Raw genomic sequence first — 71793 nt, 5'->3', positions numbered from 1 at the left:
TTTAGAATCGACGTCACGTGTTTAGAATTTTTGAGCTGCCATGAATTTCCAAGTGAGAAGCCACAAAGTTGACGTCATTTGTGGAAAAGTCGCTTCTGAAAAAAGAGCTACATAACTTAGTGGGGCCTTACCTGGTAAAATAAAAATAAAATAGTTTAGTTTTAAATAGTTTTAGTTAAAAAAATCCGTAAACCATCGGGACATGGTTCTGTTGAGGAATACCTATTGACAAACAAAGCCTTAACAGTGCATTTGCTGGTTACCGAGCAGCAGTACCCACTGTGAAGTCGGGAACGACACACGGGGGGTGGGTGGGATGGTGTGGCCAACACCACTGCGCCTGGCCGCCATCATCTCCCAAAGTGGACGTGAGCCTTCCCTGGGAGGAAGCCAGGCCGTACGGCCCCCACCCCCCGCCCCTCGCACCTGTCGCCCACGCTCCCAAAGGGTGCGCAGGGAGGCGTCCGCGGCCTCCGAACGAGGGCAGATCCTGTGGAGGCCCAGGTGTCGTCGGAGCGCAGCGAGCACCAGGCGGTGGTGACGCTCGCCCAGGCCGTAGTGGTGCTTGAACTCGAGCAGCAGCACCTCGCGCGGGTGGGCCCTCGCGAAGGCGCCCACCTCCCGCAGGCCTCGCCACACGGGGCCCGCCAGGAGGCCGTGGGTGAAGTGCACGCCGACACCGCGGCCGCCGCCTCCCGCTGCTGCTGCGCCTCCGCCGCCGCCGTCGCCGCCATCACCACCACCACCTCGGCCTTCACTGTCTCTGGCCGTTCTGCCACTGCTGCCTCCAGCACCGGCTTCACTGTCGTCCCCATCTCCACCGCCGCCTCCACCTCCACTACCTCCACCGCCACCTCCACCGCCGCCTCCACCTCCACCACCTCCTGCGCCAGCGCCCCCTCCATCTCCAGGCTTATTGCTGCCTTCACCGTCGCCACCGCTGCCACCATCGTCGCCTCCGTTCCCACCTCCACCTCCGCCTCCTCCTACTCCACTCCCGCCGCGGCCGTCATCGTCGTTCCCATCATCGTCATCCTCCTCCTTCTCCTCGTCGCTATCATCACCGCAATCGTGGGCCGCCAGGCGCAGGTCGAGGTAGCGCACGCCGGCCTCCAGCTGCTCACGGAAAGTGAGGGCCTGCGTGACGGCCCAGCTCTGCACGGCGTAGCGAGGGACCGCTTCGCCCGCGGACCCCAGGAGGGACGCGGCGGTACCCAGGAGGTCGCGGATCTCCCCGGAGAGGTCGAGGCCCACCGGGGACTCGTGCGTGATGCCGAACGAGAAGGAATTGTGCGAGCCTTGCGGGGTTGGCGGGCGAGCGAGAGAGATCCAACAACGGTCATCTACATTGGGCCCCGTTCATGCATACAAATCCTTATTGGAAAATCTGCACTGTACAGTCTGTTCTCCTGTAACGCGGTGGTAGTTGCGTTCCTGAAGAACGCCGCATCATAGAAAAATTCGGGTCATAATAAATCATAAAGGGGTAATGCACAGTCCCCTGCGTAACTCAAGCCGAACAAAGACTGAGGCGCATGGGTAGCATCTAGAAGCAGCATTCAGCAGTGTCCCGCCTCGTGCGATGATGCTACGCCGAGGCGGCCGTACGACTGCTTATTCCTACTCGCGTGATGTAGTTCCGTTCACTCCATAGCGTTATATCCAATTGACATCAGCGTTGTAGCAAAAAATTGTTGACTAATACATTCATCGCGTTATATCCAATTCGCATTATGAAAACACGCGTTATAGGAGAACAGGCTGTATACTTACTTAGCAAATTCTTTATCCCCATTGTCAAACTCAAGAAACCTAAGGCGTCCATCTGATTTCCTTTTAACTATCCCAAGAACGATGATTGGAATGGGTGATAAAGCCTTTGCCGCTGCAGCACCAACACTTGGAACAACCCTTGCTTCCGCCCTTAACGTCATAAATCCTCCATCAAAAAAAGCATCCCGATGCAGAAGAATGGTGCTGGATACAGCCATATTTGCTAATTTTGTATCGACAGTTCGATTTGAAGTACTCTGTGTGTCGTCTTGGTATAGTTTGGGGCTGTTGTTGTTGTTTTGGTGTTTTGCCCCAAGCCTGCACAAATCGGCAGGCAAACATACACGTACGTGATTTGTATGTGTATACTTCAGGCCGCTGTGTGCCGCTGGCGTCACGGTCCCAAAATGAATTGGGGTAAAGCCACGAAGCAAACGTCGCCCCCTACTGCGAAACGGACCACAGACTGTGCCTGTGACACAGCAGCAGCAGCGCCTACCTTGACGATGATCGCCGTGCGCCATGAGGCCGATTGCACGGATACCAAATGGACTCTACGGTTATCTACGGTGTCAAAATTATAAAAAAAAACAGGAAAAGGATTCACAAATTGTGGCAATAATACAAAGGAGGCGTTACGCTGTTCAAACACCAACCAAATAGGCACCTATTGCAAAAGGGTCCCATCGATATAACTGCTCGACCCAAGCTCATGATGCTTTGATACTTGAATAACCATTGTGCTGTTCGCCTTCTGGTGTTGTTCTCCGGTCTAACACTGGTAGTGAGACAAAGCCATGCGTAGGCCGAACATCCGTACATTATTTATGAAAGGATGTTTGCATGTTTTACGACAAGCGCGTGTGGTTAATGCTTGATTTGATGCCTTGCAATAAGTGTGTCTATTCGCTGTTGTGACCATCTTAACACCTCCTGTACTATTGCCAGAAGGGGGTTAAAGCCTATTCTGTTTTCAGCAATATCATGTTCTTGCGCGTGGTGGTGACGATGATGACAACGGCAGCAGCAGCAATGATTTCGGAACCCAGATGCCGTCAATGTCTAGGCCTTATCTCAACGCAATTCATATAACGCCTTGACCAAGACGCTTTAAAGAGAATTAAGAATGCTACAGCGCGTGAATGTAATGGCGGAGATGGGGTGAATAAAATAGATCCGGGGAGGCAATGGGGGCAAATGTCTGCTGTTAGCCACGACGAGAGGGCTTCAGGAGACAGAGAGTTTGCGTAGCTATGCTGGTTGCTCCTCCTGCCTTGAAGGATTACAGACCACGGTGGTTTGCCGTCACGGTCGATAGTCCACCCAAACCAACCGCGTCGCGTGCCACAAAGCGCGGGCGTCGCCCTCACGACGAAAGCGAGTCGCGAGTTCGATCCGATCGGAATGGACACCTGGGATGGCCAGGTGCCGCAGCTTGACGTCGAGGAGGCGCTCCGGCAGGGAGCTCATCCAGTCTGCGTGCTTGACGGGGGCCGACTCTGCGAGGCGACGAAGGGTGGTGAGGTTAGGGGGGGGGGGGGCGGACGTTAGAGGAGTTCACTGCGTGACGGGGGTCTACATATGGCGCGGGACCTTCGGCTGCTCGGCCCGCGCCACTGCCGCCGCATGGGCCTCCACCAACGGGGAGTTGGTGTCCCACGTGGGGTTTCGTTCAGCAATCATCCGGCGCACGCGGCATGCGGGCACGGTTGTGCTACGTACGGTGCGAAAGAAGTTCGCCATAAGTGAATACACGGCGGCGGTAGCCGTGGTCGAAAATTATTATTAATCGAATTCAGCCGGATTTGCAGTGGGCTAACCGCTGCGCCACCGCTCCTCTTACACGCGCCTACAAAAGAAACATCGAATGCCCGGCCTTAACATGTGTAGGGGTGTTAGAGAGAGAGCCGTTATGCATGGCAGCTTATGGGAAACAAACACAGTGGGCGGGGCTACGTGAGTGCACGGGGGGGGGGTGCTCTCAACGACGTCCGCACCAGGCAGCCCGGGGCCCCACCCCTCAGCGGGGGTGGAGTATAAAGGGGGATGTGTCAGAGGGCTCGGGGCAGAATGTTAAAGCTAAACCAGTGAAGACCGAAGATCGTCTAGCTAGAGCCCTGGACTCCCCTGGGACGCCGCCCTTGTCAGGGCCGCGCAGGACCGAGCCAGCGGCGTGGTCCCGAGAACCAGAGCTAGTGCTCTGGGACTCCGGGTACCGTAGCCCGACTTACCAGTGTCGGGCCAGACAGCCTCCCCTAGCCCGTTAGTGGAGGACTAGGAGGTAGGTCAGAGATAGCTAGCAGTGTATTCCCAGCTAGCCGGGTGAGGGGGCCGATACCCCCTCTAGTATTGTATGTCCACAGTTGTGACTACTTGTACGGAATAAATACGTGTGCCTCACCAACGGTGTCCAAGAGTCATCAACGGTACTTCACATGTATAGCCAACAGTCAGGGATGTTAGCGAGCACCTATTCATGCCGGAGCGACCTCATACATACAACCATACAGAACACATACTAGTTCACACACTTTGGCAGACTCGCGTACACACAAAGACAAAGATCCCCCGTGTAGCCTTAACAGACTGTAGGGCAGTGGCGGCTCCTGCAAAATCTCTCAGGGGGGGCAAATGTCTGGATGATTGATAAGGATAAGGTCCACCCATGCAATGGATAAATTAACAGCTTAAACATGTAAAGGCAACTTCACTTCTTTAATATTAATGAAAAATAAAGTGACTCTTACAATACATCTTGTTTGTTTCTATACTCACTATTAAAACAAACCACTCAAGTTTATTTTATTAAAGATTCCACTAGGTGGCGACAAATTTTATTGTTGGATGAAACGTGCTTACGTATGATGACGTAAGCACGTATGCTGACGTAAGCACGCTAGGGCGAGCCCTCCCGGAAGCCATAGAGAATGCATTGCAGCGCCCCCGTTCGAAAAAAAACATCTTTGAATGTAAGTCTATGGGACCACTCGGGGCGATTCTCAGCTGGAGGGAAATCGCCCAAAAAGAGGCGGTACTCCACAGAACGTAGCATGACGCTGATTGGACTATATCCAGAGGCACAGTGACGGCTAGCGTGACTCTGTGGTTGAATGACATTGGTGGTGCGTCGCCCAATCGCCCTAATGAAGAAACCGCCCCTGCTGTAGGGGCAAGTGCTGTTAGCGAGCACCTATAAAGGCCGGCACGGCACACGAGGGGGTGGGTGGCCAGCACCACGCCCGACCGCCTTTGTCTGCCTAGTGGCGATGTTTACACATCGCACCAGGTACTCGTTTGAGGCTGAGTCGACCTAGGGGAGGCCCAGGACCGGTTCAGATAATCGTAACTGGGTGTTGGTGGCCGTGAGCCGGAATCGAACTCGGTTCGCCAGGTTCGTAGCGCAGCGCTAACCGCTACACCACCGCTCCCCACACGGGAACACACACACAGCCATATATACAGTAAACACACACCATACACACACACACCACACCACACACACACACCACACACACACCACACACACACACCACACACACACACCACACACACACACCACACACACCACACACACACCACACACACACACCACACACACCACACACACACAATACACCACACACACCACACAAACACACACACCACACACACACCACACACACAACACACACACACACCAAAACACACCACACTCACACACCACACACACACACAATACACCACACACACACCACACACACAACACACCACACACACACCACACACACACACCACACACACCACACAGATAGATACCACACACACAGCACACACACGAAACACACCACACCAAACACACACACCTCACACACACACCACACCAAACACACACACCTCACACACACACCACACCACCACACCACTCACACACACCACACACACCATACACACCACACAGACCACACCACACACAAACCGCACTGGGGACATGGCACCATCCGTAGGCAACCCCCAGCTCCGTCGCGATCACACAGTCTTGGTGGCCGTGTTAGCGAGCACCTCTTGAGGCCCGAAGAGTGCTCCCCATCGTGCGCCGCCCTGGGCCTCGCTCAGCCCCCCCCCCCGCACGTACTCACGATCTCTCTCGCTCTCTCTCTCACACACATCACACATCCACATCTCACACTCACACACATCCGCTTGCGTGTCCGGTGGGAGGAGCGGGGCGGAGGGGGAGCGGTGGCGCAGCGGTTAGCGCTGTTCGATACCCGCTCACGGCCAACACCGGTGACGATTGATCTGAACCGGTCCTGGGCCTCGCCTTAGGTCGACTCAGGCTGGTGCGGTGTGCGCTTCGCATCAGCACTGGGGAGACAAAGGTGGCCGGGCGTGGTGCTGGCCTTACCCCCATCCCCTCGCGTGCGGTCCCGGCCTTCGTTTAGGTGCCACTCGCTAATCGGCACTTGCCCCAACAGAACGTGAAGGCTAACCGGGGGATCTTTGTCCCGCGCCTCCGATTAGCACGGTTGGCTACGTACGGTGCGAAAGAAGTTCAACACACACACACTGAGATACAGAAAGAGAGGTAAATGCACAGCCCTGCAATGGCCTGCCCAAGCCCCTGCTGGTGGAAGGTGCTCGTTAGTCGATCGCCTTGCAGTTCGTGCGTATGTGGTGTGACCACGTGCATCCATTATTACATAATAGGTACCATCATCGTTACATAACAGTTACCATCGTTATTATTATCAGCAGCAGCAGCAGCAGCCGTGATCTGTTGTCGACTGCTGGATGAATGTTCAGAGAGAATGGAACAACTCCAAGCGGAAAAAAGCGTGCAAAGGAGCATGTAGAGCAGTGTGGTCTTCATAGCAAGGCCCCGAAGGGCCACTGGTTGAGACGTGGTGGCCTTTAGTGCGACTCGCAGCTCCCACCGACAACACACAACCAGCGGAGACCCCCCGATCATCATCGTGAGCTGCTGTCACAATGGTTTCAAATGGTGGAGCGTCCCCAGTGCCGGATGTTCCAAGTAGCAAACGTAGCTACAAATGCTACGGGCCCCGCACTTTCAAGGGCCCAGCGCTAAACGCTTTCAAGCTATCAATTCCGGTTCAGTGATGCTGCACTTGCTCTATTACTATAGTGCTATACTGCCTTCATACCGCCTTCAACTTTTATGAACGACTGGGTGTATAATGTTAGCGATCCGTCGCATGATCTGACTGTATAAAAAAAATGAAAAAAATACAATTACTTTACTATGCAGGTAAAAATTTGCGTGTTTAAAATTTTTTTTATTTAGCTTAATCCGGCACTGGGCGTCCCTGACGATGTCTTATGAGCGAAAGTGGCACCCCCCGCCGCTGAATATGAGTCAAGAACACTGCTGTAGAGATTCCACTGAGAGACGGGAAGAGGAGCTCGCGGGTTAGAGAACAGAAGCTAGACCAGGGGGGGGGCAGTGAGGGGGGGCAAACTAAATAATAAGATTAGTGGGAGCTGCTCATCCAGCAGTGGGTAGAGCGTGGCTTACACAGCTACCCGGCAACTCACCTTCCTGACCCATACTTCAATCCTTCCCGTACAGGTGACCGTGTGGCAGGCGATCTGTGTGGAACAGCGGGACTCGTGTTAATATCGCAGCGGTCCTCTGAAAAATTACGACATTTTCAGCCAACTGAATGAGCCGTCTTTAAAACCACGTGTGTTGAAACCGGTTGCACGTGGAGAAAACACACGCACGTGCAGTGGGGCAACGCTCTGTTCCCTACCGGTTTCCTCCCACATGCGGTGGCGATATGTTTACTACCTCGCCTGGTACACAGGAGGTCGTGGCTTCGATCCCGAGTCTGACGCCTGCTGCTGTATATTTAAACTTAAACTAAATAATTGTTTTTTTTATTTTACGAGGTTAGGCTCACTGAGCTAAATAGTTCGTTTTCAGCAGCGACCTGGCCACAAATGATCGGTCAGCGAAGTGGCTTATCACGTGCAAAATGTATAGCAGCCTTAACGAATGTTTTTAAATGTGGAATAATACACACGACCACGAGAGAGAGAGAGACATCCAAACTCCAAATATACAGCAGGCGTCAGGGTCTGGGTCGAACCCACGACATTCTGCATACCAGGCGAGGGAGTTAACATGCGTTTTTTTCTCCGGGTCCTCCGGGCTTTCCTTCCACATTTAGAATCAACAACGCGCGTTTAGAGTATTTGGCTGCTGCTATACATTTCCACGTGATAAGCCACTTCGTTGAGCTATCATTTGTGGCCAGGTCGCTTCTGAAAAAAAAAATCTAAATAACTCAACGGGCCTTAGCTGGTAAAATATAAATTGTTTTTAGTTTAGTGAAGAGGCAGTGTTGATGACGGTGATCGTGATGATGACGATAAATAGACATACTTATAAAGCGTTTAAACAAAACATGATTCGGAATATGTATTTATAATGGAGGAATCCGATGAGCTATAACGCTCCCCTTCACAGATGTTCAGTCGGGGCGGGTAAGAACGTAACAACAAACAATACAAAAACACGATAGGAGTGCAAAGGACAAGAAAGATCAATAAATCACCGAAAAAGATAAAAATAATAAAACAACCCCCTCCTACCAGGCTAAGCCCACTGAAGTACTAACATGGTGATGATGGTAGTGCTGCTGCTGCAGCTGGTGATTATGATGCACACGAGTGTGTGTTGTGTTCACGCTGCTGATGATGGTGTTGGTAATAATGGCGTTGCTGATGATAGCGTTGCCAATCATTACGTTGCTATTAATGATGATGGTGGTGATGGTGAGTGCTTGCTGCTGATGCTGCTGCTGATGATAAGACACAATCCGTTTGTGTTGGGGTTATGGTTGTTGTAGTGGTTAGCGCGACGAAACGAGTGACCCGACTTAGATTCCCAATTATCTGAACCTGTCCTGGGCCTCCCCTAAGTCGACTCAGCCACGAATGTGTAGCTGAAGCGGTGTGTAAAATCACCGCCACTGGGGAGACAAAGGCGATCGGGCGTGCTCATGGCCACCCATCCCCATGCGTACCATGCCCAGCCTTCATAGATGCTCTCTAAAAACACTTGCCCCAACAGTCTAGTAAGGCTATGCGGGGGATCTTTGTCTTTGGTTATTATTCTGCTGCTGATTATGCTTCTACGGTTGCCCTGATGCTGCTAATGATGCTGCTGCTGATGATGATGATGCTGATGATGATGCTGCTTCTGTTGCAGCTGATGATGATGATGATGGGTATTCAGCAGATTACCAGCGCTTGCTTGCATGCTCCACGCCTGGGCGATGTGCGACGCTGTGAGTTTAGCCCTGGTATATATACGCTGTGTATACACACACATGAGTGTGTGTCTGTATGTATGTGTGTGTGTATGTGTGTGCAATTATATATTTATATATGGGTCCGTCCCGTGACTTCCTGCCAGCTCCTGCCAGCGATCGTTCGTCGACACTTCACGTGACGGCCTCAAAGTTCAAAGTGCACCGAGCCTGGCACAAGCGATGTGGTCACGTCATCGCTACTTAGTGGCTTACGGCGGCTGTTGTTGGTGTGTGGTACGTATGTAGGGAAATAAAGGTGGCCGGGCTTGGTGCTGGCCACCTTGTGTGCCGTTCCGGCCTTCATAGGTGCTCGCTAACATGACTTGCCCCAAAAGTTTGTTAAGGCTATACGGGGGTTCTTTGTCTCTGCATGTATGTATGTGTGCAATGCACATTCACACAAAGACTAAGATCCCCCATGCAGCTTTCGGTTCCGCAAATTCTGGGTCTCGCTTCGCTTCGCGAGAGGATCTGGCGACTCGGACATTTCCTGCAAATGATTGAAATCGTGTGTAGCAAAATAACACTGCCTCTGTGTATGTGTGTAGGTGTGTATGTCGTGAGGAGTGGTAGTGTAGCGGTTAGCGCGCTGGTGTACCGAGTTCGATTCCCGCTCACGGCCAACACCGGTGACGATTATTTGAACCGGTCCTGGGCCTCCCCTAGGTTGACGCAGCCTCAGATGAGTATCTCGTGTGATGTGTGAGCATCGCCACTAGGGAGACAAAGGCGGCCGGGCGTGGTGTTGGCTACCCACCACCTCGTGTGCCGTTTCGGCCTTCATCGGTGCTCACTAACAGCACTTGTCCCAATAGTATGTTAATGTAGTAATGCAGAATATTTGTATATAACGTGGAGCGGTGGCACAGCGGTTAGCCCACGTCGCTAAGAACCCGGTGATCCGGGTTCGATTCCCGCTCACGGCCAACACCAGTGACGATTATCTAAACCGGCACTCAAATGAGTACCTGATGCGATGCGTAAACATAGCCATTGGGGAGACAAAGGCGGCCGGGCGTGGTGCTGGCCACCCACCCGTCGTGTGCCTTGCCGGCCTTCATATGTGTTCGCTAACATACACACACACACACACACGCGCAGTACGCGCGTGTGTGTGTGTGTATGTGATAGCACATGTGCCTTGCACAGCGCATTCACTTAACTTAGTTGGCGTTAACACCTTAGACGGCAGTAGCCCAGAGGCTGACGAGTTTTTTTTAAATGTTGCAGTCAATGTACACCTGTTGCTCTTCATCCACACACAGATGGGGGAAAGTCTTTGGGAAGACAAATATCAGACTGGCATTAAAATAGCTGTCCAGTACTCGGTGGAGCGCTCGGGCAGAGTCAACCAAGGGCACCGTGGAGAAATTCCACCCACATTAGAGAGGCCTTCGGTGGTCTGCGCAATGATGATAATGAGAAAAAAGATACGCGAATTGAGGCCGCTGGACTATGTGCTAAATTGGACACCTCAGAGATGGTGCCCTCAACTGGCTACTCATCGCCAGCAGGGTCATATACAAGATCGCCTGCCTCTGCCACAATGCCTTCACATCTGCCTGCCCGCCGTACCTTTCTTCATTACTGACGACTTGCAGCTCAGCACACGGCAGATGCCTGCGCAGCGCGACTCACGACCTCCTCTTGATACCAAGATCCAGGATGGTCACGTCTATGCGCCGCTTCTCGGTGGCAGCTCCAACAGTCTGGAACGCTATCCATCTGCACATTCGCAGCATCACCTCAATCGCCTCCTTCAAGAGACACTTAAAAACTCACCTCTATAACCACGCTTTCGAGTGACTCTGAGCTTGGCTCCGCGCCTCTGAGTTGTGGCCGTTACATCCGCAAATTTGCGCGTGTTATAAATTGCATTTCTGAGACATCATACTTGACCGGTTCCACGCTACAAGCATGCACCTACAGAAAAGTGACATTGACATCTCTGTAGCAACACAGCTTTTGTCTTCGCTGAGGAATTTTGTGTTGGGACAGCGAGACTAGTTTGAGGCTTTTTAAAGGACAGCCTTAAATGTGACAGGTGTCTCTCAGTCATATGAGCACGATCTTCAGCGAAAAAGGAAACGCCAAACATTTGCAGATGAGAGCTCAGAGCCAGGTGTGACACTTGAGGGGAGGGAGAAGTTAAAAATATAAACATTTTATGTGGTCATTGATACGCTAGTGGCATGCCTTGCACATCGTTTGGACGCTTACAAGCGTTTGACCAGTCTCTTTGGAGTTTTGTTTATGTCAGATCAGGTGTCTAACAGTGATGTTATCGTGGAAAATGTAAATGCACTCTCCGCTGCATATCCATCAGACCTGGACATGAACTTTTCCAACGAACTCATCCGATTCAAGTATTTCTTGTCTGACTCTGAGGGTGGGAAGTGCCCAACTAAATTGCTTGAGACGTTGCAGGCACTTAATCTGCAGTCAGTGTTCCCTAATGTTTTCGTGCCACTTCGGATTTTTTTTACTTTTCCAGTGACAAACTGCCAGGGTGAGCGGACATTTTCCCTTTTAGGCAGAATAAAAAAATGAGCTGCGGAGTAGCATGTTGCCAAACACGTCTCAGCTCATTGTCACTTATGTCAATAGTCAGACCTTGTCAGACAGCTAGATTTTGACGATCTAGTGGATGATTTTGCGAGGAGGAAGGCAAGAATGACACCAATATAGGAAAGTGGAGGGGGCCTGTCTCGCACAGACACGCGCACACAAAGACAAAAAACCTCTACATCATTGGACCTCCTTTGCCAGTACCAAAATATAATAATAGGGGGTTTCCCCTTTTATCTGGCAACAAAACTGGAACCTTTTAACGAGGATTCATGTCTGCATTAACCACAATACTTGTAGTCAATATATAATGTATGCATTGTTCTTGAAACTGATTGGTCCACACCAGAGACAGCTTTCTTTTGAGCCTCGTACAGCTGTACGCCATTTGGCGTCCTCTGGTCTAGCACCAATTGAGACGAGGCTCAAAAGAAAGCTGTTTCTGGTGTGGACCAATCAGTTTGAAGGACAATGCATATATTATCAGAGTGTGTGTTTTGTTTGCATTTTGACTGCAACTATTGTGGTTAATGCAGACATGAATCCTCGGAAAAATGGATTCAGTTTTGTTGCCAGAAAAAAAGGGGAAAACCCCTATCATTTCAAAAAACTCCTATAGCCTTAACAGACTTTTGGGGCAAGTGCTTTTAGCTAGCAACTATAAAGGCAGTGACAGCACACGAAGGGGTGGGTGGTCAGCACTACGTCCGGCCGATTTTGTTTTCCCGAGTGCTGATTTTTACACCGCATTAGGTACTAATTTGAGGATGAGTCGACCTATGAGAAACCCAGGACCCGATTCAGATGATTGTTGCTGATGTTGGTCGTGAGTGGGAATCGAACTCGGATAGCTGGGTTCGTACACACACACAAACACATACACACACGTAAACACACGCACACGCAGACACACGCACACACACACGCACAGACACGCAGGCACACACGCAGACACACACACACGTACACACACACACACGCAGACACACGCACACACACGCAGACACACACGCACACACGCAGACACACACACACGTAAACACACGCATACACGCCTACACACACGCAGACACACGCGCACACACACGCAGACACACACACGCACACGCAGACACACGCACACACACGCAGACACGCACGCAGACACACACACGCAGACACACGCATACACACGCAGACACACACGCACGCAGACACGCGCAGACACACGCAGACGCGCACACACATGCAGACATCCACGTACACACACGCAGACACGCGCACTCACACGCAGATACCCACATACACACACGCAGACACGCGCACACACACGCAGACACACACGTACACACACGCACACACACGCAGACAAAAGACAAAGATCCCACATATAGCCTTAACAGACTGTAGGGGCAAGTGCTGTTAGCGAGCACACGCAGACACACACGCACACACATGCAGACACACACGTACACACACGGACACATGCACACACACACGCAGCCACACACGCACACACACGCAGACATGCACGCACACCCACGCAGACGCACACACTCAGACACGCACACACTCAGACACGAACGCATACACACGCAGACACACACACACTCAGAGACACACACTCAGACACGCACGTACACCCGGACAGCTGAACACACATCATGGGACCTTTTTTGCCAGGATCAAAATATAAAAAATACGAATTTCGTTTTACCATTTCTGGCCATTAAACAGTTGAGATGTTTCAAATAAAGCCAATGCGCCCCTTAGCGGTCGCTCTGAAAATCTATCCGGCTCCTGCAGAATTTGACCGTTCAGCTAATACCGTACCGTATCGTTTTATGTCCGATTATTATTGTGAAAGGGTTTGTTTGTTATTTGTAAGAAGCAAATATATTTATGGAATGCGTATCACACCCTATGGTGTAAAGTGCAGCCTCCAACTCCTATCATCCTCTCTCTCTCCGACCTCTCTATGTTCTGTAAAGAATGGACATTGCCCGAAACGTCGCCTATTACATCTTATTGTGGGGCCACACACATTGTCATTGTTGATCGTGAGCTAGATTCCCCTGCCACGGCTAACATCAGTGGCGAATGCCATCTGACCACTCCCATCCTTAACCAAACAGTGCTGACCAGCGTGGTGAAGTATGGTCAAAGCAACGTCCATACCCGACGCGGCGTGGGGAGGCATTCATCCAGCAGTGACAAGAGAGACGCACCTACAGCACATACTAAGGTCTAGTTAGCGAACGCCTATTACAGCATCAGAATCTTTACTTTTGACTGGAGGAATCCGATGAGCTATGAAGCTCTTTTTCACAGATGTTCAGTAGGGGCGGGTCAGCTAGTTACGGGAACAAACAATTCAATAACATGGCAGGAGTGCAAAGTATATGAAAGAGTAAGCAAGTCACTAAATATAAATCCAATTAAATAAAGTTAAACTCAAAAAAACTATTTAAAAAATTGATTTTGCCAGGTAAGGCCCACAACTAGATATCTCTTTCTCAGAAGTGTGCTGGCCATACATGATAGCTTAACGAAGTGGCTTATCATGTGGACATTTATAGCAGCAGCCATGCAAATACTCTAAGGGGCCATCCATTTAGTAGGTACGCAAACATCTGTCAAAACTAGACTCCTCCTCCTCCCTGTACGCACGCGTACTTTTTACACCCCCCCCCCCCCACCTGCGTACTTACGCTTGACGCACCCCCCCCCCCCCCCCCTGAATCCTATAGAACGGCCGATATTTAATCCACGCAGAAACGATCAAGTATTAATAATATGAACGTGTTTGAGCAAACAGATAGTCCACCGCCGGCTACATTAAATAATTAAGTTGCCTAACTTTAAAACGTTTGTCTAAGTGTCCGCTAGGTTCAGACGCCGACTGAACCCAGTCGAACAGGTGACGCGTTATAGGGGTTTCGTCAACACGCGCAATGTCAGGCTGAAGCACAGCTGCGTGATAGCTGCAGTCAGGGGCACGGTGGCACACGAGTGACACCTTTCCCACAGTCCCACTTCTCCCGGCAGGACTTGTTGTCTGACAGCTGAAGAAACTGAACTGTGGCTCATTTGAAGGCCAATGGAGACAAATTATTATCGAGGCTTCACCCCCCCCCCCCGTTTCCTATGCGTACATTGTCAGTAGACCCCCATACGCAAGCGTACGCATTTGGGTTAACCCCTCCTCCCCCTCCATGCGTACGTACTAAATGGATGGCCCCTAAACGCACATTGATCCGGAGAAAAATCCACGCGACCACATGGAGAACACGCAGGCTCCAAATACACAGCAGCAGGCGTCAGGGTCGGAATCGAACCCACGACCTCCTGTATACCAGGCGAGGTAGTTAACATCTCCTAGCCACCGTGGCGCGGCCTTAAGTATCTACGTAAGTCAGATGTTTCAACACTCAAAGCTTGGGTAAGGCAGCAACAAAAACATTCCCAGACCACACCAAGGCAACAACACAGAGTCTGTGAATACAATTGCAGGTTAAAATCTAACTATCTATAACTGCACGGGTGGTAAGGATCTAAGATACAAAGGGGCCGTCCATAAATGACGTCACGCACCTAGGGGGGGGGTCAGACATTTGTGACGATGTGTGACGAGGGGGGGGGGGGGTTTGAGAAATGTGACGTCACATCAAAATGCGCAACTTTAAATAAATGTAGACAACACGTTCTACTTAATTAAATAGACGTTTTAATAAATGTTTTCTCCATATAACATCAGAGTGCAGCGGCAGATTAAATACTCACTACAATGACAATAGTTTAAAGCGATTTGAAGCATGTTTTATTTGGGGGGGGGCAGAGCTTTGTAACGTCATGTTTGAGAGGGGTCTGACTTTTTGTGACGCCGTGTGACGAGGGGGGGGGGGGGAATAATCGTCCAAAAACGCGTGACGTCATTTATGGACATTCCCAAATCACATTTGGCGAATGTGGCTGCTGCACCCAGCGACATTCTGCTTCAACACGAGCACACAGCGCCTCACGCTCTCACGGCATCGCTACAACCTCCACCCACCTCCCTCACTACCCCTCCCAATCCCCCCCTCCGCATTAGTTCCACCCCCCCCCCCTCACAGCTGCGTGCCCACTCACGCGCGCCGCTGGCGAATGTGGAGGAGATTCGCTCCAGCGAAGGGGCGATGCTGAGCGATGCTCAATGGGATGAGGAACTGCGTGGGTCAGGGCTCACGAGGTTCACAGTCACCGCGTCGTGAACACTGAACCAGCAACGTTGGTGAGCTGGGTTCGAGCCCTGGGTCTGGGTGCCTCTCTCTTTCAGAGGAGGGGTTCACAGTGGACGTGTCGTGAACACTGAACCAGCAACGGTGGTGAGCTGGGTTCGAGCCCTGGGTCTGGGTGTCTCTCTCTCAGAGGGAGGAGTTCACAGTCGCCGTCTCGAAACACTGAACCAGCAACGGTGGTGAGCTGGGTTCGAGCCCTGGGTCTGGGTGTCTCTCTCTCTCTCAGATGGAAGGGTTCACAGTGGCCGTGTCGTGAACACTGAACCAGCACAGCTGCTTAGAACCTGGGTTCGAGCCCTGGACCGTGCCGTGACCACTCTGCTTCGTGTTCAGGGTTCGAACCCGGGTTCTTCAGCGAAGCGAGTTGATGGACCCAGCCCAGTCACCAGTGACTCTTGGGGGAACACGTGACCACTACACGTGATGTTTAGCTGGTGTTGTACTGCACTTTAGTGGGCAAATGTTTGTAGCGATAGGCTATATTATCCACATGCGCTCATGCACTCGTTTAAAATAGAAACCTGGACATACAGATATGCACACACAAAGATCCATACACATATATATGCAGTGTAGAAAAGGAAAGCTGAAGATACCCCGTATAGCCTTTAATAGACTTTTGGGACAAGTGCTGTGAGCGAGTATCATTTATGAAGGCCGAGACGGCACACGAGGGGGTGATATGGCCAGGACCACGCCCGGCCGCCTTTGTCTCCATAGTGGCGATGCTTGCAAGCCGCACCAGGTACTCGTTTAAGCCCAGAACCAGTTCAGATAATCGTCACTGGTGTTGGCCGTGAGCGGGAATCACCGGGTTCGTGGCGCAGCGCGTTAGGGGGCCGTCTATAAATGACGTCACGCGATTTTGGACGATTTTTGACCCCCCCTCGTCACACGGCGTCACAAAAAGTCAGACCCCCCCTCAAATATGACGTCACAAAGCTCTGCCCCCCAACCCTACGAAAAATAAAACATGCTTCAAATCGCTTTAAACTATTGTCATTGTAGTGCATATTTAATGTGGCGCTGCACTCTGATGTTGGAGAAAACATTCATAAAAAAAAGTTCAATTAATTAAGTAGAACGTGTTGTCCATATTTATTTCAAGTTGCGCATTTTGATGTGACGTCACATTTCTCAACCCCCCCCCCCTCGTGACACATCGTCACAAATGTCTAACCCCCCCCCTCCTAGGTGCGTGACGTCATTTATGGACGGCCCCTAACCACTGTACCACCGCTCCCCACACACACACGAAGGCAAAGATCCCCCAATATAGTTATACCATACATTTTGGGGCAAGTGCTGTTAGCGAGCTCCAAATACGAATACAAAGATCCCCGTATAGGCTAAACAGACTGTTGGGGCAAGTGCTGTTAGCGAATAGCAGCACCTATGAAGGCCGGCACGGCACACGAGACGGCGGGTGGCCAGCACCACGCCCGGCCGCCTTTGTCTCTCGAGTATAGATGTTTGCACACCACGCCAGGTACTCACTTGAGGCTGAGTCGACCTAGGGGAGGTCGAGGACCGTCACTGCTGTGGCCGTGAGCCACAGCAGGTCACCGGGTTCGTGGCGTTGCGCGCTAACCGCGGCACCACCGCTCCCCACACATATAAAACGACAAAGATCCCCAATATAGCTTAAACGTACTGTTGGGGCATGTGCAGTTAGCGAGCACCACATACATACACACGCACACACGAATACACACGATAAATACAATTTTTTTTCACAAGTTATCATTTTATTGAGATGTTTGACAGTACAGTACTTAATTACGACGCCTCTTTTTCTTAAATAGCTGCTCGCAAACAGCGACGAGTCATCCACAGTCTACACCGCAAAACGGAAAGGTCCCTTTACACGGATGTAGTGTTCTTCACGGAGTCACACACTTGAACTTGGAGACAACACGTTTATTACTACACCCCAACAGGGTACTAAATAACACGTAACGGAATAGGTGGTAACCACCACGGTTAACCCAGACCGCAACGGGATAACTACTCATCTGAGTCAGGTCAGTAACATGCTGCCTTACTCACGATGCCGAACGTGATGACCGAAGAGTGAGGACACGTGTAACACCGCGGGTTGATTCCTGAAGACAGCCCGCATCGGTGCTCGGGACTCCCCTTTAATGCCCCTGAGCGTGGCCTAGCTCCTCCCTAAACCACGCCCCCTTCTAGATCCTACTAGAAGGTTCTGGGCCTTATGTCACGTGTCCCTCTCGCCACCCATTGGCCCCCTCGCTCCCCTCTCCTGGTCACGTGCCCTCTCGGGTTCACCCAGACTGCCATGTCCTGAAGTGACCTCTCTCTCTCTCGCCGTCACCAGGAGCCTGCCCCCTAGGGCCCGCTTCTGTGCCATGCACACCCTGGTGCCAGACAGAGACGCTAACATGCACAGTACCACCCTTCTTCCAATAGCTGGCGCTAGACGCCATAATGACTCAATATACGTCACTACACCGAGAATGAGAGTAAGTAGAGTATATACCTTAGCGGAATGATGGTGGTTAGCGCACTGCGCTATTATTGTGATTAACCCGGCTCCACCGGAGTTCAATTCCCGGCCCTGGGGCACTGCAGCGGACATCTTAAACCGTTCCTCTGTCTGGGCGCACCAACCCGCGATGGATGACCAGCGTGGTGAAGTATGGTCAAACAAACATGTGTGACCGACATGGCGTCGATTGACAGAGGGTCTCATAAAGACATGCAGTGGTCCATGGGTTTACGATGCCATCGATTGACGATATTTCGATTCACAATCCGCCTCCAAGAAGGTCCCCCCATTGTTTTTTTATTAACGATACATAGACATATTGGAGGAACGAGAGGCGTTTACGATATCACGCGGAGCCGCCAAACTCGGCCAATCGGAGCGCTCCTAAGTGGACCCGGCAGACCTCAGCCAATCAGCGGCTCGCCCTTTTATGAGCGTTTTGAGAGCAACTCGCTGCTAGCTTTCCAGGGATGAATTTTTATATTATGCGTTATTTATGCACCATTTATGCTCAATTTATTCATTATTTATCCATGTTTCTAATCATACTAATGCTTTAATATGTTCTCATGACGTTCAATTATGAAAAAAAATGGTCTTTAAATATTATAAACTATGTTTATCGGCTGAAAAAAGGTCAAATTCCGATCGTCTTGGAACAAATTAAGCCTTCAAAATGTATTTCCTTAATTCGATTCACAATACTTTCAATGAACGATGTTTTTCGTGGAAACCAATTAATATCGTTCACCGAGGGACCACTGCAGTTCATATAAGTCATTACAGGTCGCCCTCGAATTACGAATGGGATGCATTCTTAAAAAAAAATGTAAAATCGGAATGACTTTTACCATTAATTTATTACTATCAAATTATGGATGTGTGTTCGGATGGTCAGTACAACTCTACTCCTAACCTAAAAAAAATACAGGGTGCTTCAAAAAAATGTTTGTAACAATACCACGAGAGATGTGCCTCCGGGCTCTGGAGACGACCTGGAGAAGATTACAGGCGTGTGCTGACAATGACGGCGAACAAGTGGAGAGTTTGAATTTTTGAAGCGATTAACATACAATTGTTATCATGTTACAGTGAATTATCTATTATTTTTCCATTAAAAAGGATAGTCACATATAAGTGTTACAAAACATTTGAAGCACCCTGTATATACTACACCTATATCACCTCGGACGTAAGGTGCGAAAGAAGTTTCAACATACATACTTTTCGCCATACAACCAAAAAAAGAATGAACAAAAAATATTTTTTTTTAATCTGCTGCATGTTGCAACGACTGACAAGGCGATGTGGAGATGTTACTGCTGACACTGCAGAGACACCGTGACGCTGTCGATGACGGCAGCCTGCCCCGGGGTGGCTTCTCGTTTGATGACCCTCGTGGGCGAGTGACAGGTGGGAAATTTCGTTCACGCGGAAAAGATCGAGTTCGTTCAATCGAAATGCGCCCGTTACAATTGTGTCAATTGCGTTCACGCGACGTTTCGTAGAGCAGGCGTTCGTGAATCGAGGGATACCTATACGACGTAACAATTCAATACACATATGCTTGGTTATTTTGGTAAAGTCACGTAGAAGGGAAATAATAAAATAATAAAAATATTAAGCAATAAAAAATGATCACGAAGTTTCAACTGCAACACAAGCAATCATCATCAAGTGTGAAATCCACAGCAAGGAAATTTGTTAAAAGAGTTTTTCAAATTTTCTTGCTGTGGATTTTACACCTGATGATGATTGATTGTGTTGCAGTCGAAACGTCGTGAGAATCTTTTTATTGTTTTATATTTTTATTATTTTAGTATTTCCCTTCTACGTGACTTTACCGAAAAAAACAATAATATGAATCCCTGCAGTCACGAAAGTTTTCAATCAAAATTCAATACACGTTAGCAAGCCCGCGTATTAAAGTGAACCTCCGTTCATATCGTTAGAGAATTGGGCAATACAAAGCAATTGGCCCGTGCATACACAAAAGATAAATATCCCCCGTATAGCCTTAACAGACTATAGGAGCAAGTGCTGTTAGTGAGTACCTATGAAGGCCGGCACGGCACACGAGGGGGTGGGTCGCCAACACCACGCCCGGCCGCCTTTGTGTCCCCAGTGGCGATGTTTACTACACACCGCGCCAAGTACTCGTTTGAGGCTGAGTCAACCTAGGGGAGGCCCAGAATCGGTTTAGATAATCGTCACTGGTGTTGGCCGTGAGCGGGAATCGAACTCGGGTCGACGGGTTCATAGTGCAGCACGCTAACCGCGACACGACTTCTCCCCATGCATACAAAACTACACACATAGATAAACGTGCTTAGGTATAGAGACCCCACGGACTTATAGTTATTTATATGAGAATACAAGTAAGGCCAATTAAGCAAACAGCATTCCTACTTCACACGGCGCTTCCTCAACGTAAAACTACATCACATCAGCCACACACGGCCTTCTGGGAGCGCATAATTCCAGCAACATTGGTTGAGCAACAAGAAAAATTAAAGGTCTCATCACCAGCAGTCAGACTTGCTTGAACCATTCCAAAACTATGAAGATATTTTTATTTTTACCAGGTAAGGGCAAATTAGCTGCGATATACTGTAACTCTTTTGCAGAAGCTACCTGGCCACAAATGATCGCTGAAGGAAGTGGAGTATAATGTGGACATTTATACCAGCCAAAAACTCGAAACGCACGTTCATAAATGTGGAGGAAAAAACTGGAGGACCCGGAGAAAAAGCCACACGAGCACAGAAAGAACATGCAAACTCCAAATTTCCAGCAGGCACAGGGTCGGGATGGAATCTACGACCTCCTGTAAAGCCAGGCGTGGTAGTTAACATCTCGTCACATGGCGCCAGCGTTGGTGGTGAACTGACCGATGTTTCATAGGCAAGGGCCCCTCTCTCTTAGATGTGGGTCCCACGCAAAAGTTTGACGCCCATGATTATTTAATTGACTTACACTGAAGACTTACACGGAGACATTGAGACCCGTCTACAGCAAGTCCTCGGTAAACGCGGTAGTCGATGTTAACTCCCTCGCCTGGTATACAGGAGGTCCGTGGGTTCGATCCCGACCCCGCCGCCTGCTGTATATTTGGAGTTTGCTTGTCTCCCTCCCGATGGTCGCGTGAATTTTCTCCGCGTCCTCCGGTTTTCCACTCCAAATTTAGCAACACGCGTTCCGAGTATTTCGCTGCTGCAAATGTCCACGTGACGATAGGCCTCTTCGTTGAGTTGTTATTTGTGGCGAGGTCGCCCGTGACAAAGAGCTGTACAGCTGTGGGCCTGGTTAAATGAAAATATAGTTAGAAATAGCTACATTACAGGGAATAAATACATAAAAAAACACACATTTTTGGGAGTTTTAAACAAAAAAACACATTTTTGGGGGGTTTTAAACAAAAAACACAGGTGTTTTTTACAATTTTTGTTTGTTTCATCACATTTTCGCTGCATAAATCAGCCTGCAGCCGTCATCGCACGTGTGGCCGACACCCGGATCCGAACCTAGCGGGGCAACTGAGCGCGATGGGGGCTGAGTGTGTCTCCGACACGGCCAATTGTGAACCCACGCCGAGTCACCACCAGCGCCCCCACCCTCCACACCAGGGGGGCACCGAACGATTTCAACGGGGGGGCTAGGCAAGATCCCGACTCACTTTCACTGATATAGCTACGGATGCGTTGTTTTCTTTGTTTAACCCCTATACAATAATACGCAGGCTCTAACTACACCCACATTATTGTCCTCATATTTTTAAAAATCAAATGTTATTTTTGTTTACTTGTTTACCTGTTGATTCGCCCCCCCCACACCCCTACACCCTCATAGCAATCCCACGATCAGGATTTCTTAACCCCCATCAAATCGGCGCCCCGGCTGCCCAGGACGGAGAACACCTTGACACTGAGCAAGGTGCGGAACGCGGCTCGGAACTGCCTGTTGAGCAGAGCGTAGAGGAAGGGGTTCACGATGGAGCTGATGTAGCCCAGCCAGAGGGTGATACGGTAGGAGAGGAACATGTCGTTGACGAACATCGAGATGATGGTGATGATGTAGAAAGGCAGCCACGAGAGCAGGAACGAGCAGATGATGGCCCCCAGCGTCTTGGTGGCGTTGTGCTCTCGCTTCAGGCTCTTCACGCTCGCCGAGTTGGCGCTCTCGTCGGCGTGCCCGCGCATCTGGGAGCCGCTCGCCGACGCGGCGATCTTCCTCGCCTGGCCCCGCGCGACGGCGTAGATCCGCGCGTACACCGCCACCACCACGAGCATGGACGCGAAGTAGGGCCCCATGCCGATGACGAGCATGATGCCGATGCTGATGTAGAAGAAGCAGTCGTTGGGGCACAGGATCCTGTGAATGGTGGGGCCCGACAGGGCGTCGTCATTGCTCAGGCTGAGCAGTATCGGCGACGACACCAGCGCCGAGCCGAGCCAGCAGAACACGAGCATCGCCACGAGCGTGCGCGGAGTGACGCGCGCCGCGTAGCGCAGAGGGTCGGTGATGGCTACGTAGCGGTCGAAGGCGATGCAGGTGACGTGCAGCACGGAGGCGGTGGTGAACATGTAGTCGGCGAAGAAGTGCCAGTGGCAGAGCACGTCGGGGAAAAACCAGCAGTTGTAGATGGTCTTCAGGGTCGACGAGGGCATGCAGAGGACGCCGACGAGGAGGTCGGAGACGGCCAGCGACAGGGCGAGCGCGTTGGCCCGCGTCTGCAGCTGCCGGAAGGAGGCGATGGCGGCGATGATGAGCAGGTTGCCCAGGATGGTGGCGGCGATGAAGATGAGGAGGAGGGCGAGGACAAGGTGACGGCTCAGCGGCGGGAGGGAGGGCCCCGTGCAGTTGAGGTGGTTGAAGGAGACGCAGGTGGAGGAGGCTGCGTGGTCGGAGTGGTTCGGCATCGTGATGGGCGGGGGGGGGGGTGTTGTTGGTGGTGTGTTCTAGGTTGTCGGTGGTGTTGTGTATTATGTGGTTGTGGGTTGTGAGTGGTGGTGTTGTGGGTTGTGTGGTTTGTGTTGTGGGTTGTGGATGGTGTGTGTCGTGGGTTGTGTGGTATGGGTTATGTGTTTTGTGTCGTGAGTTATGTGTTTTGGGAAATGGGTAGCGTTGTGGGTTGTGTGTTATGGGTTGTTGATGGTATTGTGGGTTGCCTTTGCTGTGGGTCGTGTGGCGTGGGTTGTGTGGTGTGTGTTGTGGGTTGTGTGGTGTATGTTGTGGGTTGTGTGGTATGTGTTGTGGGTTGTGAGTGGTGTTGCGGGTTTTGTGGTGTGTATTGTGGGTTGTGTGTTTGTGGGTTTTGTGGTGTGTGTTGTGGGTTGTGTGTTGCGGGTTGTGTGGTGTATGTTGTGGGTTGTGTGGTATGTGTTGTGGGTTGTGAGTGGTGTTGCAGGTTTTGTAGTGTATATTGTGGGTTGTGTGTTTGTGGGTTTTGTGGTGTATGTTGTGGGTTGTGTATTGTGGGTTGTGTGGTGTGTGTTGTGGGTTGTGAGTGGTGTTGTGGGTTTTGTGGTGTATATTGTGGGTTGTGGGTTTTGTGGTGTGTATTGTGGGTTGTGGATTTTGTGGTGTATGTTGTGGATTGTGTGGTGTGTGTTGTGGGTTGTGAGTGGTGTTGTGGGCTTTGTGGTGTGTATTGTGGGTTGTGTGTTGTGGGTTTTGTGCTGTGTATTGTGGGTTTTGTGGTGTATGTTGTGGGTTGTGTATTGTGCGTTGTGTGGTGTGTGTTGTGGGTTGTGAGTGGTGTTGTGGGTTTTGTGGTGTATATTGTGGGTTGTGTTGTGGGTTGTGTGGTGTGTGTTGTGGGTTGTGAGTGGTGTTGTGGGCTTTGTTGGGTGTATTGTGGGTTGTGTGTTGTGTGGTGTGTGTTGTGGGTTGTGAGTGGTTTTGTGGTGTATATTGTGGGTTGTCTTTGTTGTGGGTTGTGTGGTGTGTGTTGTGGGTTGTGTGTTGTGTGTTGTGGGTTGTGTGGTGTGTGGTGTGTGTTGTGGGTTGTGTGTTGTGGGTTGTGTGGTATGTGTTGTGGGTTGTGCGTGGTGTTGTGGGTTTTGTGGTGTGTATTGTGGGTTGTGCGTGGTGTTGTGGGTTTTGTGGTGTGTATTGTGGGTTGTGTGTTGTGTTGTGGGTTGTGTTGTGGTGTGTGTTGTGGGTTGTGTTTTGGTGGGAAGTGGGTTGTGTTGTGAGTTGTGAGTTGTGGTGTCTTGGTTAATGTGTTTCGTGTTTGCTAACAGTACTTGGCCCAACCACCTGTTCAAGTTTGGCTGCAACCAGCAGCGAAACGTCGGACTAGCCAGTTGTTAAACGCGTGTGGATCGCTCTCCAACAGCACCGCTGCTGACGAAGTCACAAACTGGCCACGTTCGTTCGCGTGACAACCTCGTGCATTGACTGTGTCGGGTGGTTAAGGGTGTACAACACGGCACCATTTGACTTCAGCGTCGATCTGACCCAACGATCTGTGATGATATCGGTCTGCTGATCCTTGGTCTGCGTTGGGGCTTGTTTTGTGGAAGTGTGTGCTTGTGAACGTATGTTTTATGCGTGTTTGCGATGTTTGTATTTGATCGTTGGGTTTGTTTTGTATTGCCGTTTGTAAATGTTTGTGTGTTGTTGTGTTGTGTTTAGTTTGTGTTGTAGTGTTTGTGTTGCGTGTCCCTCTGTGTTGTTGTGTCTGTGTTGTTGTGTCTGTCTTGTTGTGTCTGTCTTGTTGTGTCTGTCCTGTCTATTCAGTATTTCATCTCTCACGCTATGTGTTTGTGCCCATGTTATTTGTATTGTTTACGGTTTGTTTAGTGTATATTGTGTATACTGTGTATATTGTATATATTACGTGTTATGTGTATTTTGTGTGTGTCGCTTATATTCTGCTTATTGTGTGCTGTGTAAATTATACATATTGTGTGTGTTATGTGTATTGTGTGTTACTTATAGCATGTGTGTTGCGTATATTACGTTCTGTGTATTATGTATGTGTTGTGTATAATATATGTGTGTTGTGTGTAATGTACTATGTGTATAGGATATGCGTTGTGTATACTGAGTGTTATGTATATGATGTGTGGTGTATTTTGTGTATACGGTGTGTGTTGTGTATATTGTGCTGTGTATATGGTGTGTGTTATGTATACGTTATGTATAGTGTGTGTGCTGTGTGTGTTGTGTGTGTTACATATATATTGTGTGTGTATTGCGTGTTGTGTATAATGTATGTGTATATCACATGTGTTGTGTATATTGTGTGTGTTGTGTGTGTTGTGTTCCTTGTGTTGTGTTCAGACGACTCCTGGAGGCTGTGGCCGATGAGGAGTAGATATTTCTTCTCTGCTCACGATGGCCTCTGTGGCAGTGCGAGAGTGATGAATATCAGACCGGTCAACGACATGCACCACACACACACAGGTAGACCGATAACCATACAGACAGACAGATAGTATCGGTGCCTACCCCAGGCAAGGGTGTATCTTATTGCAGTGTTGTCTTGGTGTGGTCTGGGTTTGTTGTTGTCGTTGATGTTGGTTTGCTGCCTTGCCCAAGCTTCCAATTCGTGTAAAAAAAACGCAATTATTACAATGTTGAATATTAATGTTTTAATTATAAATGGCTCGCTTACGTTTTTTTCTTGATTGTTGCACTCCTATCGTCTGTTTGTATTCATCTTGATCTGAAGCTTTCGTGACTGCAGGAATCCATACTCTTTCTTTCGGTAAAGTCATGTAGGTATAAAAAAATATATATATAAAATAAAATGTTATTTTATAAAAAATAATTTATTTTATTTTATACCTACGTGACTTTACCGAAAGAACCAAAGAGTTTGTTTGTTGCCGTAATCTGCTGGCGCGCCCCAATACTGGCCCATGGGACTCTCGTTAGCAATAAGCATGCATCCACCCTCGATGCTTTCCTTTCGAAAAATCTCCACGCCCGAGCATTAACGGAGACCTGGTTGTCTCCACTCAACACCGCTACCCCCGCCGCGTTATCCCCCCCCCCATCCGAACTCAATTGCTCCATTCACCACCTCCCTTTGGCAAGTCCCCTCCTCGTGGATCTCCTCGACCCTATCAAATACCCTCCCCACCTTTTTCTCTTTCGAATTTCAAATTTCCTATTTATCTTTACCCCAATCAGCTTCCTTCTTCATCATCGACCGTCCCCCGGGTCCCTGCTCCTCTTTCTGCAATGATCTTGACTGTCTCCTATCGACTCTCTATTAAAAACCTCTTCTCCATCGATCCTACTGGGCGACTTTTCCCTTCTGGAGCTGTCGACCATCATCTCAAAAACCCGCCCCACCTTTTCCTGCCTCGACCCCTATCTGCCTCCCCCCCCCTTCTTCTATCCATTTCCCCCACGATTATTCAATGTCTCTTGGCTCTCTTTGACTCTTCCCTCTCTTCTGGCATCTTCCCCAACCCTTACAAAACCGCCATCATCGCACCTCTTCTCAAAAAACCTTCTCCAGATCCTTCTGTCCCTGCACGCCATCGCCATATTTCCTTGTTTTTTTATTTCTCCAAACTCATTGCACGCCTCTCATCCTACATCTCTTCCCGCCTCGCTGTATCCACCTCCACCACTCTGGGTTCCGCCCTCTCCATTCCACTGAAACCGCCCTCCTCCACATCCTACAACCATTTGGCCAACTCTCCTCCGTCCTCATCTCTCTCGATCTGTCTCCTTGCAATCGACACCCTCCACCACTCCATCCTCCTCTCCGCTCATCTACAACTTCGGCATCTCTGACACCACTTTCTCTCTCTTGAGTCCGTTCCTACATAAATCCCCGTTCATCGACTGCCTCTTTCAACCACTCCTCTTCCTCCACTACCCCCATCACGGTTGATGTCTCCCAGGGCTCGCTACTTGGCCCCCCTCCCGTTCTCCGTATACGACATCTCCCCGAGAGTCTGTTCTTTCTTCCTCTAATATTTCCTATCACCTCTTTGCCGATGACACTCACATTTTCTTCTCCTTCAAATAATTCACCCCCCGATCCTTCCCTCCGCCTCTCGTCCTGTCTGACAGCCGTACAAGCCTGGATGACCTTTCCCTAAATCCTTCCAAAACCTCGGTGCTTTTCCTTTCATCCTCTAGCTCGCCCCCTCCTGCACCCTCCATCTCTTCCCCTCCCCACCCACCTCCTTAGCCTCTTCCCAAACTCTTCCACCTTCGATTCCACTCTGTCCTTCACTTCCCACATTGCCAACGCCACTCGCACATGCCGTTACCATCTGTACAACATCAGGAAAATCCGCCCCATCATCACTCCCACCGCTACCAAGCTCCTCGTGCACTCCCCATTCACTCGTCTTGATCACTGAAACTCACTCCTCCACATCCATAACCAGCTGCACGCGCCGAACTCAACCTTCCCTACACATCCCACCGCTCTCCTCTCCTTCAACAACTGCACTGGCTTCCTGTTTATCGCCACTGTCTTTTTAAATTCCTCACTTTCGTGTTCAAAGCCTTGCACGGCCTTGCCCCCCTCCCACCTCTCCTCTCATTTCTTTGCACGTCCCTTTAAGCTACATCTGATCTCAATATTCCGTTTTTCTCACTGTATCTCCACCTCCTCGCGCCCAGTCTCGCTTTCGTTCTCTCTCTCTCTTCTTGCCCCGTTGCAACTGGAACAAGCTCCCTCTCCACATCAGACTCTCCCCCTCGATTTCTTCCTTTCGCTCGACCCTCAGGTTCTTTCTCTTCTCCGTTGCTTTTTCTTTTCCACTGCCACCATCTCGAACCGGTTCCTTCCCCCGCCTTTAACGCACTCCCAGTGCCCCGGTCGTCTTCCTCCAACGACTCGAATTCCTGACCCGCCTCCCACGTCTCGCTTTCTCCTTGTGCACCGAACCACATCTCTCCCCCAGCCCTCCACTGCGCTCCTCAATCAGCCAAACTATCCAGCCAACAGACCTCTGCCCCTACCACCCTTCACCTGCCCTCATCCATGCCCAGCCACAACGTCTATCTATCTTACCACTGAGCGCGTGTGCCCATAACCCGCTGCCTCTCGCTCGCGTTGCACCCATCTGTGACCCTCATTCACCATCACACTCCACGTTATTCCTCCTTCCCTAACCCTGCAGCATCAGCAACTCTATCCCCAGCCCCTGTCCCTCCATCCCTTCCGTCACCTCCCTTCACTGACAGCCGCTCCACCCCACCCGTTGCTCCCCTTCTGCCCCTTTGTGTACCGCCGTCGGCTTCCGTTGTAAAGCGCCCTGACAAGGGAGCTTTTTAAATCCTAAATATAATAGAATAAAATCTGTGAGTAAAAAAAGAGCTTCATAGCTCATCGGATTCCTCTTCCAGGACAAATCAAGATTCTGACTTTTAAAAATTCAAACAGTTATGATACCAGCGTGGTGAAATCTGGTCAAACAATCCGTTCGTGACGGCACGACACTCATCCAGCATTGGATTTCCCTACGGGATATGCACCTACACCGCCCGATACGATGTGTATGTGCGTATGTTGAACGTCTTTCGCACCGTACGTAGCCAACCATGCTCATCGGGGACGCCGGTGAAATGATAACAACTAAACACAAAAAGCAGTGCACAAGAAATTAGTCTTCAAATATATTTATAGCGGTGTGATGTAGTGTATAGGGTAGTAAATGTACGTTGAACTTCTCTTTTACGGTACGTAGCCGACCGTGCCAATCAAAGGTGACGGAGGGAAGGACAACAAACGAAACAGCATCAAAAGCATTTATGAAGAAATTAATATCCCGGTCGAATATCGAAACGACGTATATCGAAGCGATTTTCAGGGTCGTCAGTAGCTGGAGGCGAACGTTTGAGAGGCGATCGATACAAGAGAGGACGGACGATGGCGATGCTGATGATGCCGTCAGCGACGTTAGTGTGGGGTGAGGCGACGTAGATCAGGGAGTGTTCACAAAGTGATGACGTATTTGCGAAACGACGTAAAAGAGGAGGGGGGGGGGAGGCGTACATCTGGGTATCGCTTGACTGTACGATTAAAATAACGTGTCTTTAAGTATTTAACTGCGGCCACTGGGAAGAAGCCTTCGTGAAATGTTGATATTCACGGGGAAAGAGAGAGCTTCTACACTGGAGATGAGAGAGAGAGTCTGTACACCTGAGATGAGAGAGCCTGTACACCTGAGATGATGGATAATACTACTGCTACTGCTGATGATGATGCTGCTGATGTTGGTGAAAATGCTGATGGTGACGATGCTCCTGATGATAATGCGGCTGCTGCTGATGATGCTGCTGCTGATGATAATTCCGCTGATGATGATGATGCTGAACATGATACAGACCTCACCTGAATTAATTAATGCCTCCAACAACATCCCGACGAACCTCCTCTTATATACAAATCTGCGAGCTCCTCTTTCACCACGAGACTGCCCCCCACCCCCTCTCTCCCTCCACCGCCTTTACCCCCGCTGTGAGCCGCCCGTTTGAGACACCACCCCCCCAAGTGTGAAGCCGCAGATCAATTAGTGTTAATTACCCACACGGTGCGCACTGAGGGAGCTGGCTGGCCGAGAGAGGCACCCCCCCCCCCCCCATTCTACGCCCCCAGGGCACAATCCATTAGTGTCCCGATCAACCTCGCATTGTTGCGGTCACGTGGTGCGGAGGGGGTGGGGTTGGAGGGGCGTGGGGGAGGGAGGTGTTGGTAGGGTGAGGTGGGGGACACACGGTGGAGCAGCAGCATCAGCAGCAGCATCAGCAGTATTAGCATCTTCAGCAGCAGTGTCAGCATCATCAGCAACATCATCAGGAGCAATATCAGCAGCAATATCATCAGCATTATCATCAGCGGTATTGGTATCATCATCAGTATCAGCAGCAGCATCATCAGCAGCAGGATCAGCATCAGCAGCATCAATCGCAGTAATATCAGTATTATCAACAGCAGCCGTATCAGCAGCAGTATCAGCATCAACAGCAGTATCATCATTAGCAGCAGTATCAGTATCATCAGCAATATCCAATACGAAATTAATTATTATTAGCGGAAGTTACAGAGGCGACCAACATCAGCAGCAGTTCCCAGACTGTGGAACGACGCTTTGCCTTGGGTGATAAGGCAGAGTTGTGAGAGCTGTTGAAGTCTGTCTTGAAAACTCGCCGCTTTAACTTCGCCTTCAACCCCGCAATACAACCGAGACAGAACAATACAAACGAGATGAAACAATACAAACGAGATGGAACAATACAAACTAGGCAGAACAATACAAACGAGATGAAACAATACAAACGAGATGGAACAATACAAACGAGATGGAACAATACAAACGAGACGGAACAATACAAACGAGGCAGAACAATACAAACGAGATGGAACAATACAAATGAGGCAGAAAATACACACTAAACACAATACAAACGAGATGGAACAATGCAAACGAGACGGAATAATACAAACGAGGAAGACAATAGAAACGAGACAGATAAATACAAACGAGGCAGACAATACACACTAAACACAATACAAACGAGAGACAATACAAAGGAGACAAGCAATGCAAACGAGACAGAACAATGCACGCCAGACAGACGGTACAATACAAAGGAGACAGGACAATACAATCCTGTGCTAGTCAATGTAACAATGCTACCTCTGTAATAACGCGCATTATTAGTGCCATTCAAACGAAGACAGCATCTCATTTGTCAAAGCCATCTAGAGTCGTCCTGTGTGACGTCACGTCCGCGGCTGCCATCTATTCCGGTGACGAAGGAGGTGGAGGAGGAGGGGGTGGAAGTTCTGGACGACGACGAGGAGGAGGAATCTCCACGTCCCCGTCTCCGCCCACCTCTCCTCGTCTCCCGCCCGCCTCGGCCCGCGAGACCCCCGCGGGGCGAGTGAACGACGCGCGGGAGCCATTAGCGCCCAGTCGTTGTTTTGACGCGAACGGGCACAGGGAACGCGCGCGTGTGTGTCTGTGTGTGTGTCTGTGTGTGTGTTGGTGGGGAGCGGTAGTGTAGCGGCTCGCACGCTGCGCTACGAACCTGGTGACCTGGGTTCGATTCCCGCTCACGGCCAACACCACGGTGACGATTATCTGAACCGGTCCTGGGCTTCCCCTAGGTCGACTCAGCCTCAAATGAGTACCTGGTGTGGTGTGTAGTAAACATCGCCACTGGGGAGATAATGGCGGCCGGGCGTGGTGTTGGCCACCCACCCACTCGCGTGCCGTGCCAGCCTTCAAAGTGCTCGCTAACAGCACTTGCCCCAACAGTATGTTCAGGCTATACGGGGGATCTATGTGTTGGTGTGTACAGACGAGATCTGGACAAAGTCCAATCGGTGAGCTCCTCCTGCAGGCAAGGCTGCGTTGGCTGGGTCATGTAGCCCGCATGCCCAGCCACCGCATGCCTAAGGGATCGTCCATAAATGACGTCACGCGATTTTGGACGATTTTTGACCCCCCCCCTCACCATCGTCAGACGGCGTCACAAACAGTCAGACCCCCCTCAAATATAACGTCACAATGTGACGCTGCACTCTGATGTTGTAGGAGAAAACATTTATTAAAACGTCTATTTAATTAAGTAGAACGTGTTGCCTATATTTATTTAAAGTTGCGCATTTTGATGTGACGTCGCATTTCTCAAACCCCCCCATCGTCACACATCGTCACAAATGTACGTTACGTCATTTATGGACCGCATACCTAAACAGCTTTTGTTCGGATCGAGGGGGCTAAACAGGCGCGGCACGGGCTAGAGAAGAGATGGCGTGATGTGGTACAGGAGGATGTGGAGCTGAGTGGACTTGCCGATGACTGGTACCAGCAGTGTCAAGATCGGCCTCTGTGGAGGAGGCTCGTGAAGGACGCTACTGGGCAGTTGGAGGCAGTCGCCCTCCAACAACAACGGAGGGTAGAGGAGCGATGCTCACAACAACGAGCGGAGCGCCGGGTGGCTAAACCACAGCAAGTTGGCACAGTATGGGGCACAGATGGTGCATCAGCCAGTCATCTCAGTCATCTCAGTCAGTCGACCCGTGGCACCTGGGTCTGCCCCGTGACCTCCTGCCAGCGGGCGTTCGACACTTCACGTGGCCTCAAGGTGCACATAGCCTGGCACAAGCGCTGTGGTGACGTCACCGCCAATTAGTGGCGAATGGCGGTTGTTGTTGTTGAGACAAGGTGTGTGTGTGTGTTGAGACGAGGTGTGTGTGTTGAGACGAGGTGTGTGTGTTTAAGTCGAGGTGTGTGTGTTTAAAACGAGGTGTGTGTGTTGAGTAGGGAGCAGTCGTGTAGTGCTTAGCGCAATGCGCTACGAAACCGGCGATCCCAGTTCGAATCCCGCTCGCGACAAATAAACCGGTCATGGGCCTCTCCTTGGCCGACCTTGTACGAAAGTACACGGCGCGAATTGCCATTAAATACAAATAGTAGTGCGAACATCAACACTGGGAAGGCAAAGGCGGCCGGGCGTGGTGCTGACCACCCACCCCTTTCGTGTTCCGTCCCAGCCTTTCATAGGTGCCACTCGCTAGCAGCACTTGTCACGACACTCCGTGAAGGCTACAACGGGTTGATCTTTGTATTTTGCGCGGAACAAGTGAAGGTGGTGTGCACATATGTCCTGTGCTGTGAAGAATAAGACGAAGCAGGGCCCATTGCCCGAAACGTCGCATTTTAAAGATCGATCGTGCGCGGTGCGTCGCCAGTCAGGACGCACGCCCCGCCCACGCCTGTGACGTCATGGGGGTGGGGGGCGTGGCTCGTGAGGATCCTCAGCCCCGTATGGACGGTACTGTTGTTTCGATTCCCGTACTGCCCTCTGACTTTACGAACCTTTAGTTTGTGAAATGTCCGCCAACCCGTAGTTACGGGCAAATTAAACACCTGATTGTGTTTGTCATACCGCTGTTGATATATTGTCGCATTCATTGGTTCATTCGATAACCTCCTCGAAAAGCTCAGGGTGCACAAGGGTAACACATCCATAACAAACAGAATTACCTCCCCAACTTTAAAATAAAAAAAAATATTTGTTTGCTTTTGGAGTCCGTGACGTGAGCTGGAGCGCGGGCTGATATGGGTGAATGTGGATATCTTACTCGATAATACACCTTTTAATGCACGAATTAATTATGATTTCTCTATCTAAATCCGCTCAAGCCTCCCGTAAACCACGTGACTTACGTGTGGCCACGCCCACTCGGAACCCCTCCCCTCTCCCCCGCCCACTGTGAAAACAGACGCCGCTCCGTGCAGCAGCAGTGCCCAGGCCCTGATGGAGCCTCCCCCTCCTCCCTCTCCTCATCTCTCCTGACCCTCGGCTCCCGTTTATCGGCTCCTCCATTCTGTCCCTCTCATTACCCATCCCTTTTCTTCGTTTCTCTTCCCGCTTCCGTCCCTCTGTCTTTTCCCTTTCCTCGTGGTTGTAGCCACCGCCTGAACAGCATTCTCTCGTTGTTCACCAACTTCTTAGCCGCGATTTTGGATGTCCGCCAATCGTATCTGGATCTCTACACGAATGCAGACAGAGAGAGAGAAAGTGACGAGATAAAGTGATGAGATAACGTGATGAGACAGAATGTGATGAGATCAGGAGTGGCCCGTCCATATAGGGCACAATGTTAAGTGGGGGGCCAAATTCAATGAAAAAAATACAAATAAAGAAAAAACTAATAAAAAAAATTATGATAAAATAACAAAGATGTAATTAATAATAGCGTTTTCCCCCTTTTCTCTGGCAACAAAACTTAAACCTTTTTACAAGGAATCATGTGTGCATTAACCACAATACTTGTGGTTTCAGTATTGTTGCCAAAAAAAGGGGAAAACCCGTATTATATTTTAGTACTGGCAAAGGAGGTCTAATCATAAAGATGTAATTTTCAATTCTTGTCACGTACAGATGGAATATGAATTATAATTCATTTCTCAACATTTGTGAGAATGTATTGCTTGGACAAACGGACAGAGAAACCGAATGATTATGGCTCTGTTTAAGAAATAATACGCTTTATAAACATTAAACGCAAAATAGGGGCAAAATGTTTCCCAGTTTACGTTAAACCTCGGCCTAGATCTGCCCTTGGGGCTTGGGGTGGGGGCACCAGCTACATGGTTCACCTCGGGCCGCCTCTGGATGAGATAAAGTGATGAAATAAAATGATGAGATCGAGTGCTGAGAGATTTATTGTTTTCTGTATTTAAGGAGACCCGTTGAAATGATAGGATTACGTAGGTCGATATCATTATCCGCGAAATGAGCTATTCACGATCATCTCCAGAACGTATCCCTCGCGAATAACGAGGGAGCATTGTAAAGCACTTATATATATATACGGTAACACCCCATGTACGTGTCCCCGATTTACGTCGCTTCGCAACAACGTCGTCACTTTATTAATACAACCACCCGATTTGCATCGCCCCAACCACCCACACTTACATCCACCTACTGACTATCCTGACAACCCGCTTCGATTTACGTCGCATCGATAGCCATCGTCGCACATTTCAGGAACGCATCCCCTCCCGCCCACCGACGTAAACCGAGGTATTACCGTATTTCACAAAGTCGTCATCCTCATAATCATTGTGCTCGTGTCGCCATACGTTCGTGACGCGTGCTCGTCGATGCAACACGAGTGGCGGGTGCTGCTGTCGCTCTCACAATGATCGCGGGCGTTTCGCTCGACCGGCGTCATTCCGCTTCGAACGCGACGGTCAAAAAGAAAAAAGCCACCCCAGCAAGCGCACGAGCGAACGCACGGACATCTCGCGTCGTCGACGTTGTCGACTCAGAGAGAGAGAGAGAGCGCCGTCAGCTGTGAATAAACGGCGCTCAACAAGCGGTAACACAATTCGAGTTATCGAGGATGGCACGGGGAGCGCATCGCCGGATTTCATCAACGAGCTCGAAGGGTGTAGTCCAATCGGCAGAGGGGAAGACAAAGACGGTCGGACGTGCACGCCTCTCCTGTGTATATGTGTGACGCCACCAACACCAGCCACTAAAAGTGTATGCAGTGGCAGCCGTAATAGGTGCTCGCAAAAATAGTCTATTGTATTTGATGACAGCCGTGTGTATGTGTTAGAGAGTGTTTGTCTTATCGGAGCGGTGGCGCAGTGGTTAGCGCACTGCACTACAAGGTCGGCGACCCGAGTTCGATTCCCGCTCACGGCCAAACATCAGTGGCGAATATTTGACCCGGTCCTGGGCCTCCCCTAGGTCGACTTAGCCTCAAAATTAGTATGTATGTTGGATTTCTTTCGCACCGTACGTAGGCAACCGTGCTAATCGGAGGTGCTGGGCGCGGGGAAAGACAACAAACTAAACACAAAAAGCAGAATACCTGGTGCGGTGTATAAACATCGCCATTCGGGAGACAAAGGCGGTCGGGCGTGATGCTGGTCACCCACCTCCTCATGCACCGTGCCGGCCTTCATAGATGCTCGGTAACAGCACTTGGCCTTACAGTCTGTGAGGTTATACGGGGGACCTTTGCCTTTTTATGTTTACCTCCTATCTGCGTGTATAAAACATCAAAGCGGAACGTGTAACCACGTGGCTCACAACTAATTTGACCTCAGGGTCACCAGAGTCGAGGAGGCGACCGCCCAGCCAGCAGCGATTGTCTGATCCAACATTCATCTCATCTCTCTCTTCGCGGATTCTCTCTCTCTTTCTCTCACGCTCACTCGCTCTCTATCCCTCCTTCTCGCTCTCCCTCGTTCACTCTCCATCCCATGTCTCTCTCTTTCTCTTACGATCAGCGGAAACAAGAAGATGCTCGGTGTAGTCGGCACTTTGCTTCGTTCATCATTTCGTTTTTTTAATGCTTTGCTTGATGTAACCCCCCCCCCTTTTTAAATGAAAAATTTCACAATAGATGTCACGCTCTACTCTCCTCACCCGATCACTTTTCACACACAAAGCGCTCACCACAAATGAATCACAGCGCCTTGGCGATCTCGTCAAGGAGCATAAATCATCACGCGAACTCCGCTCATCATCCTCGCAGCAGCAGCGGCGGTTTTTGTAGAGCCGCCGAACAAAAAACGGTTACTGCATCGCGCGGTGTGTCAGGTGCGCTTCTGCGGCCGCCTGGAACGTTCTTCCTTCCGATACTAGGAAGCCACTGGAGCTGTGGAGTTTTAAATCATATAGTTTGGAAACTAATTTCTTCAGAACTGCTTTTTGTGTTGAATGTTTTGTCCTTATCTCGCACCTCCCATTAGCACGGTTGGTTTTGTATGGTGCGAAATAATTCCAGCATACAGTGTACATACTTCCTCTCAATCTGTCCCTCTCTCTCCCCCTCTTTCTCTGTTCCCTCTCTCACTCTCCATCCCATCTCTCTCCTTCTCTCCGTATCACTCTCCATCCTCGATCTTTCTCTCTGTCCCCGTCTCTCTCATCCCTATCTCACGCCTCCATCCCATATCTCTCTCTCCCTCTGTCTCTCTCTATCATTACTCTCCATCCTCCCTCTCTCTCTCTGTATTTCATATCGGAATCGCCTCCAGTGCTGTTGCTGCTGGCGGCAATAAAATTGTTTGAAAGTCAAAAGTCTGTCCCCTTCTCCCCGTCTCTCTCATCCCTATCTCACGTCTCCATCCCATCTCTCTCTCTCCCTCTGTCTCTCTCTATCACTCCCCCCTCCATCCCTCTCCCCTCCGCTCTCTCACTCGCCGCGTCTCCCGCCCCCGCTGAAGTCGGTGTCTCTCGCTCCGGGCCGGAACAGCTGAGCACGCAGCACCATCGCGAAACCGGCCCTGAGCTGGCGATTGAACTTGGCGAAGAGCAGCGGATTGAGCGCCGAGCTGATGTAGCCGCTGAGCACGGTGATCCTGAAGGGCACGAACAGCGCCTCGTCCACCAGCGACACCACGTCCACCAGGTAGAAGGGCAGGCACGACAACAGGAAACAGCCGATGATGATCCCCAGCTGCTTAGTCGCCTTGTGCTCGCTCCTGGCCGCCGCGGTCGCTTCGGCCGATGACGATTTCCCTCCTCCTCCTCCTCCAACGCCGCCAATGCGACGCGCCTGCAGCCTCGCCGCTCGATAGATCTGCCCGTACAGCGCCACCACGAACGCTACCGAGACGATGTAGGGCCCCATCTGGATGACGAATATGATGAGGCCGTGCACGTAGAAGAAGCAATCGTCGGGGCATAGGATGCGGTGGATGGTGTTGGGCGAGAGCGCGGGGCTCAGGCTGAAGAGGATGGGCGCCGAGACGAGCGCGGCTCCGAGCCAGCAGAGCGCCAGCATCGCCCCCACGGTGCGCTCGGTGACGCGCGTCGCGTAGCGCAGCGGGTCGCACACGGCCACGTAGCGGTCGTAGGCGATGCAGGCGACGTGCAGGATGGAGCACGTGGTGAGCGCGAAGTCGAGGAAGAAGTGCCAGTGGCAGAGGAGGTCGGCGTAGAACCAGCAGCTGTACACGGCCTTCACCGTGGCCAGGGGCATCACGAGGGTGCCCACGAGCAGGTCGGAGACGGCCAGCGACAGGGCCATGACGTTGGGCCAGGAGCGGAGGCGCCTGAAGAAGGATACCGTGGCGATGAGGAGGAGGTTGCCCGCGACCGTCGTGGCGTTGACGAGGGCGACCAGGGTGAGGACGATGGCGCGGTCACGCACCGAGAGGCTGGGGCCCGTGCAGTTGAGGTCGTAGAAGCTGATGGTGCAGGAGGAGTTCGCCATGGCTCGAGAGACAGAGAGAGAGACTTTGCTTTGTTTGGGATAAAGCGACGATGGTTGTTTGGTGGAGACCTTTGGGATGAATCGACCGCTCGCTCGCACCTTGGCCCGGTCTCTCGCTGCTTGTCCCGCGTCTCCCTTCCTTCGGAGACAGCCGAGATCGGCGCGCCGTATCACCCCGGGTCGTCCTTGCGAATAAAACAACAGCGACAACGACGTTGATGGTGCACATGCCACGGATGACGTTGGACTTCTTTCGCACCGTATACGGAGCCAACCGCGCTAATCCGGAGGTGTTTGTCGCGGTATAGTCTGACGTGTGGGGCAACAATTAACAAAACAATCTGAACATTCGTCAACAACACGGTGTGTGTGTGTCACTTTAGAAAGGACACATCTGTAATGTAGGCGACGTTTCGGGCAATGGGCCGTCTTCATTAGTACACGTGCAAATTGCATCGGTCGTGAGATGCAATGTGCACATCCGATTTGCCTATAAATCCAGCGCAGTGTGTGAAGGCAGCTGCGAGGGTTGATGGATCACGCACGGATGTCGCGAAACTCCTTCCCCGTGGGCGTCGAGGAGGAGGAGGAGGAGAAAGCGGCACTGCAACGACTGACATCATCTGTCCCTTCTGTATGGGATTGCGTGTTGCCCCCTTCCACGCATAATCAGCGCATTCAATTTGATGAAAACACCCTCATGTATAGATGACTCCAGAGCTTGGGAAATTGTTGGTAGCACCGGCGCCTTACCGCCTGCTGCCTTCCAACTTGTCTGTGGCACACGATGCGACCGTGCTCGTCGAGACGCGTGGGTTTATGTGGTCGCACTCATCACAAATGAACCACAACACCTCGCTAATCTCGTCAATGAGCATAAACAATCACGCGACCTCCGGACATCCTCGCAGCGGCACCGTTCGGCGAACCATCGAACAAAGGCGGTGGTCACTGAGTCGCTTCTGTGGCCGTCTGAAACGCTCTTCCTTCCGATATTAGGAAGCCACTGGAGTTGTGCACTTTTAAATTACCAAGATTGAAAACTCATTTCTTTAGATCTGCTTTTTTGTGTTTAGTGCGTTATCCCCCCCGCCCGCACCTCCGAATAGCGTGGTTGCCTACGTACGGTACGAAAAAAGTTCCACACACTTCTCGTGTGGCTAACACCTCACCCGTCCGCTTTTGTCTCCCCAGCGCTGATGTTTACACACCGCGACATTGGAAATTCGCCGGTAGAGGTTCAGAAATTCTTCACCGATGTTGGCCGAGAGCGGGTTTTGAACTCGGGTCGCCGGATTCGTAGCGCGGTTGCGCCAACCGCTGCGCCACCGCTCACCGCAGAGCACAGACGCACACAAGCACGCAATCATCGCGTGCTTCATCTGAACCTCGAGACCCGTTCTCAGGAGGGTGCTGTTGTCAAGATGGGGATGAAAACCACAATGAAGATGATGGTCAAGATGATGATGATGATGATTACCATTGTCGTCTTGGTTTTGATGATGCTCTTCATGATTTGATGATTCATGTGATGATTAGTGTCACGATGATGATGATGATGATGCTTATTATCGTTGAGATGATGAAAGCGACAATGGTAATGATGATGATCATGGTACTGATAACCACAATTTTTTTTTAATGATGATGATTCTTCTGCTGCTGCTGATGATGATGAAGTTCATCATTGCCACCCTCGTGGTAAGAAAGTTAAAATCGATGTTGATTGCGAACGACGACTTTGACACAAGATGGGGAAGCTGCGCGACTGCCTTGACTCGCCACCCAGAGCCCACCGGTTCGATTCAATCTCCCGGAGCGGCAACTAAAAATCCATCCCCCTCCTCATCCCCGTCCCCCCTCTCTCCGCCCAGCAGCAGCAGCAGCTGCTGTATTAATGGTAGCTTCACCGCCCCTGGTGGGGTAAAGTGTGGGTACTCACACCTCTTCAAGGGATGCCTGGCCAGCGGCGTGGAAGAGTAGGCCAAAGGTGCCCACCTAGAGGAGGAGCCCCTCCGCTCCACCGCTCGAGTGGAGGCGCTTCACCAGCAGCGGCGTGAGCTAAGCGGTTGCAGAGCCGCACGGTTTGTGCTCAGGACGTTGATGACGACGATGATGGTGGTGGGATTACAACATCAATTGTTGCACAAAGACAACGCGACATCGATGATGTATAATGCACACGGCAACAACCACAACAGCAAACAGCAACCACCACCTCACCTGCAAACACTATACGCGTGCTCTCCACTTCAAATGCCCCCACCTAAACCACATTTACAATCAATAGAACGCGTTCAGAGTATTTACGTGGCACAGTGGGCCGTGCACCTGCTGAAATGTACACGAAAAAAATGTGTTCAGTTTTAAACATTCACAGCAACAGCGACAATTCTACCACTCGCACCGCGCTCTTGCTGTTTAAACGCATTCAAGTACGCGCATCGATCATATATATACACACACGCATACGCACCCACAGACACACACATGGACACACAGAGACACACTCGCGCTAAAAAAATGCGCTCTCCCAGGTGCTGAACCCCAATTATTTCCACGGAATTTCACACTTTCACTGCAGGCGTGGGATTTGAGACGAATCAGGCAGCTCCCTTTGGAGGTGGCCACACCTTTGTTGAGGCGTTGGTTAACTACAAGATGCAGAGTGGTGGCACCACATTCGACCAAAGTTCGTCTGACGTTGCTCCGACATTGTTCCAGCGTTCGTCCAACGTTTAGCCAAGGTTGGTCCAACGTCCGTCCAACGTTGAGCCAAGGTTGGTCCAACGTTCATCCAACGTTCGTCCAACGTTGGTCCAACGTTCGTTCAAAGGCGGTTACAATCACATTGACCACGTTGGCTTAACGTTGCAATGTTCACGGAGTACAAACTCGGCGACGTGAGTTCGGTTCCTGGCCGAGTGGTATCCTGCATTGCTCTCCTTTCACGAACCCGCCATTGACCGGAGTGGTGAAGTATGGTTGGCCAAACAACCCCCATGACCGCCACGGTCGTGGGCAGGCCTTCATCCAGCAGTGGATTCACAAGGGGCCGCACGGTACACACCGACATGGGGCAGTGACGTGGCCCGGCGGAGGCACGTTTCGCGGTTCGAATCTCAGCGGCCGCCCTAGTTAATACAGCAGTGTGCGTACTGACCCGAGCAATACTCCTACGCCGCCGTCTGCTTTGCTTACGGTGAACACTCAAGATCCCGCGGCGTTCATTCGCAAGGGTAAACCACTGTGCGCCGGCGTCAGGAGTTAAAATTTGCCAAATTCAGAAACTCAGCTGAGGTCACACAGCGCATCAGCGGCAATTATCACCCCCACCCCCTAATGGCATCACACCAATGCACAGCTGACACTGGGGGTGGGGGGGTGCCCTAGGTTAGACCACAGCAACCATCGGCCCCCTACTGGCTCGACTGATAACCAAGATCACCACTCTTGCAAATGAGACTCCGATCCTTGGTCCCTTGAGTTCAAACAGCGGCGCTGCCGTTTAGGTAGCGGTGAGCAGAGCCGTCCCCAGGTTGGTACGGTGATTCGGGGCAAACCGCCCCGGGCCCCGCGCTTTGGGAGGGGGGGGGCTGCGAATCAACGTAACGGTGTCAGTGGGAATACTCCTGGGCTTAGTTTGGAGGCGTCGGGGCAGCCAACGTGGCGTGATTTTCTCTGGGGACCGAACCCCTCCTATGGACGGCTTTGGCATTGAGCACTCCTGCTGTTCCCTACTTGCTCTGTGTATCTAGAGGATTACCAGTCCCTGGAGAATTATTTATTCTCTCTGTCCCTCTTTCTCCGCTGTGCCCAATATTGTTGTTGTGGTAATGTTCTGACCTGCACCTACTGGACATCTGTAAAAAACAGCATTATGGCTCAACACTGTCCATAGACTCAACACTGCCCATAGACTCAACACTGCACCATAGACTCAACACTGCGCCATAGACTCAACACTGCCCATAGACTCAACACTGCACCATAGACTCAACACTGCACCATAGACTCAACACTGCCCATAGACTCAACACTGCACCATAGACTCAACACTGCACCATAGACTCAACACTGCCCATAGACTCAACACTGCATCATAGACTCAACACTGCACCATAGACTCAACACTGCACCATAGACTCAGAACTGCACCATAGACTCAACACTGCACCATAGACTCACCACTGCCCGTAGACTCAACACTGCACCATAGACTCAACACTGCACCATAGACTCAACACTGCCCATAAACGCAACACTGCCCATAGACTCAGCACTGCCTATAGACTCAACTATATTATAGTGCGCCTTCAGTTAAGGCGCTCTATAAATCTAAGATAAGATGTAGTCACCAGAACACACAATTCACGTAACGAGCACGTATTCACTCGTTGCACGACGGCTGACCTAGTTGATACTCCGTCTTTCAAGAACCGTAACGATATCAAATGCCGCCCCGTCAGCTTCGAGGTGTACGTTAAACATCCCATGACGTTCAGTCGCAAGAGCAGAGCCGTTGCGGTACCGGCGTCATGGTTCACATTTGCGAAGATCGCAGGGGACACATCACTCACGTGGGATCGCGCCAACAGCAGCAGCAACTAAAGTAGCTTACCGTGTCCTTCAACGCTTACACGTGTCCCTATCACCCGTCATCCCAACCCCTTCCTCCTCTGCCTCCTCCTCATCCTCCTCCTTCCTTCCTAGTCCTTATCCTCCTCCTCGCGATTACTCCACACCACTCTCCAACCACCTTCCGCCTCCATAACCTCCACGTTGCTCACCATTATCGTCGCGCCACGCAAATCCTTAGCCGGTAGCTCTGGCGGGAGATTTGGGCGGCAGAAGGCCACTGCCGATGCCGAAGATGTAGGGGCTGGTGGAGGTGTAGACTCCCGTGATGAAGAAGTCAGCGTCGGACCAGTAGACGAGGCGGTCCGAGTCGGCCAGGAACTGCAGCGCCAGGTGGGCGCACCAGGACACCTCGAACAGCATCAGGGCCATCAGCACGGGGCCCGAACCTCCGCGGGTCTTGACAGATCCTCCTCCGCCTAAAGGTGGACCAGAGGATCGATGACAAGATACGACCAAAGGATGGATCAGAAAACAGGGGACAGACGATTTACAAGAGGACAGACGAGATGCTGAGCGAGAAGTTGGACCAAATGATGGACCAGTGTAGAAGATTGAACAGAAGAGGGCCCAGAGGTTTGTCCAAAAGTTGGCCTGGAGGATAGACCAGAACCAAAAGCTGAACCAAAGAATGGACCAACACAGGGACCAGAAGATGGGTGAGCTGGGTAGTGGTGATCACGCTGCACGTGGCTGCCTGTGAACCAGCACTGTGGAGGCAGCAACGAGGGTTGGTGGATCACCCGCAGATTTTGTGAAAACCCCTTCCCTGTGGTGGGCGTCGAGTACGAGCCATAGTCTGGCTCGCCAGCAGAAGGCGGTACAGGAAGTGTGAACCAATTTCCATCTGTTCCATCCACGTGGAATCAAGTGTTGGCTACTCCGGTTTACTCCCACACGTATAAGCACTCGTCAGTGATTACATGAAATCACCTTCATCCATACGCGCACCTCCGTTGGTTGCGGGTCACGCGGTATTTGTGAGTTGCGGTTATATCAATGACGCTGGCATAAAAACACTCAATATTATTATTAGGGTGCAGTGAGAATGTAAATGAGAAGACAGGACCAGACGCTGGTCCTGGAGATGAACGAAAAGATTTACTGCAAGAAGGACCAAAGCAGTGTTCTTCATTGCAAGGCCCTGCCAGTGGCCACTCGTGGCCACTGGCAGGGCCCCGAGTGACCTTAAGTGTGGCCCCTGACGTGCGGCCCCCACCGACAACACACAAACAGCGAAGACACCCCCCACCCCCCATTATCATCATGCTGCTGTCACAAACCCCCAATGGTTTCAAATGTGTGGTGACCCTCGCTCACACTGATGAAAGTGGCAACCCCCCCTACCCCCTTTCCTCTGAAAATTATTGAAGAACACAGGACCAAAGAATGGAGCAGAGGTTTGACCGTCGCATGCACCAGAAGGTTTACCGGAGGAGGGTTCGGCGAAGGACGGCCCCTTCACCGCGGCCCTCCGAGAGCGCAGCAGCGTGAGGACGATGCGCAGCGACGCGACGAAGACCACGACGAGGGGACATACGTTGGTGCCCAGGAGGTAGATGTACTTGTAGGCCATGTGGGAGACAGCGCAGCGGCGGGCCTTGGGGCACGTGAAGAGGTCCGACGGACACGTGTCTCGGTGCATTGACAACGACGACGAGTTGGTGGATGATGATGATGATAGGTTGGTGAATGTTGATGATGTTGAGTTGATAGAGTACGGCATCAGAATGATGGGCGCTTCCCACTCGCTGCCCATGAAGATGGACGGGAGTGAGAAGGCCACCGTGGTGGCCCAGGCGAGGAGGCAACAGAGGCGAGCCAAGCGCTGCTGGTCGAGAGGCGCGGACCGCAGAGCTGGGTTTGAGTCCCGGTCCCGGGTTTTGTGTGCTGAGAGATCGGCGTTCTTGTTGTCGTCATTGGTGGTGGTGATGATGTTGGTAGTGGTGATGATGGTGGTGGTGTTAGTGCGTTCCAATCGTCTTTGGATGGTACTTAAAACATGCTGTGGGCTTGCTGCTTGTATTATCTGTCCTCCTATCACTAATCCTCCTCCTCCGAATCTATCCCCTTCTGTCTCTACTCCAAATACTCCGCTTCCCACGTCTCTAATTCCTCCTCCTGCAAATACCCCTCCATCTGCTTCTTCTTCAAATACTGCACCTCCTCCACGACCATCACCACCTCCATCAATGACACTCATTCCTTCTCCTCCTGCCGCTCTATCACCGTCACCCCCAACTCCACGTCCTTCTCCGATTCCTCCTTCTGCTTCCGTCGCCACTTCCTCCGTTCTGCCACCACCTCGATCACCACCGCGACCGCCGCTGAACGCCGGCCAGCCGCACAACTTCTGGTAGCGATAGACGCAAATGAGCAGCGTGAAGCAGATGGCGCCCGTCTCGGCCACCGCCGACGCGAACTTGAGCGCGGGGCAAACGATGCTGAGGACGTCTCCCTCGAGGTCTCTGGGCCTCGTCATCTCCACCATGGCGATGCTCACCAGGTCCGGCATGTCGGCGAGGCACGTGCCCACCAGGTTGGCCGTCGCCAGGTTGGCGAGGAACAGGTGGAAGGTGCGGCCACGCTGGCTCCGGCTGGGCCCCGCGGCACTGCTCGGCGCGGTCTTGGCCCTGCGCGTCCGCAGCCCGCCGCTGAGCAGCAGAAGCGAGAGCAGGAGGAGCGAGTTGCCCAGCAGGCTGGCCAGCCACAGCAGGATGCGCAGAGACACAATGGCTCTCTCGGTGTGGTTCATGGTTAGTGGACCACGTGAGTTCGTGTGTGTGTGTGTCTACAGGTGAGTGTGTGTGTCTACAGGTGAGTTTGTGTGTGTCTATAGGTGAGTTTGTGTGTGTGTCTACAGGTGAGTGTGTGTGTCTACAGGTGAGCTTGGGTGTGTGTGTGTGTCTACAGGTGAGTTTGTGTGACTATAGGTGAGTTTGTGTGTCTACAGGTGAGTGTATGTGACTACAGGTGAGTTCGTGTGTGTGTCGACAGGTGAGTGTGCGTGTTTCTCCATCTACAGGTGAGTTATTGTGTCTACAGGTCAGTTCAGGTGTATCTATCAACAGGTGAGTTCGGGTGTGTGTGTGTGTGTGTCTACACGTGAGATTAAGTATGTCTGTGTCTGCAGGTGAGTTCGGGTGTGTGTTTATAGGTGACTTCGTGTGTGTCTACACGTGAGTTCGTGTGTGTGTTTTTTTCTACAGGTGAGTTTGTGTGTGTGTGTGTGTGTGTTTATAGGTGAGTTCGGGTTAGTGCGTGTCTACAGGTGAGTTTGTGTGTCTACAGGTGAGTTTGTGTGTGTCTATAGGTGAGTTTGTGTGTCTCTACAAATGAGTTCGAGTGTGTGTACAGGTGAGTTCAGGTGTGTGGGGTTCTGGGAGAGTGGGTGTCTATACAGGTGTGTACGTGTGTGTGACTAGGTGGGTGGTTAGATAGTGTATATGGGGGTGGGTGTGCGGGGGGGGCCTTCATAGGTGCTCGCTAAGAGCACTTTCCCCAACAGTTAGTTAAGGCTATACGGGAGATCTTTGTCTTTGTTTGGGGATGGTGTGTCTCTTTGTGTCAGTCCGTGTGTGCAGGTGTGCGTGTGCCTGTGCAGGTGTGTGGAGAGAGGAGTGGTGTGTATGCAGGTGTGGGTATCATGTTCCTACATGTGTTCAGGATGTTGTGTGTCTCTGTCTATTTGCCTCTGTCTATCAGCCCGTCTATTAATTTGTCTAGGGTTCTGTTTTTGTGCCTGAATGTACCTTAACTGTCAATGTGTGTGTCTGTCTGGCCGTTTATCCGTCCATCTGTCTACCTACTTACCTACCCACCTATGTATCCTTCTTTCTGTTCATCAGGTTTGTCTACATGCGATTCTGTCCATCAATTGTCGATACATTTGTACGTTGAACTTCTTTCACACCGTACGTAGCCAACCGTTAATGTCTATCCCACACACGCGCCCGTCCGTCCATCTGCCTATCGGTCTGTGAGTACGTCTGTATGCCTACCTACCTGTCTGCCTATGGCTCTATCTATCTGCCTGCCCTCGTGGTCGCGTGGCTGTGGGTAGAGCGGCAGTGATGATGATGATAGTGATTGATGGTGCCCTGCCCCTGTCTCGGGGCTTATAAACCCCGCGTGGTCGCCTCCGGCAGTCGCTTGGAGGCGACATCAGGGGCCCAATTACCGCGGCTGTGACGGGCGGCCTCCCCCGGGGGGAGACGCAGTCGGGTGGGGGTTGGGGGTTGGGGATCAGAGCTCGTGGGGGAGACGCGACGTCAACACGCATCTCGTCACTCACTCACTCATTATCATCGTTTACCATCGGTCGTGATCTATCCACTGCTGGGTGAAAGCCCCCCCCCCCCGCCCCGCCCTCTGGCCACCTCCCCCACCCCACGTCATCTCTGGCGGTCTGGCCATGCAACAATCTCGTCTGGCTCCTGCGAACGGGACGATTTAATCGCTCCATCTACGCGTGATGGTTTTTTCTTCCCTCTTTTGGGCCGAGAGCATCGACCGCCACCACCACCACCACCGATCATCGCCACCCCGCCTGGCCGTGACGCCTCCTGCCCAAGGCCCACGTGCACCTCCTCTCAGCAGCCATTGTGACGGTGCCTCTACCGAGCACGTGGTCTACGACTCACGTGCTCGTGGTCCTGCTGCGATGACAAACACGCTAATAACTAGGGGCGGTTTCTTCATTAGGGTGATTGGACGACGCACCACCAATGTCATTCAACCACAGAGTCACGCTAGCCGTCACTGTGCCTCTGGATATAGTCCAATCAGCGTCATGCTACGTTCTGTGGAGTACCGCCTCTTTTTGGGCGATTTCCCTCCGGCTGAGAATCGCCCCGAGTGGTCCCATAGACTTACATTCAAAGATGTTTTTTTTCGAACAGGGGGCGCTGCAATGCATTCTCTATGGCTTCCGGGAGGGCTCGCACTAACGTGCCTACGTTATCATACGTAAGCACGTTTCATGCAACAAAATTATTTGTCGCCACCTAGTGGAATCTTTAATAAAATAAATATGAGTGGATTGTATTTATAGTGAGTATAGAAACAAAAAAGATGTATTGTAAGAGTCACTTTATTTTTCATTAATATTAAAGAAGTGAAGTTGCCTTTACATGCTTAAGCTGTTAATTTATCCTTTGCATGGGTGGACCTTATCCTTATCAATCATCCAGACATTTGCCCCCCCTGAGAGATTTTGCAGGAGCCGCCACTGCTAATAACCCAACACGTCCGTCGACGATAACAACAACACGATATCTATGGGATCTTTTTCCAGTATACAAAATGAATAGGGGCCGTCCATAAATGACGTCATGCGATTTTGGACGATTTTTGACCCCCCCCCCCTAGTCACACGGCGTCACAAAAAGTCAGACCCCCCTCAAATATGACATCACAAAGCTCTGCCCCACCTCCCCCCCAAAAAATAAAACATGCTTCAAATCGCGTTAAACTATTGGCATCAAGTCTGCATTACACAACTACACATATTTGTGGCAAAGCATGCAAACAAACGTGCTCTGGAAATGTTATGCATCGTCTTTGAAACCGATTGGCCCACACCAGAGGCAGCCTTCTTCATAGCCTTGTCTCACCACCAGTGGTAGAGCAGAGAACGCCAAAAGGCGAACAGAACAAACACAATGCAACACTGTGTGTGTGGCCTTGAAAGGGAAATCTATATATATAAGAGGCAAAGTTGTGATTATGCGTCTGTTCAAAATGTTTAGCGTACTTCCCGACATGCAACAAACTTGAAATTTGCCATGTGGGTACTTTCCAGACTGCACACCATGCAAAAATTATAAAAATAGACTTTTGTATTTTTTTTGGGGGGGTGGGGGGCGCAATAATGCATATTTTTTGCATGGCAAGTGAGCTGTGATGTCACATCTGTCATGTCACCCGCGCATGCGCAGTGCTTGGCGCGCAGTGCTACGAACCCGGCGAACCGAGTTCGATTTCCGCTCACGGCCACCGCCGGTGACGATTATTTGAACCGCTCCTGGGCCTCCCCTAGGTCGACTCAGCTTCAAACGAGTAACTGGTGTGGTGTGAACATCGCCACTGGGGAGACAAAGGCGGCCGGGCGTGGTGAATCCAAGTCCCGGGCGAAGCCGGGTAGTAAAGCGAGTATATATAAAGTAGGCGACGTTTCGGGTAGTGGCTTTTCTTCACAGCGCATGGATGTATGTTGAACTTCTTTGGCACCGTACGTAGCCAGCCACGCTAATCGGAGGTGCGGCGAAAGGACAACAAACTAAACACAAAAATGCAGTTCTAAAGAGATGAATTTTCAATCTATGTTTAAAAGTGAGGGGGGTGGGTTGGTTTATTTTTATTCGATTGAGCAATTAAAGTTGAGAGATTCTGGGAACCGTGGCGACCCGCGGGGTGGTGGGATGAGATTTTAGAGAGAGAAAACAATTGACACATCAAGTAGTCGATCGTTCCTTCATTTACTGGATTTTATTTCTCCAACTCTTTCGCCACGAGACGCGAAGGACCACGTGGTCGCCTAACTCGAAGAGCAATCCCGAGAGAAATGTGCACGGACACACGTAAACAAAGGCAAAGACGTCCCGTTCTAGCTTTACAGAAGGAGTCCCCAACCTCCAGGCCGCGGATCGGGACCGGTCCGTGGCCTGTTAGGAACCGGGCCGCACAGCAGCAGCAGGTGAGCGGTGAGTCCGAAAAGGGGGAAAGACCCAATGATGACCCCCCCCTCACCCCGGTTCTTCCACGAAACCGGTCCCTGGTGCTAAAAAGGTTGAGGACCGCTGGGTTACAGGATCGTTGGGGCAAGTGCTGTTCGCGAGTAGCACCGATGATAGCCGGTACGACACACGATGGAGAGGGGTGGGTGGCCAGCAACACGCCCGGCCGCCTTTGTCTCCCCAGTGCTGATGCTGTTTACACATCGCACCAGGCTCTCATTTTGAGTCGACCGAGAGGAGGACCAGGCCCAGTTCAGATACTCTACTCATCACCGAAAATGGCCGTAAACGGTAATCGAACTCAGGTCGCTGGGTTCGTAGTGCAGTGCGTTAACCCCTTCGCCACCGCTCTCTACAAAAAAACGCACGCGTTCTGCAACACCCACACGGCAGTGTTCTAACACGCGTTCTAACAGAGCTGGAGCTTAAAATGTTTCACTTGTAACATGTTTAAAAAAAAAACATGTTTAAAAGTACATCGTCAGCCAATCAGGGTTGGTGGTCTAGACACGGCTGAGAGCAGCGTCCCATTGCCAAGTGGTGGGCAACATGCCTTTATCGATGTGCTTCATCGCTCTACTTAATTGCATGTTTTAGCTTCCATGATTGTGGTAACCCCCCCCCCAACCCGTCACCCCCCCCAGATGACTGTTGCGAACGAGACTCCTACCCTGGTCTCTCTGGGGCCGTCCATAAATGACGTCACGAGATTTTGGACGATTTTTGACCACCCCCCCCTTTGTCACACGGTGTCACAAAGTCAGACCCCCCCCCTCAAATATGACGTCACAAAGCTCTGCCCATGTCGATGTGACGGCAATTTCTCAACCCCCCCCCCCCGTCGTCACAAATGTCTGACCACCCCCCAGGTGCGTGACGTCATTTATGGTCGGCCCCTTAAACCTTTCCCGTTCCGAGACGTCTATAAATTGCAGGCTGTGGGTGTCCCCGTTCACCGCTGAACTCCGGAACGTGCTAGCAGCTCGGGCAGTAATTTTATTTGGAGAGGCCTAGCAGCGGCCGTTGTTTCTAAAGACATTGTTACTCACCGCAGAGGAACCGCAGCGACACGACCGCACTCTACGATGGCTGGCGCCAAACTGTGCCACTCGCACTGTCGCATGGCCTTGTGGGAGCCTCGGTACCGGAAAAGTTACCTTAATTTAAGTTTTCCTACCAGTTTCCTTTTGATGATGTAAACGAACGTCATCGGGACGGGAAAGGGGTAAGAGTCCTCGCCTGGTCACACAATCAACTTGACACTTGACCTGTGCCGTGTTATCATCCCTTGAGCAAGGCCGACATTGCCACAGCTCTGGGTGGTGATGATGGCATGTACGTTGATCTTCTTTCGCACCGTACGTAGCCAACCGCGCTACATCGGAGGTGTGGGGGAAGGACAGCTAAAAAAAACTAAAAGCAGTTCGAAGGACGTGAGTTTGTCAATGTAGCCGATTTAAAAGTGCACAGCTCCAGTGGCTTCCGATATAAGAGCGATCCAGATGGCCGCAGAAGCACATCTAAAAGTGCCACGCGATGCGGCGACCGCCGCCTTTGTTTGATGGCCAGCCAAAAGCCGCTGCTGCGAGGACGAGCGGAGTTCGCGAATTGATGGTTCATGGTCCTTGACAAGATGACCAGCGAGGTATTGCTGTTGATTAGTGGCAAGCACTTTGTGCGAAATGTGTGCGAGGATAGATTCGGCCCATCATCATCCCTCCAGGGTCGATAAAACAGCGGTTGTCCTGCGGATAGACCATCCCCCTGGGGCCACGTGAATGTGGAATTCCCACCACGGGCTCTGCAAGGGGCTGCAGAGAGGAGATGAGCACCGATGCCTCGATGCTCGCTCGGGAGCAGCGACAGATCGCTCGTTGGGACCGGACAATCACCGCGAGAGCAACGAGCTGCTGACGGGTCTACGAGCTCCATCCCGCATGAAGTCCCGCGAGGGCCCAGCAGGCTGGTTCAGAGTTCACCGTTCTGGCGTCTCCCCAGTCTTGGGGAGCTGAACGTAAACACACAAAAAATAACCGCCCCCTCCCCCACCCCGGTTCCAGTGTAACGAGAGATTCAAGAAATGGTCGATCGTCGCGCAGGAATGACGATCGTACGCGCACACTAGTAGCTTGACACACGCGAACACGCATCAAACACGACACTCGCACGCGCACACTCATGGCTTACACACACGCGAACATGTGTCAAACACGCATCAAACACAATACTCGCATGCGCACACTCATGGCTTACACACGCGACAACATCAGCAGCAGCAGTGGCCGTCCGCCATACCCATTCCCCATTTTTACAAAGGAAACATCCATGCCGAGCCAGGGCATTGCCGGCACGGTGCCAGCACGGTGCCCGCACGTTTCCAGCAGTTTGGGTGAGGGTTTTTTTTTCCCTTTTCCACTGGGACCTGTTTGCCGAGCCGAGCCGGAGCCAAACGGTGACGGCACAAGACGCGGTCTCGGCTCGTCTGCTTACGCGTGGCGTCTTCGGGTACAAGGCGACGACTTCAACATATCGCTTGCGCGAGGCTAGGTGCACCTTGCGACCCAAGTGCAAACGTAGTTGCTCATCTCTTTAGTTGCTCTGCGTAATGAACGTCAAACGCAGGCGAAGCAAACTGGCGCGCAGCTATAACCCCGCCGCTCATACTCCTTCGCGTCGTTCGCCATCGTCATCGTGGTCACGCAGGGTCAAGATGAAAGTCTTCGAGCTCGTCGCGACTGACGTCGAGCCGCAGGCCGTTGCACGCCACCGCCTGCATTTTTTTTACAACTAAAATCACCCCTTAAATTCCCCACTTGCTATTACACACAGCAAGCAAGTATCCCGCCTCTACCGGCAGACTGATACGCAGGGACGCCTGCCACTGGGGGTGTTCTGATGTTAGTGAGTCAACCCCCAGCAGGTGGCCAGGTTACATTAGTGTCTGCTGCTCCTCAATCGTGGACTCCATCTCCGCTTTGTCTGGACTGCGAGTCTGACCTGCGTATGCGTGCGTGTGTGTACGTGTGTGTGTACGTGCGTGTGTGTGCGTGTGTGTGTGTGCGTGCGTGTACGTGCATGTGTGTACGTGCGTGTGTGTACGTGCGTGTGTGTGTGTGCGTGTGTGTGCGTGTGCGTGCACGTGTGTGTGTGTGCGTGCGTGCGTGTGTGTGCGTGCGTGTGTGGGGAGGGGGTTGAGGTAGTGGCAGGGAGACAACAAGCACAGTGTCACTCTGACAGTCTGCCTCTGCTCAGAGACGGCGAGTGGCCGTGCTTGGGCCGTACCGGCCAAGGGGAGCCACAGTGGCTAGGAGATGTTGACTACCTCGCCTGGTAAACAGGAGGTCGTGGCTTCGATCCCGACCCTGACCCTTTTATATTTGGAATTTGTGTGTTCGCCCCATGGTTGTGTGGATTTGTCTACGGGTCCTCCGGTTTTTCCCTCCACATTTTGAATCAACGTGCGCTCAGAGTATTTGGCTGCTGCCATACATTCACACGTGATAAGCCACTTCGTTGGGCTATCATTTGTGGGCAGGTCGCTTCTGATAAAGAGCTACACAGCTCAGTGGGCCTTAGCTGGTAAAATAAAACATCGTTTTTAGTTGTCTCGCCTCTGCCCTGTCCATCCGCATGGAGGAACCAGCAAAGAGATCAGGAGCTTGATGCCCAATGTCGAAGTTCTGCTGCCGGCCACGACGAAAGGGCTTCATCGTAGACAGATTTCGTGTCGTTTTGCCGTTCCTCCTCCGTTGAAGGAGTGCAGACAACAGTGGCTTTACTATGCGGTCTCTATGGGTCTAGACCCATAGAGACCGCATAGTACCTCCGATTAGCGCGGTTGGCTACTTACGGTGCGAAATAAGTTCAACGTGCATACATACCATGCATCTCTACGAGTCTCTATGTGTCTAAAAATGAAATTATTTTACCAGGAAAGGCCCCACTGAGCTATGTAGCGTTTTTTCAGAAGCAACCTGGACACAATTGATAGCCTAACAAAGTGGCTTACGTGGAAATGTATGCAGCGAAATACTCGAAACGCGTGACATCGATTCTGAATGTGGAGGGAAAAACTGGAGAATCCAGAGAAAAATCCACGTGACCATGGGGCGGGAGAACATGCAAACTCCAAATATACAAGCGTCAGGGTCGTAATCGAACCCTCGACCTCCTGTAGACCAGGCGAGGTAGTTAACATCTCGCCAACGTGCCACCGCACTCAATTGTAATCGCGTAGCGGCAGCAGCAGCAGCGATCATTGCCCCAGCTACGAAAACTTGGCACGACCCTCCTGGAAACGAGTCGCGAGACACGGCCAAACTGTCCTGGGTAAATTAGCAAATTCTTAACACTAATAATTATCATTATTTCAACATTAGCACCCCGAACCTCCTGCATACCAGGCGAGGGAGATAACATTTCGCCACCGTGGCATACGTCCGTCCGGAGCGCGTGACCGCGGCGACGCTTACCGTCCGCCTCCGTGCCGGCATCGGCCGCATGAGGAGGAGGTGGTGGTGGAGCAGGGATGGCCGGCGCCGGCAGCTGGAGGAGACGTGGCCCGGTGAGGCCGATGAGCAGCGAGCCGAGCGGCGCCGTCAGCAGGATGGAGAGGAAGGCGGCCGTCAGGATCTGCAGCCCCCACGCCTGCGCCCCGGCGTCGCCGCGGAGACGCGCCACGTCCAGCGCCACCGAGCCTATCGCAGCCTGGCGGGGCCGGTGGGCGTGGTGGGTACGGTGGACTGGGTGAGTATGGTGGGTACGGTGGGCACGGTGAGTTTGGTGGGAATGGTGAGTTTGGTGGGTATGGTGGACTGGGTGAGTATGGTGAGTATGGTGGGTATGGTGGGTACAGTGGGTTTGGTAGGTATGGTGGGTACGGTGGGTTTGGTGGGTATGGTGGGTACGGTGGGTTTGGTGGGTACGGTCAATGCCAGAGCCAGGATTTTCAGGTGGGGGGGGCAACCCTTCCACGGTGGACTGGGTGAGTATGGTGGGCACGGTGGGCACGGTCAATGGCAGAGCCAGGATTTTCAAGTGGGGGGGGCAACCCTTCCACGGTGGACTGGGTGAGTATGGTGGGTATGGTGGGCACGGTCAATGGCGGAGCCAGGATTTTCAGGTGGGGGGGGGGGCGACCCCTCCAGGAATGAAAAATGATAGAGGAGTTGTTAGTAAGTAAGGACTTGCGGTGATGGCGAGGGTCGAATTCGAACTGCGTTGTGTGATCGGTATCACGCTCACTGAAGGTGTTTTCCTTCAGGGAAGTCGTGTACTGTATAGGCAACTGCGCACAATTCTGTGAGTCACTTATAACTGCTTTGCCATTACTTATTGCCAATTATGGACTCAGACTATTGTTCTATCATCTCATAGAGTCCCTGGCACGTAATAATATGCTACACAGTGGCAGTGGGGGTCGCAAAATGCCCATTTATTATTAATAAACCCCAATGATCCGATCCAAATTAGGGATTTCGATCGGATCATTGGGGAGCACGTGCCATCCCACCCCCCCCCCCCACTTGCTCTGCCAGTGGGCACGATGTGCACGGTGGGAGAGGCACAGAGCACTGATGAGGCTGGTGGGACACGGCTATATAGAGGAAGCTAACTCCTGTGATAACGCTCGTACACCTCTGTGATAAAACAACTGTCATAACTCGCACCTACACCACCACACTGCCACCTACACCACCGCACTAACACACCTACACCACCACATGAACACTGCCACCTACAACACTGCTCCACCGCACTCACACTGTATTGGGACCTGCATGCGTGTGCGTCCGTAAACGTGTGTGTGTGTGTATATTATTATATTATTATATATGTGCGTGTAGTGGTTAGCGCGCTGCGCTACGAACCCGGCTACCCGGGTTGGATTCCCGCCCACAACCACCAACACCGGTGATGATTATCTGAACCGGTCCTGGGCCTCCCCTAGGTCGACTCAGCCTCAAATGAGTACCTGGTGCGGTGTGTAAACTTCACCATTGGGGAGACAAAGGCGGTCGGGCGTGGTGCTGGCCACCCACCCCCTCGTGTACCGTTCCAGCCTTCATAGGTGCTCGCTAACAGCACTTGCCCCTACATTCTGTTAAGGCTATACGGGGGATCTTTGTCTTTGTTTGTGTATATGTATGTGAGCATATGTGTGTGCGTGTATGTGCGCGTGCATAGGTCTCGCCTGCACGGTGGCCTTGGGCAGCCACGCGAGCGACACGAAGAGCTTCTCCCGGACGTTGAGGCCGGCGCAGCCGACGGCCCCAAACGTGACGAGGAGGCGCATGAGCAGCCCCACCAGCAGCACCCCCACACATAGCCCTGCTCACCGCCACCAGCACCGTCATCACCGCACACAGCAGCAGATCATCAGCATCAGCACCATCATCACCCAGAAGCGCCTCCCCGGGCCCCGAGAGACGCCCCTCAGGAGGGAGCGGTGCGGGCGCTGCCCACAGTAGTGGTGGGGTGAGGTGGCGCTGGCCATGGTGACCTCTGGAGCTCGCGAACTGCGTCACCACCTGTGGTGTGGGGCTCCAGCACAGAGAGGGAGACCTCGGCGCCGATCAGGGAGAAGAGCAGAGGCTGGAACACTCCGATCCACACGGCCTTCACCGCCTCCGCCACAGCCTCCTGCACACGGTACACACACGGTGCGCACGATACACACACGGTGCGCACGATACACACACGGTGCACACGATACACACACGTTACACACGATACACACGGCCTTCACTCACACATCTACCCTGTCATCCACCCACTCACCCACTCGCTAACCACACGACACATACACACGCACGATACGTGCTCACATAGACGACACGCACACGTGACACACACGACACGCTCACAAACGACACACATGCGGCACGCACATGACACACGCACTCACGTTGGTGTCTCCCCATCCCCGAGCAGCCACGAAGGGCACCATGAGGCAGCAGAGGCCGCCGGCCCCAGGGAAGCCCAGGGCCTCGCTACCAAATATGGCCAGGACCCCCGTGGCCAGCAGCAGGGTCGTCCTCCACGCCACCACGTGCGCCTGTCAAAAATCGCACGCACGCGTCGACAGGCAGATATTAACCCTTTCCCGTTACGATGACAAACGTATACAATGACGTTTTTCTTCCCATTGCGTTCGGATGACGGATGGGGTGGGGCGGGTGGGTAGGGGGGTAGCGGTGGGTGGAGGGGGGCAGTGGGTGGGAGGTTCGGGGTGGGGGGGTGGGAAGGAGGGGTGGCGCTAATTAATTGCAGACGCTGAGAACAGGCACCTGCAAGCACTATGATTCTTCGTGTGTGTGTGTGTGCGTTAAGTGTTATATTTGTTGTTTTATGACTTTAAAAAAGTTGTTCAAGAGTGGAACATTGTCAACATGGGAGTCAATGGGAAAACGATGATTGTTCAAAGACTTTTTCGCTTGCCTAGCAATTATCAAGGAACTTACGTCGCTCGTGAAGCGAGACCACGCCTGTATTACATTCATGGGGAGAAATGTCGTTTTACAGGCGGATTGGGCCGCTCTGTTTTTTTTTTAACGTTCTCCAACGAGTTCACTCCGTCCGTAACGTGGGATACCACGGTAACTCGCAGGAGGGACGACACGATACGAACCGACACCCTCGTGCAAAGCCGTACTTACTTTTCTTATGCTACGTATTTGTTGTGCACGGTTCAAATTTACTGTGCTCAGTCAGTGTTAGCTGCTGAGGTCGTGACGTGTGGCGGGTTTGCTCCGTGCCCCCCCCTGTGCCGTTCCCGTTCAATTGGAACGGTGACCTGACGCCTACTTTATTTAGGGCGATATTGGCATGCGTGAAATAAAGATCGATTGATTGATCAAGAGACTCACCCTGGAGAAAACTGGGCACACTGAGCAAAAAGGTAAATACGCACGGTTGGCTACGTACGGTGCGAAAGGATTTCGGCACCGTACGCCCAATGAAGCTGGTTGTAATCACCAGCGAAACGTCAAACTCGAATTGTCAATGTTGTGGGTTTCTCTCCGACACTAGAACTTGGGGGCAACACGATTATTACAACACCCCAACAGGGTAACTGCATGAACGTACACTTGGTTAACTAGACCACAACGGGGTAACTAACACACTGCCTGACCCACGATGTCAAGCGTAAAGACCGAAGACCGAGGATCGAAGAGACGCAGCACCCACGGGTTCCATTCCAACAGACAGCCCGGATCGGCTCTCGGGACCTCCCTTTTATGCCTCTGAGCGTGGCCTGACTCCGCCCTCGGCCACGCCCCCTTCTAGATCCTACCAGAAGGTTCTGGGCCTCATGTCACGTGTCCCTCTCGCCACCCTTTTGCCCCCCCCCCTCGCTACCCTCTCCTGGTCACGTGCCCTCTCTCGGGTTCACCCAGACTGCCCTCTCTCTGACCGTCACCAGAGCCATGCGCCCGCTAGGGCTCGCTTGCATGCCATACCCACTCTGGTGCCAGAGCGAGGATCGAGACACGCAGTTCCACTCTTGAGACCGTAGGTGGCACTAAACGCCACAGTGACTCCATTTACGTCGCTACACTAGTAACGAATTGGCATGTTTTGTTTACACGACAAACCTTACTAATTGGCCGTGTCGAGTGGTGGTAGGTTAACGACGCATTTATATTTACGCGGTCTAACCCAAAATAACTGTGAATACATACATTAGCTCCGTCCGTCCGGGTGTGACGCAGCGGGAAGCGGGTCACGTAAGCCTTGCAGACATGAAGACGACACGAACCGAGCCTCTGGCGTGCCCTCACGCACTTCGGTAGAGACTCGCGCCCGACAGGAGAAACCAGGACGCGCAGTCGCGAAATCGCCGCTTTCCTTAAATCTTTGTGATTTCCCAAAAAAATGAAGATCTTTTAATCCCTAATCCCTTCCCCCTCTTCCTTCTTCCCTCCCCCTCCTGACTCCCATCTTTCTCCCCGTTCCCTATACAGTAGTCCCTCGGTTAACGTCTTTGAATCCATTCGTCGAATATAGAAATAATTACATGTAAAAAAAGCAGTCGAGGTCTAAACGCTCATAAATGAGCGTCGCCGATTGGCTGAGGCATATGCTCAGCCCCACTCACAGGCGCTCGGATTGGAAGAAATTGGTGGCACACATTCATAAGGTGAACACGTTACCATTAATCAAAATGTTAACGTCAGTCGAAACCGTGGGATCCTATGGGAGGCGAAACATTTACCGCAAAAAACGTTAACCGGTGTCACTGTTAACCGAGGGACCACTGCACACCCCCCTCCTTACTTAAGTTCTTCCTCCATAATCACCCCTCCGCTATATAAAAGTACATGTTCGCGTCCGCAGACAGGGCGCCACGGTGGCTAACTACCTCGCCAAGTGTACAGGAGGTCGTGGGTTCGATCCAGACCCTGACACTGCCTGTTGTATATTTGGAGTTTGCGTGTCTATCTCTATCGCCCCGTGGTGGTCTCGTGAATTTTTTCTCCGGGCCCTCCGGTTTTTCCCCTCCGACGTCACGCGTTTACGAGTATTTGGCTGCTGCTAATGCGTTGAGCTATCGTTTGTGATAGCCAGGTAGCTTCTGGAAAAAAAGTACACAGCTCAGTGGGCCTTCCCTTGTAAAATAAAAAAAATGTTGTTTAGTGAGTGAGCCCAACTTTCCTCCTCCTCCCTTTCTGTTATTTTTACAGGAGCACAGATTTGGGATTTTTGTTTTTACCCGCAGAGTCTGTGCCCCTCCTCGCAACGGCACGAGGTCTATTGCTCTGTTATCAGGCTCTTGTTGAAATACACTGAAAAACAGACTTCCCCAATTATCCCCTCCCCATTTAAAGTTCCATCCTCTCCCCACCCGAAGCGACGTCCCAACGTGGTTGGTTGAGGCAGCGAGCGCCTTCCCCCCCCCCCACCACTAATCCCCCCCCCCCACCACTAATCCCCCCCCCCCACCACTAAGCCCCCCCCCCACCGACCCCCACCCCCCACCCCATCTTTTAGATGCTTCAGTAGCGTCGGGACTGTCCTCCTGGTGCTGTGACACAGGGGCTCAACTATGGGGTTTGCATCGTCATGCGACGCATAGGGGCCCAGTCGGCCACAGGGGGGGCTGAATCAACAGATAAGCAAGTAAAAAAATGTAAGAAAATTTAAAAAAAATTATTAATAAAAAAACTACCTGCGGTCTACCACGGACCAAGCCCGATTAATGTATCCGACTATCGCATACCTGTAAACCCACACGGTTTAGCACGTATTCGTGTGAAGGGAAATTGAGTTTTCAGGTCCATACGGCGTACAGCCGTTTCAATGTGGGCACATTTTTATTGTCTATTTGTTCGTGTTTCTCCCTTGCGATGGGATTTTGTAGGACGAACGTTGAGATTTATAAGGGGCACGGGGTGACCAATAAGGTCTGAATTGGTCTGTAACAAGGTAGGGCACTGATCAGGGGTTGAGAGGTGTGTGAATTGGTCTGTAATAAGGTAGGGCACTGATAAGGGGTTGACAGGTTTGCTATCGTATGAACAGAGCAGAAAGTTGCGCGATCCACCTGCTTTGAAGAAACCCTACGCCAATGGGTCGGCATGAGAAGCAAGACGCACGATAACTTAATTGTGAGAATTGTAACCTTTCAATATTTCTATTAATACTGTCACTGTGAAGCTGACGTCCTCTAAAACTAATACACGGTGCAACTTTAATAAAATAGTTATTGCCTATGTATTATTGCCCACTTGTTAAAAACCATCTGTAGCTATTTCAGTAAAAGTGAATGGGAAGAAGGGAGTGCGGCTCACAGTCGTGAATCTCGCAAAGCCTCCCCGTTGAAATCAGTCGTCGCGCCGCTGCTGTGACGTCTGGTTACGTGAACTGTGCGGCACACCTGTACCGTGCTCGCGTTTTGTTAAAATAAAATACTTAAAAATAAGGGGGGGGGGGGGGTTGCTGCGGCTGGCCTTGCCGGCCTGGGCGATGGAAGTTCACTCGCCTGGTCGGGGCTCGGGAAGAACCGGAGGACGAGGCCCAGAGCCAGACCCGAGAAGACCCCCATCACGATTTCCAGCGGCCCGCGCAGCACCGTGAAGAGCAGCGAGCCTGCGGCGACGCGGCACCTCCGGTTAGCGCGGTTGGCTACGTACGGTGCAAAAGAAGTTCAGCATACGTGCATACAAAGGTTCCCCCGGGTAGCCCACTCGAGTTGCGAGGGGCAAGTGCAGTTGGCGAGGAACGGCAGCGCCGCCTATGGAAGGCCGGCGCGGCGCACGAGTGGGCGATGCGGCCGGAGCTACGTCCAGGCCGCCTTTGTCTCTCCCCCAGTGCTCGTGTTCTTTCACGCACCGCACCAAGCGTGCTCATTGAAGGCTGAGTCAGCAGTAGGGGGGAGGGACCAGGACCAGTTCAGATGTTACGTCACTCATAGTGGCCGTTAGCAGGAATCGAACTTGGGTCGCCGGGTTTATAGCGAAGTGCGCTGACTGCTGTGCTACTGCTCCACAGAGACACAAGAGAACAAAGAGACAAAGATCCCCCATATAGCTTTAACAGACTGTAGGAGAAAGTGCTGTTAGCGAGTACCTGTGAAGGCTGCTACGGCAACGAACGGGTGGGTGGCTAACACCACCCCTGCCGCCTTTGTCTCCCCAGTGGCGATGGTTACACATCGCACCAGGTACTTAGGCCGAGTCGACCTAGGGGAGACCCAGGACTGGTTCAGATAATCGTCACTGGTGTTGGCCGTGAGCGGGAATCGAACTCGGGTCGCCGGGTTCGTAGCGCCAAACCGCTACATGACCGCTCCCGACGACACACAGACAACAATACCCTCCGATTAGCATGGTTGGCTATGTACGGTGTGAAAGAAGTTCAACATACATACATACAACCGCCATTCGCCACTAAGTGGCAGTGACATCACCACGGCACTTGTGTCAGGCTAGGTGCACTTTAAGGCCAAGCGAAGCGTCGAACGCCCGCTGGCAGGAGGTCACGGAACAGACCCAGGTGCCATGGGTTGAGTGACAAAGATGACTGGCAGATGCACTACCTCTGCCCCCTACTGTGCCACACAGACACACATTACAAAGACAAAAATCCCCCATAGAGCCTAAACAGACTGTTGGTGGCAAGTGCACCTATAAAGGCCGGCACAGCACACAAGGGGGTGGGAGCAGAGCACCACGCCCAGCCGACTTTGTCTCCCCAGTGGCGATGTTTACACACCGCACCTGGTGTTGGTGGCCGTGAGGAAATCGAACGCGGGTCCCCAAGTTCGTAGCGCAGTGCGCTCACCACTACGCCACCGCTCACAGATACACACACATATACAGACACACAGACACACACAGACCGGTGGAGAAGGCGCTGGAGAGGCAGGCGTTGAAGCCCGTAATGGCGAGAACGTCGTCCACGCTGCCAGCAGCGAGTAGCAGCGTAGGGATGCCCTGCTCCGTGCCCAGCCCTCGCTCCTGCAGAGCCAGCATGGAGGGCACCACCACGGCCGGGGACACTGCGCCCAGCACGCAGCTGTGTCGTGGAGGGCACATACACACACACATACACACATACACACACACATACATACACACACATACACACACACATACACACACACATACACACATACACACACACATACAAACACACACACACATACACACACAGGGCATGGAGGGCACATACACACACACATACACAACAACAACAACAACAACCGCCATTCGCCACTAAGTGGCGGTGACGTCACCACGACGCTTGTGCCAGGCCAAGTGCACCTTGAGGCCACGTGAAGTGTCGAACGCCCGCTGACAGGAGGTCACGGGGCAGACCCAGGTGCCACGGGTCGACTGACTAAGATGTCCGAGATGACTGGCTGATACACCACCTGTGCCCCCTACTGTACCAACTTGCTGTGCTTTAGCCACCCGGCGCTCCGCTCGTTGTTGTGAGCGTCGCTCCTCCGCCCTCCGTTGTTGTTGGAGGGCGACTGCCTCCAACTGCCCAGTAGCGTCCTTCACGAGCCTCCTCCACAGAGGCCGATCTTGGCACCGCTGGTACCAGTAATCGGCAAGTCCACTCAGCTCCACGTCCTCCTGTACCACATCACTCCATCTCTTCTCTAGCCCGTGCCGCGCCCGTTTAGCCCCCTCGATCCGGCCGAACAAAAGCTGTTTAGGCATGCGGTGGCTGGGCATGTGGGCTACATGACCCAGCCAACGCAGCCTTGCCTGCCGGAGGAGCTCACCGATGGGACTTTGCCCAGATCTTTCAAGGATTTGTGAGCTCCTCACACAATCCAGCCTGGTTAAACCCAGGATGGATCGTAGGCAGGCCAGCCTAAATGTTTCCAACCGGCGAAGATGCTCCATTAGGGGGGTCCACGTTTCGCAAGCGTAGAGAAGGGAAGGAATGACCGTGGCCGAGAAGACCTGAAGCTTCGTGCGGAGCGACAGACCAGGTAGCTTCCACACAGCGTTACGCAACCGATGAAAAGATATTGCCGCTCGACTGATTCGGAGTGAGACCTCTGCTGATAAACTGGAGCCGGTCATAAGCACACTGCCCAGGTATGGGAAACTCTCCACTCTCTCCACAACTGCCCCATCACCGATTGGGAGTTGTGGGGATGGAGTGTCCGATGGTACAAAATACCAGGCAGGTGCTTAGTTTTGGTGGGGCTGATGGTAAGGCCCCACCTCTTAGTGGCACGCTCCAGTCTCAGCAGCAGCGTCTCCAACTCCTCTTCTGAATGAGCAGCTATTACCAAATCATCGGCATACATAACGTGGTTGACCAATAGGGAGCCATCCCTTGATCGCACCCGGGCGTCGATCAGCATCCTATTATATCTGCACCAAACGGAAATTCCCCCGGTACAGCTATTGAAGGCTTCACGAACTACGCGGTCAAAATAGATGTTAAATAATGTGGGAGCCAGAGGACATCCCTGCCGCACTCCAAGGTGTACAGGGAAAGGCTCTGACTCCCGGCCACGTAGTTTTACCCGAGCCCGCTCACCATCATGAAGGTCCTTAATGATCGTGAGCAGAGGGTCAGGGACTCCGAAAGCACGAAGAACAACCCAGAGCCCAGGCCTACTGATGGTATCATAGGCCTTGACCAGGTCAATAAAGCAGAGATGTAGGTCTTGTTGGAATTCCCTACATCTCTGCTGTAGCAGACGGACAGAAAATATACACACACACACACATACACACACACAATTGAATGGAGGGCACCACCATGGCAGGGGACACCTGTAGTGTGGTGAATAAGTGGGTGAGTGAGTGGGTGGGTGGATGATTGAGTGGGTGAATGGGTGGGTGAGTGGATAAGTGAGTGGGTGAGTGGGTCAGTGAGTGGGTGAGTGGGTCAATGGGTGGGTGAGTGGGTAAGTTAATGGATGAGTAAGTGAGTAGGTGAATAGGTGGGTGAGTGGGTGAGTGAATGGGAGAATGGGTGGGTAAGTTAATGGATGAGTGAGTTGGTGAGTTGATAAGTTGGTGGATGAGTGGGTGGGCGAGTGTGTTCCTGTGACCTGCAGCGTGGTGGTGGTTGAAGGAAGTGTGGTGGATGAGATGACACAGTCAGTGTCTGGTCGCCCGAGTCCTCAACCCCACGGAGAGCACTCAATGAGTGAAGCTCATGAGAACAGTAACCACGGTAGTAGTAGCAGTAGCAACAGAAGAGTGATAAAGGAGGCACCTGACCGCCGGCGAGTGAATCAGCGAGTTCCGGATCATCATTTCAACTTCGATAAAGGTTCATTATTTGGAGTGGCTCGTCACTCTCTCTACACTTGAGCTGCGATGCCGCCGATTCGCCGGTGGGTCACCTACCCCAGCATGAACCCCCACACCCAGGGCAGGTGGAGGAGGAAGTGAGCGACCACCCCGACGGAGACCGCCTCCACCAGGCAGGGCAGCACGGACAGGCGCACGCACACGCCCTTGAGCCTCCTCAGAGCCTGCGGCAACACGCAGGCGAAGTTCCCCCATGTGGCATTTTTATAGGCTGTCGGGGCAAGTGCTGTTAGCGAGTGTGTGTGTGTGTGCTCGTGAGCGTGTGCAGTGTGCGAGCGGTAGGGTAGCGGTTAGCACGCTGCACTATGAACCCGGAAACCCGAGTTCGATTCCCGCTCACAGTCAAGACCAGTGACCATTATCTGAACCGGTCCTGGGTCTCCCCTAGGTCGACTCAGCCTCAAATGAGTACCTGGTGCAAACATCGCCACTGGGGAGACAAAGGCAGCCGGCCGTGGTGCTGGCCACCCACCCCCTCACGTGCCATGGCGGCCTTCATAAGTGCTCGCTAACAGCACTTGCCCCAACAGTCTGTAAAGGCTATACGGGATATATTTGTCTTTGTGTGTGCTCACGAACGTGTGCCAGTGTGCGAGTGCTCGCGAACATGTGCCAGTGGGAGAGCGTTTGTGTGCTCGTGTGCCAGCGTGCGAATGTGTGCGAGTGAGCATGTGCCAGTGTGTGTGTGTATGTGCGTGCTCGCTAGCATGTGCCAGTGGGTCACGTGTGTGTGCTCATGAGCGTGTGCCAGCGTGCGAGTGTGTGCGCCCGCGCTCGTGAGCGTGTGCCACGCGAGTCCGTGCTGGCCCCGGCGGGGAGTCGAACCTAGCTGGCCGCGGTCACCTGTGGGTCGAGGCCCAGGCCGGCACGCATCAGGATCACGGTGAGCGCCGCCCTCCTCAGCGCCGACGACCACTCCTGAGTGATGCCGTCCACTAGCTGGCCTGGCACGTTCTTCAGTGCGAAGCCCGTCAGCAGCATCCCTAGGTCCCACGCAACCACGTTCAACCAGGGTGACGACACACACACACACGCAAATGTGGAATCTCCACCACCGGCTCTACCGTGTGAGCAGCAGCGAGAGGTCACTCCAGCTCTGTGTGTAAACACACATACACACGTGTGTGTCTGCGTGTGTCTCTGAAATGTGGGGAAAGGTGGCGCATCGGTCTGCAGCCGGCGCGTTGCGCTACCAACCCGGCGACTCGAGTTTGATTCCCACGCACGGCCACCAACCCCAGTGACGATTATCTGAACCACTCCTGGGCCTCCCCTAGGTCGACTCAACCTCAACTATGAATACCTGGCCCCCTCCCGTTTTTTGTCTTCTGCTATATGGGGTATCAGAGCTTACCAGGGTTGTAGAGTTTATTGAACCATGGGGTTTAGACAAGTTTCCATTGAAATGTAATCCGTAATATGTTTGTGCTGGTGTCAACCCCATTTCATATCCTCTGTGTACCTGAATTGTTTTGTTTATAAAATACTTTTGGGGAGACGAAGGCGGCTGGGCGCGGTGCTGGCCACCCACCCCCGACTTGTGCCGTGCCGGCCTTCATAGGCGCTGCTAGCTAACAGCACTTGCTCCAAAAAGGTCTGTTGAAGGCTACACGGGGGACCTTTGTCTTTGTAAAATTGTCCGCACGTCCCGACTCGGCAGGCCTCGATGTTGGCATTCGCGGGAGCTTTTTTTCCTCCGGGGGGGGTGGGGGGGGGGTCTGTTCCCATTCGCGATGTTACCGAGGAGCGGAGGGATGGGTGGAACGCCGGGCAGCCGGACGCGGGCGAGCAAGGCTCCGGCCAGCGTGGAGCCGAGGAAGAGCAGCAGCAGGCCAAAGACGTTCCCCCCGGGCAGCACGTCCGCTCCCAGCACGGAGAGCGGCACGGCCCACAGCAGCAGCACGGCCAGCACTAGGGTGGGCGGGGGGGGGCGCACGGAGAGGGGGGACACAGGGACAGATCGAGGGAGATCGAGGGGAGATGGGAGAGGGGACGTGGGGGGAGACGCGAAGGGTCAGAGGATAGCAGAGGGAGAGACGGGAAGAGAGGCACGGGGACGTGACGGCGAGTACAGTACAGTACTACAATCTGAATAAAATAGGGGGTAGGGGGTGTGGGGGGGTGGGGGGTGAACTAACGTTGCCATGTCATAGCGATGGAAGGGCGCGAGGCTCCAGACGCCTCTTGGGTTGGAGGAGGCCCCTGGTGCCAGCAGCGGCCGGAGCGAGCAAACAGCCGCAGGGCAGCGCCTCTACCCATGCGACCTCGACAACGCCCCTGGTCGTCGCTTGAAGTCACGCCAACCCCCTATTGGATCCATGCGCTTAACCTTCACCGATGCGAGTTCAACTCAACCCCACGCCCGGCCACATTTGTCTCCCAAGTGGTGATGTTTACACAGCAGGTACTCATTTGAGGCCGAGGCGACCTAGGGGAGGCTCACGACCGGCTCAAATAATCGCTAGCACTGGTGTTGGTGGCCGTGAGCGGGAATTGAAATCAGATCGCTGGGTTCATCGCACAGCGCGCTACCCGCTACAACAACAACCGCATTCGCCACTAAGTGGCGGTGACGTCACCACGACGCTTGTGCCAGGCCATGTGCACCTTGAGGCCACGTAAAGTGTCGAACGCCCGCTGGCAGGAGGTCACGGGGCAGACCCAGGTACCACGGGTCGACTGACAGAGATGATCGAGATGACTGGCTGATGCACCACCTGTGCCCCCTACTGTACCAACTTGCTGCGCTTAAGCCACCCGGCGCTCCGCTCGTTGTTGTGAGCGTCGCTCCTCCACCCTCCGTTGTTGCTGGAGGGCGACTGCCTCCAACTGCCCAGTAGCGTCCTTCACGAGCCTCCTCCACTGAGGCCGATCTTGACACCGCTGGTACCAGTCATCGGCAAGTCCACTCAGCTCCACGTCCTCCTGTACCACATCACTCCATCTCTTCTCCAGCCCGTGCCGCGCCCGTCTAGCCCCCCCGACCCGGCCGAACAAAAGCTGTTTAGGCATGCGGTGGCTGGGCATGTGGGCTACATGACCCAGCCAACGCAGCCTTGACTTTGCGATGGACCGCTACACTACCACTCCCACAGATGAATGGCCATCACCACCACAACAATGCAAGTTCAACCCCAATGAAGCTTATAGAGCTGGAGTTCAAATAAAATAAAAATATTTAAAAATACGTTATTATTTAAACACGCTTTAATGGAATGTACCGTACTCGTAATGGCGGAACTCAACGGCTCCAGGAAGTGGCCCCGCAGCTTACCATAACGTAAGGGGCCGTGGTGATTTACAGGCAACGTGAGTTGAGCGTGGACAATTAGACCCGTAAAAAAGATTGTTTAAAAATATATATTTAAATTTTTTTATGATAGAATATAGTCTTGTCATCAGTATGACATAAGTATACCAAGTCTGCAGTCGAAAGCACATTGGGAAGTGGGTAAAAATTTAGTTGCAAGATTTTTTGAGGATACGACAACAGACGGAGTGAGTTAAATAAAAAAGTGTGTAATAAACACATTCCTGCAGAGGGAGCTGGTAGGAACGTTGGGTTGCTTGGTCAATGGCCAGGGTCAACGGCGGCGTGGTGTATTCCGCAAATATGGCCAACTATGAGGGCGGGCACAAGCCGGCGTGAGTAGGTTAAACGTTGATAATGAATCGTCGCGAAAACTCACCATCATCGTCGTCGCGACGACTCGTCATCGTCGCGACGACCTATCATCTCCTCATCCTAGGTCGTAACAACTCATCAGCGTCGTCATGGCGACGACTCATCATCGTCGTCATGGCGACGACTCAATGTCATCATCGTCGCGATGACTCGTCATCGTTGTCGTCATGGCGACGACTCGTCGTCTCCTTACCCGTGGTGGCGAGGCGGGCAAGGCATCCGTGCGGAGGGCACCGGACTGCGTCCCTTGCTCTCAGCTTCCACGGTGTCGCGCCGCCGCCGCCGCTGCCGCCGCCCGTCCGGCGCTGCGACCCCTCAGACCCAGGGGACGCCGCCCCCCCGGCACCCTTCTCGCCGTCCCAGCGCGTCTCCATGTTCCCGCGGGCGCCTGCCGCGCACGGACGAAAGACAAAGACAACCGCCGCCCCCCCCCCCCCCCCATCGTGTAGGCATTAGCAGAGTGTTGAGAGCGAGTTGCCAGCATCATGGCCCGGCAGTCTTTGTCTGCCGAGTGGTGATATTTTACACACAGGTACTAATTTTAGGCTGAGTCGACCTAGGGGCCGTCCATAAATGACGTCACGCGATTTTGGACGATTTTTGACCCCCCCCCCCTCATCACACGGCGTCACAAAAAGTCAGACCCCCCATCTCTAATATGACGTCACAAAGCTCTGTCCCCCCAAAAAAAATATATAAAACATACTTCAAATTGCTTTAAACTATTGTCATTGTAGTGCGTATTTAATGTGGTGCTGCACTTTGATGTTGTAGGAGAAAACATTTCTCAACCCCCCCCCCAGGTGCGTGACGTCATTTATGGGCGGCCCCTTAGGGGAGGCCCAGTTCAAACATTAGCAACTGATATTGGTCGTGAGCGGGAACTGAACTCGGTTCACCAGGTTCATCGTGCAGTGCGCTAACCACTGCACCACAGCTCCCCACACACAAAGATCCCCCGTATAGCCTAAACAGACTTTTGGGGCAAGTGCTGTTAGCAAGCAGGCACCTAATGAAGGCCTGAACAGCGCACGAAGGGGGTGGGTGGCCAGCACCACGCCCGGTCGCCTTTGTCTCCCCGGTGTCGATGTCGACACACCGCACCAGGTACTCATTTGAGGCTGAGTCGACCTAGGGGAACCCCAGGACCGGTTCAGATAATCGTCACCGGTGTTGGCCATGAGCTAGAATCGCTACACCACCGCCACCCACGGCCCACACATGAACACACATGACCACACATGAACACACATGACCACACGTGAACACACAAAGACGACCTTTCACCCTAGCAAGCTTTACGTTGTAACCTCGTGGGTGCAAAAGTTCATGGCCACCCACCCCCTCGTGTGCCACAGTGCCGGCCTACCATAGATGCTGCCACTCGCTAACAGCACTTGCCCCAACAGTCTGTTAAGGCTACACGGGTGATCTTTGTCTCTGCGTGTCTCCTGCAAGCTGCTCCTGTCACGAATCAGGCTCTCTCGGTTTCAGTCAATTGCGTATCGATTCATTGTGAAAAGTCTCAGTTTGGTGTTTTGACATCTTAACACCTACATTTTGATTTAAAGCTTTCGTGACTGCAGGGATTCGTATTCTTGGTTCTTTCGGTGAAGTCACGTAGAAGGGAAATTATTATAATAATAAAAATATAAAACAATATTATTGTTTTATATGTATTATTATAATAATAAATATAAAACAATCATATTGTTTTACATTTTTATTATTATTATAATAAATATAAAGCAATAATATTGTTTTATATTTTTATTATAATTATTATTTCCCTTCTATGTGACTTTACCGAAAGAACCAAGAATATCTTAACACAGCTGTTTTGTTGCCAGAAAAGGAGGAAAACTTATTCTCACAATCACCGACGTTATGTTGACTGTGTAAAGGGGGTTGTGTAACACAATCACCGATGTTAAGTTAACTGTGCAACACAATCACCGATGTTAACTTGACGGTGTAAAGAGAGGACCGCCCGCCTGTTCACCAACTATCGGGCTTGTGCGGTGCGCGAGCCACCTGATCGGATCTTCACTCAACTCGCCCCCCGTTGAATGCGGGAGATGCAACAACGTTCGACGTTTCGGGGAATGTCCCTTATTCAGAGCACGTGTGTGCGAAAGACGAACCGTGGCGGGTGGACCAGCAGTGCAGTCGTGACGGGAAGCCACGGCAAGGCCACGCGGCGCGTAGCCACGGAGACGACTCCGAGCGGCGAGCAACAAACAGCACTAACATCGAATCGGCAAAAACATTTGAGCACTTTTAATGGGAAACCAGCACCGCGTTACATAACGTAACCTCCATACATAGCTCTATTCATCATTGATTAACCACCGGGGTAGGATGAACGGGGGGGTGGGGGTCAATAAATAATCACCACAGTAATTATTAGCACAGCGGATGCGACAAACCCACGCTGCCGCTGCTGCCCAACGTTGCCGGGCGCGCAGGCAACGCCGCGGCCACCTGCACGCCGGGGTGGGGTCCTCGCGGCGAAGCCGACAACAACTTTATTGACAGCACAGCAGGGCGGAAGAGGAGGGGTGAGGAAGAGAATAACTTTATTGAGAACACGAAGTCGGTGTTTCTGTGACGAGTTGTGACGAGATGTGAAGAGGGGGGGAGGGGGTGAAAAATGTGACGTCACATCAAAATTCGCAACTTTAAATAAATATAAACAACACGTTCTAGTTAATTAAATTGAATTGTTATAACAACACTAATTTTGATTTAAAGCTTTCGTGACTGCAGGGATTCATATTCTTGGTTCTTTCGGTAAAATAACGTAGAAGGGAAATAATAAAATAATACAAATATTAAACCTGATGATGATTGCTTGTGTTGCAGTCGAAACGTCGTGAGAACTTTTTATTGTTTTATATTTGTGTTATTTTATAATTTCCCTTCTATGTGACTACCAAAAGAACCAAGAATAACACAAATTTTGATACATTTTCATTATTAACTATTTGAATATTTAAATTGACTAAGGTCACCTTTTATTTATTCCATGAAGGAGCATTTTGCTTCTCCATGGGAGAATGGAGAAGCATACATTTTGTAAAAAGAATGTTTTATTAAACATATTGATTCTAATGATTCTACCAGCGCTTTTCATTCTGTGGAATGAATATGTGATTGTTATAATTGTACTCTCCATTTTGCATCGTTCTTCTACAAAGTTTCAAGTATTTTTTTATCGTTATTATTACTTTTAATATTTGAAAATTATAAGAGGATTTCAATATAATATTCTGAACATCTGCAGTTTTAGTTAGAGGTTGAATATTTTCAAGTGAATTTTATGCTAAATTTCAGCTTTCCAGCGCCTCTTTTTTAATACGTGTTTTCTCCTACAACATCAGAGTGCACTACAATGATAATAGTTTAAAGTGATTTGAAGCATGTTTTATTTTCAAAATGGAAATATATATTTGGGGGGGGGGGGATGCAGAGGTTTGTGACGTCATATTTGAGGGGGGTCTGACTTTTTGTGACCCCGTGTGACGAGGGGGGGAGGGGGGTCGAAAATCGGCCAAAATCACGTGACGTAATTTATGGACGGCCCCTTATTACAGACCAGTTCACTTACCTGCCAACCCCTTATCAGTGTCTCTACCTCGTTACAGATGAATTCACTCACCTGTCAACCCCTTATCAGTGTCCCCTACCTTGTTACAGACCAATTCACCTACCTTGTTACAGATCAATTCACTTACCTGTCAACCGCTTATCAGTGTCCCCTACCTTGTTACAGACGAATTCACTTACCTGTCAATCCCTTATCAGTGTCCCCTACCTC

At 51.9% G+C, this 71793-nt stretch overlaps 3 protein-coding genes and 1 pseudogene across 4 annotated transcripts in view; all 4 read right to left on the bottom strand.

Moving 5' to 3' along the window:
• The window catches only part of LOC144728134 (PI-PLC X domain-containing protein 3-like), a 13008-nt gene extending 3914 nt beyond the window's left edge, over nt 1-9094 (bottom strand). Inside the window, exons 1-4 of one of the 2 annotated variants that reach the window (XM_078607446.1) lie at nt 9025-9094; nt 7309-7362; nt 3186-3272; nt 427-1298 (exon numbers count right to left, since the gene is read on the bottom strand). In XM_078607446.1, the coding sequence (XP_078463572.1) occupies nt 427-1298; nt 3186-3272; nt 7309-7321 (972 nt within the window). In that variant the 5' untranslated portion in view covers nt 7322-7362; nt 9025-9094. Of the gene's footprint in view, nt 1-426; nt 1299-3185; nt 3273-5811; nt 6006-7308; nt 7363-9024 lie in introns of those variants that run through there. The other variant, XM_078607445.1, reaches the window with a different exon arrangement.
• Nucleotides 9095-22291: 13197 nt separating this feature from the next.
• LOC144727922 (trace amine-associated receptor 365 pseudogene) lies at nt 22292-23350 on the bottom strand (annotated as a pseudogene).
• Nucleotides 23351-37095: 13745 nt separating this feature from the next.
• Nucleotides 37096-38286, bottom strand: LOC144727921 (trace amine-associated receptor 365-like). Its single transcript, XM_078607054.1, has one exon. It carries the CDS (start codon nt 38116-38118, stop codon nt 37096-37098), a length of 1023 nt encoding a protein of 340 aa, XP_078463180.1. The 5' UTR covers nt 38119-38286.
• Nucleotides 38287-55562: 17276 nt separating this feature from the next.
• LOC144728133 (sodium/hydrogen exchanger 9B2-like) lies at nt 55563-70519 on the bottom strand. The gene is made up of 10 exons (XM_078607444.1): nt 70118-70519; nt 68167-68361; nt 66029-66199; nt 65132-65271; nt 64325-64452; nt 61837-62012; nt 60478-60584; nt 56401-56550; nt 56024-56135; nt 55563-55823 (listed from the first exon to the last, which is right to left on the bottom strand). Exons 1-10 carry the CDS (start codon nt 70224-70226, stop codon nt 55603-55605), a joined length of 1509 nt encoding a protein of 502 aa, XP_078463570.1. The 5' UTR covers nt 70227-70519; the 3' UTR covers nt 55563-55602.
• Between the last annotated feature and the right edge of the window lie 1274 nt (nt 70520-71793).

Source organism: Lampetra planeri, chromosome 27 (assembly GCF_965212315.1).
Source record: "Lampetra planeri chromosome 27, kcLamPlan1.2.h2, whole genome shotgun sequence".
Classification (NCBI taxonomy): Eukaryota; Metazoa; Chordata; class Hyperoartia; order Petromyzontiformes; family Petromyzontidae; genus Lampetra; species Lampetra planeri.
This window is presented reverse-complemented; position numbering and strand designations above follow the sequence as displayed.

What these genes read in the sequence shown, in the direction of transcription:
- LOC144727921 (XM_078607054.1), bottom strand. Translation starts at nt 38,118, where the DNA reads ATGGCGAACTCCTCCTGCACCATCAGCTTCTACGACCTCAACTGCACG.
- LOC144728133 (XM_078607444.1), bottom strand. Translation starts at nt 70,226, where the DNA reads ATGTTAGTGCTGTTTGTTGCTCGCCGCTCGGAGTCGTCTCCGTGGCTA. An exon ending in GCCTGGGCCTCGACCCACAG is followed by an intron (nt 64,453 to 65,131) that starts GTGACCGCGGCC and finishes GTGTTGCCGCAG; the next exon opens with GCTCTGAGGAGGCTCAAGGG. An exon ending in GCTGGAGCCCCACACCACAG is followed by an intron (nt 55,824 to 56,023) that starts GTGGTGACGCAG and finishes GGCGGTGAGCAG; the next exon opens with GGCTATGTGTGGGGGTGCTG.